This window comes from Solanum lycopersicum, chromosome 8 (genome assembly GCF_036512215.1).
Source record: "Solanum lycopersicum chromosome 8, SLM_r2.1".
Lineage (NCBI taxonomy): Eukaryota > Viridiplantae > Streptophyta > Magnoliopsida > Solanales > Solanaceae > Solanum > Solanum lycopersicum.
In genome coordinates, this window is record NC_090807.1 from 47,745,162 (window position 1) to 47,817,250 (window position 72,089).

Sequence of the window (72,089 nt, forward strand, 5' to 3'; positions counted from 1 at the left end):
TGCTTGCTTTACCACACATTGGACAATATGACAATATAAACAATAAACATTCATATATACATAATCTGGGAGCATACAACCATCACTTACCTCTAATCAAGCCCCTTGCGAAGGGCCTTGGCTAATTCTCGGTCTAGAATAAATAATGCATCAGACATGGCCTATTAATTTATCCAGATTACTAACGAGTCCCAACTTCAACAAATATGTGATCATCTTCCCCAACTTAAAGTCCTTTCCGGCATGAAATCATGCTCAAAACATTTACCCAATATCAACCACCTAGTTTTTAAGGATTAAGAAATAATTATCAAGATTGAGAAGTTAAATTGTGAGCTTTACCAGTGATTTTCATAGAAAAAGTGATCCAAGCTGCCCAAAATCACACTAATTTGTGTCTCAAGAACACAAATACAATAAATAGAAATTTTGGGTAGTTTTTGTGTTAAATATTTGTTCCCTTACTATGGAGAAGTCAAAGTCATTGTAACAACGATGCTATAGTGACAACTTACCTTATATAGAGGACTGAGAACTGCTATAGCGAGATGTCATCCGCTATAACGAGATATATGAAAATTCATCAGCTCAACATTCAAAAATAGGTCATTTTTACAACACAAATCATTTTCTTAATGTCTTGGATATAAGTATACATCCTTTATATCTCCAAAAAATACCTTACCTTTTACCATATAGACCTAGACCTCACATATCCCAGATTCTATAGGGTGTTTTTATTGTTTCAGGGGACAAACTGATTCCTTTTTTATGAAATCATGTGATATTAGTAAAATTGTCTTCCCAATACTTAAATCATTCCCACCTTCTCAATTTCACAATTTAGACTACTATTTATGAAGTTGTCTAATGAAGCTCTTGAAATTGTAGAGAAACTACCATTAAAATTGTGTTTTGTCGTTCTTAATTTGTCTCTCTTCTTAATTTTCTTGGTGTTTTCTTTATTTTGTTTCTTTAATTATAGAAAATTTATAAAAATTTACTCTTTTCCATTGTTGCAATTTCCCACCATAATTTATAAGTTTAAAACACAGAGAAATTGTAAATACAATTCACGTAACAAGCTCCTTTCGAAGTTCAAATTTTAGTTTTATCATGTATGTGTGATTATATCTCTGTTTTAACTTTTCCTTGGGTTGTATCATACACGTGTGATTGTGTGTTGTTTTCTTCTCCTTTTTCTTGAATCCTTTCTAATTTGATTTACTCATCTTGTTTATCATCTTATTTTTAGCATTTTTGGTTCTCAAAAGATTTATAATTTGCTAAATCTGATGAATTTTATTAGAAGTTCATTGTATGATTAGGAAATTAAGTAGCTTTTGAAATTAATATTTTTGGTCCAAATCATATCATACCATATGAAAGTTACGAAAAAAAACCTTCACACATTTGTATTCTCTAATTAAATAACATGTCTCCTCAACTTCCTTCTACTTAATTCATATGATTTAAACCATCTATAAATAACATCTATCTATGTTGTTGTGTGTTCGTTTATATTTTCTCCGACTTCATGTTGTTCGTATTATTTTTTTTTATTTTTTGGCTATATGAAAATTATAGATATACTTTATTAAAATTTATTCTTGTGTTACAATAGCCAAACAAGAGTTTATCAAGATGAAGAAGAAAGTTTGAATGCTGAATAAGATTCTTCTAACGAGATTATGAAAATTTAATTTGCTACAAGTCATCCAAATGAAGAAGAAAGTTTAATGGCCGTGGAAGATTCATCAATGGTTTGTCAGATTATAATTTGAAAAAGTAGAACTTACAATAATATACAAATATAGATGCACTTACTGTTGATTATCTAATTTTTCATTAATAATTTGTCCATCAAGATATGTACCCTTCAATAACAAGATTATATTATGAAGCACACTTTTTATATCAAGGGCAACATGATTTTCAACAGACCATTTTATTGTTTAAATATTTTCATATTTTTTTAATATTTTCATCATATTTACAAACTTTTGTCGTTTGAAAATATTATTCATAATCCCTCAATATATATTCTGTATATAACATGTTAATATGACATAATTTTTCAATCAAGATTTCATCATCTTTTGTTTAGTTTCATCCGCTTCTTTTCATCCGAATTTAGATGATATAACACACTTTTTCTTTTGTAAAATTTTAATTACCAAAAAAGGAGATGAGGTCCTCCCCGTTCAGTTTTTGTTTTGTATTTGTTAGCAATTATGTAAATTAGTCTATATATATATATGATTGTTTGATTCAATTTTCACAAAACATTTAATTCTTTTAATTCAACAAAAAATTTCTGAATGAACCAAGTTTCTTTTGCCGGTATCCAATTGCATTGAACATATTTTCTTAAGTTAAGAAATCCTAAAAATTTGAAAAATAATTATACATAGAGAAAATTGATATTTGTTTAATTAAATTGATTATGAAACTAAAAAGATATTTTTCGTCTCTTCACTAATTAATTTGTTTGATAATTAAATTTGTTTTATAATTTTTATTGCATCTCATAACTAACAAAGACCTTCCTCTATTCACATTTTCTACTTAAATGACATATCTCCTCAACTCCTTTCTATGATTCTCTTCATTACCTCAACATTCAGTTTTCTCAAAATATAATGGCTTTAAATTTTTGTCTATCATTTGCACATTAGTTATTCAAGTTTTACATGCGAACATTTTCACGAATGCATATGTTTTTTCTCTATTTGTGGTTGTAAGCTTTTGGTAACAAGATATAATTTTATTTTATTTTTTTTAAAATGTAAATAGGAAAAATGTGTGGCTTGATAAGGAATCCTAGAAAAGATCGATTGAGACTTCCTTCACGGTCCCACGAAGATCTCTACGTATTTGTCCAAATAGTACTATGTTGCGTTGCTCTTTTTATTAGTTGGTTGTTCCATCTCATAACTTACAAAAGTCCTTATCTATTTATAATTTTACTTAAGTAACATTATTTGTATAATAATTCTTTGATAATTAATAAGAAAATTGTATCTTATAAATTGAAACAATTATGATAAACATTTTAAAGTTTTTACGTAAGTATTAATCATATTTCTTCTTTTTTTAGTATGTGCTATTTTATAAGAAAAATTTATCTCTAAAATAGTTGTTATGATTGCGTAAAACACGAACATGTTAACTAGTATAATATAAACTGAAAGTTCATGAAACTGGCCATCTATATTAACTACTTATGTGATTGTGTCAGACATGAATATTGAAATTAGTTATCTCTATTATGATTATGATACACATGAATAGAAAAATGTTCAAAAATTATTCATATTTAACTAGTCCATTTCCACAACTGAATGATGTGGCATTTCCATCATAGTTTGGTATGTGCATAGACTTCAACGTTTTCTGCAGATGAGGTCTTCCAAAACCTTCCCCAAGTAGGTTCCACCTTGAAGGACGCCCAGACGGTCTTTGGTGATGTTGACGGGTCATCAAAGGGGTTGTTATGTGGGTCAAATCAGAAGAGGTTGTCCCCTAGTCACTGGTAGAGGACCACTGATGTCTAAACGGACCGTGAAGCTTCACATGGATTGTGCAGTCACCCATGAAGGGGTTTTATCAGACTTAGAGTTTAGGATCAATTTTAAACGATCATATCTTTCAATACAAAATGAATTATGTGAACCATGACCTATCAAATTAAAGATAATTAAGTCATCTTTCCAATAGCACCTAGTTTTCCTAATTCCAAGCTAATTATTTAAAATTTATGCCCAAAATAGTGAAGCCCTATGAGGCAGAGTTTCTTCACGACCCATTAGACGGGTCGTAATGGTCTTAGACGGTCCGTTTAGGCATCCTTGAAGTTGTTTTGTAAGCTTTTAAGTTAGGGCTTTTGGGTCTTTTCATAACTCAATACTACATCGTTTTGCCTTCTATATATGCCCAATATAATGATTTTTACACCTCAAAATCACCCAAATCACTTCATTCTTTCAAATTCCAAAAAAAAACCAAGTCATCATCTCAAATATTTCTCTATCTAGAGTTTTAAGAAGTCATTTAGGGTTTCAAGTTAAGCCTCCAATTTCACTATTGATAAATAGCTTTAGGCATCAAGATATGATTGTATTCACCTATGGAGTCCTTTCCTTCATAGAGTTCCTAGATTCTCCAATTTTTAAAAGTTTAATTCCCCAACTGAGTTAGGGTTTTATTCAATTAGCATGTTTTCCTTTCAATGATTATCCAATTGATTGGTTTATCTCTTTTTGTGCATGAAATGAAGAAATTTAATGTTTATAAGTTGAATTCCCATGAACCCATGTGAAATCCATATCTTCAAGAATTTATCAATGATAAAGCATTTGAATCATGAAATATGCCTGAGGAACATTCGTCCTCGAATGACACTTTAAAACACATTAAGGGGTTACTATCTCAAGACTAGCAACCCAACAACATGCCACATTAACAATGTACAAACATAAGAGAAACATCACTCCACCACAATACATAATCAGTGCAATCACAATAAGGTAGGAACTACATCTACAACCCACTATGCACATTATCATTTGATATCAATTTACGAGGAACTACCTTCGCCATGCAACAAGCTCAACACAATAAAACAATAAAGAGTCATCTTGCCATATCATAAAAAGTATAGCACACATGTTCATTCGTTCACCTCACGAAGTTAAACATGCAACCATTGTATTAAAGTGTTGCTCCACATGAGGAATACGTAAATCATTAAAACTCAATACATGCTAAACATGAATTCTCACAAGAACATGCATACATAAGAAAATTCAAATTCATAGTACAATTATTCTAAAACACCAACTCAAGAACTAATTACCTCAAGTAGGGATAAGAGTAGAAGGAAAAAGATGAGGATAGTGAGACTTCATATCGGCCTCGGCCTCCCAAGTGGCACCCTCAACTAAGTGATTCCTCCATAAGAACTTAATAGAAACTACCTATTTGTTTCTTACTTCATAACTTGTCGGTCTGAAATATCAACCAGAACATCTTCATAGGAAAGATTTTCATCAACTCCTAAACCCTCTAAGGGAAGGATGGATACCAGATCAGCCACTATAACAAATATGATATATAGCTACAAAAATATTAGCTACGACATCAAATTCGTCACTAATTATTCACTTTTAGTGAAAAAATTACTTTCGTGATTAAATATATGAGATACATACTTTAGTGACGAAACATAAGAATTCGTAGCGAAGTTGTGTCCATTAAAGTTTTCCACCAAAAATTTATTTGGTGACATTTTGTTAAGTAGCGTTCGTCGCGAATTTAAAGTTATCGGTGATGCATTATTTTGTCATTAATAGTGTACATAATTCATGAAAAACTACGACATCAAATTTTTCACTAATTATTCACTTTTAGAAACGAAATTTATTTTTCGTGCTTAATTATATAATACACATACTTTAAGTGACGAAACATAAAAATCCTTAGCAAAGTTTTATTCACTAAAGTTTTCCACCATAAAATTAATTGGTGTCATTTGTTAAGTAGTGTTCTTCATAAATTTAAAGTTATCTGTGAAACATTGTTTCGTCAGTAATAATGTATTTAGTTAATGAGAAAATATTTTTTGTCTTATAATTTATTATATTTTAGACAAAAAAAAATTCATCTTCAAATATATGTTGTTACAATATCAACAAATTAGATTTCGTAGTTAAATATTAAAATTTTAGTTATGAAAATTTATATTTAACTATGATATTTATTTCGTCACTCATAATATAAATAGTTGGTGACAAATATTTTACTGTCTCTAATCAATCTATGATTTAGTGACAACAAAAAAATTGTCATAAATTATGTAAGGTGTTAAATAGCGACGACTTAAAATTTGTAGCGAGTAATTCAACTATTTGCTACGAAAAAAATTCATAGGTGAACACATTTTTTTCTTACAGTTGTTCATAATTACAAGTGACGACTTACAAAAAGAATAACACAAGTGCTTCATAAGAAGTAGACAAAGTTCATTCGTTAATTGGTAAGTGAAAATATGAAAATCAATGAATTCAGTCGATTTTGTAAAAACGAAAAAGTTCAATACATAAATTTTCTTAAATTACGCAATTATGAAATGCATCAATTTAAAAATACAATCCGGGTTATAGGTATTGTGTGTGGGCATGGTTCTAACACTAGATTACTAATATTTATTTGTTTAGCACTTTTTTCTTTTATTTGATACACTTTCATTGATAAGCACGTTAAAAAATAATTTGTCAAGTCTTTAAGCTACGTTTTGTGCACATGTATTGATTTGTGATTGGTAAACTACATAGATTAAATCGCTCTATTTTCTTTTGTCTATAAATATGTATATATTTAATAGTAATTCCACATACATACGTAGGGTAACTACACAGAGATAATATCGACTTACAAACTTAGACTTTGCAAAGGTGCAATATATTTCATGAATTTCTTTTAACTTTTCTCATCAGTGTGAAAATTGAAATAAATTAAAAAATAAAAGCACAAATAAAAGAAATGAACTAACTAGGATTTCAAATATATTATGATGAAGTACTATAGTTATTGGTATTGATGTTCAACTAAAACCAATTATTCATTTTTTTAATAAAATCAAAATAATAATTTTAATAAATTTATTATTGTACTGAATAATTTTGAAAAATTACAAATATAAATAAATAAATAAAATTACAAAATCATACTGAATCTATTTAAAGATATTAAAAAAATACACATTTTAATTAAAATATAATCTACATTTGAATGAATTGTGGGTGGTAAATTTCATGCACTTGTGTATGAGTACAAATAATCATATAATATATTGTTTCTACAAAATTAAAATTTGAAAGAAGTGAATTAAATATAAAATAAAATAAAAATGAACAACAAGAGAGAGTTGGTATGATGGTAAGCACTCTTTACTTCCAACGTTAAGGTTGTGATTCCCCAACGTAGCATAATGTGCGAGCTACTAACCAGGATTGTTTAAAGATAAATTTTATGATATATCATTTAAGAACAAAATAATTCTTTGTATATAAAATATAGTCATTAGTGACGAATTATTTTTTGTCACACAAAATTTTTAGTGACGAAATATGATTTACTAATGACGAAATTATTTGTCCGTGATAATCAAATTTGTTGTAGTGAGCAATGCACTTCTTAAGTAGGAGAACTCACTAGGTAAGTCTAATTCATATGAAATATTTCCACACGTATCAAGATTTGGTATGGCCCCACATATCGAGGACTAAGACTAAGTGTGCCCTTCTTGCCAAACCTCCGCATACCCTTCATAGGTGAGATTTTTAGTAGACCCAATCACTAGTCTCAAATTTAAGATCCCTCCTTCTCTTTTTGGCATAGGACTTTTTCAAACTTAGAGTCGTCTTCAACCTCTCTCTAATGAGTCGAACTTTTTCAATAGCATCATAAACTTGATCCAGACCAATTAGAGCAAACTCACCTACTTCAAACCAACCCATCAGCTATCTACACATACTACCACAAAGTGTTTCAAACATAGCCATGGCAATGCTTGAGTGGTAACTATTGTTGTAGGCAAATTTAATCAATGGAAGATAATCGTCAAAATTTTCCTTTAAATCAATCACACACTCCCTCAACATATCTTCTAAGGTTTGAATGGTATGTTCCGCTTAACCATCTGTCTGAGGGTGGAAAGAGGTGCTAGGTTTAACACTAGTAGCAAGCCCTCTTTGGAATGCTTTCTGATTGTGAAGTAAATTGAGTACCCCGATCCGATATGATGGACAAAGGAACGCCATGTAACTACAATACTTCCTCTATGTACAACTTAGTGTAGTCTTATGCCGTGAAGAAAATCTTGACATGAAGAAAATCGACTGACTTCGTCATCCTATCAACAATGACCCAAATAGATTCATGTCACCTTCGAGTACAAGGCAACCCCACAACGAAGTCCATATTGACTTACTCCCACTTCCAAGTGGGAAGATCTATATCTTGTAACAAACCTACTAGTTTTTGGTGTTCGGCTTTGACTTGCTGACAATCTGTACATTTAACTACAAATCTGTGATATCCTTTTTCATGTCATTCCACCAATAGACCTCTCCCATATCACGATACATCTTGGTGGCTCCCAGATGAATAGAATATCTCAAACAATGTGCAACTTCTAGAATATGATCTCTCAAGCCATCAACATGTGGAATAGATAATGTACCTTGGTACTTAAGCACCCCATATCCCCCTTGGGAGAAAGCCTCAACGGAGTTGTTGACAATCTATTCTTTCAACTCCATCAAAATAGGATCAATATGTTTCTTAGAGTTCACTTCAACCACAACGGATGATTTGAAACTATAGTGAACTATGAATCCACCCTTCGAGGAATCTACCAGTTAGACACCTAAACGAGCCATCCTATGCACCTCATGAACTAGCTCCTTCTTCTCATCTTCTACATGAGACACACTAGCCATAGTCATTTTACTTAGGTCATTGGTAACTACATTATATTTTCCGGGGTGGTAAAGGACACTCATATCATAATCTTATAAGAGTTCCAGCCACCTCCTCTATCGAAGATTTAAATATCTATAACTAATCACATATTGGAGACTATTGTGGTCTGTGAACACATCAATATGAACCCTATATAAATAATGTCTCAAAATTCTTAAGGCAAAAACTACCGCCGCCAAATCTAGATATGGGTCGAGTGATTCTTTACATGTACTTTGTGTTGCCTCGAAGCATAGCAATCATCTTGATATGTTGCATAAGAACAATACCCAAACCCACTGGCGAAGCATTACAATATACGACAAAGCCATCAGTACCCTCCAATAAGGTAAACATCGTAGTGATGGTGATTCTATCATTCAACTCTTAGAAACTCTTCTCACAAGCCTCATACCACTCAAATTCGGATTTCTTTTGAGTCAGGGTTGTTAGCGGAGAAGCAATAGATTAGAAACCTTCAACGAATCTTCTATAATACCTAGCCAAGCCCAAAAAAACTTTGTATATTAGTGGGACTTAAAGGTCTAGGTCAATTCTTAAACGCATCGGTCTTCTGAGGACCAGCCTCTATACCCAAGCTTGACACAATATAACTGAGGAAAGTAACCTACCTTATTCCAAATTCGCACGTGCTGAACTTAGCATACAATTGTTAGTCTTTATGCACTTGTAAAACTATCCTCAAATTTTCCATGTGATCACTATCACTCTTAGAATAGATCAAAATATTGTCAATAAAAAACGATCACAAATGAATCAAGATATACATAAGATCCATAAAAGTTGTTGGGGCATTCGTTAGACCAAAAGACACACTAAGAATTCGAAGTGACAATACCTAGTTTGGAAGGCTGTTTTAGGAACATCAACATCTCTCACCCTTAGTTGGTGATAGCCCGAACAAGTCAATTTTTGAAAAGTAACTCGCTCGTTGGAGTTGGCCGAATAAGTCATCAATTCTAGGGAGCATGAATTTATTCTTTATAGGGCCTTGTTCAGCTGGCGATAATCAACGCACATCCTAAGGGACTTTTCATTCTTTTTCACAAATAATACTGGTACACCCCATGGGGATATCCTTGTTTGAATAGAAACCTTTATCTCGCAAATCCTTGAGTTGAACTTTTACCTCTTTCAACTCAGTCGGGGCCATCCGGTAAGGAGGAATAGAGATATGAGTTTTGTATCAAGTATAAGATCAATGTCGGAGTCCATTTCCCGTTCTGAAGGAATACCAGGAAGGAAAAAACTGTAAAAACTCCCTCACTATGGGCACCAACTCTAAAGAAGGAGTCTTAGACTCAACGTCCATAAACCTTACAATATGGTAGATGCAACCCTTAGAAATCATTTACAAGCCTTAAGAAAAGAAATGTTTCGACCTCTATGAATTGAATTTCCCCCTTTCCATCCAATACGGGCTCATCAGGAAACTGAAACTTCACCCCCCGAAATCTACAATCAATGGAGGTAAAACAAGAATGCAACCAATCTATCCCCAAGATGACATCAAACTCTAACATATCTAAGTCTACCAAATCAACCCGTGTGACTCTATGAGGTAAAGAAATGGACAATTCTATAGACTCTTTTTTCAACAACTGAGTCACCAATTGCGGTGGACACTAAAAAGGTTCTATATCACGCCCTGAGCTACCCTCGAGATGCGTACACGGGATCTAAGACCACAAGTGATCCCAAGATAACCTTGTAAAATGGCGTGGAAGCTAAATCATAAATAAAATAAAAAGATGGAGAATACCTATACACTATTATTGAGATAAATGAAATACTGATGAGTTTAATACAAGAGGATATTAACTCAATACTAAGTTGAAACTAACAATGTCTGACAATATAGTCTATAACTAACTAGAAATGATGGGACATGCCCCGTCTAAGTCGATCCAAAACTCAAACTTAAGCATAACTTGTGGAATTTCATAATTTTCTATTTCCAATTTAGTTCCTTTTGGATATCAAGGTGCAACATCTAGTGACCTGACATTAACACTTAAAAAAATTTGCATTCCTTCGTAAAATCCTACTCACAATGAAGGATGGTTTGAGTCTCAATTTAAAAAAAATTATGGTGTCTTACAAAACAGAGCCACAGTATCAATTCTATCGGCATAACCAGTGGTATAAGGCACAGACAAAGACAAAGGTAGAGGCAGAGGGAGGGAGACAACCATCAAGAATGGACCTCTAGTCATCTTGCACCTTTTTTGAGTTTATATTTTGATCTAAAAAATCTAGGAGACCGTGTATTTAGCCTCACTACTTTCAAATCTGAGAGTGACCTACTTTTATTAGGTGTCCACAAATTGTTTTCATTCTTATGTATTTCTTTCTAGAACAGTAATATTATTACTTATTCTATAGTTATTTTTACTCTAAAACTTTTAAGTTAGATGGCTTATTATGATGACTTTTGGATTCTGAAGATGCAATAGTTTAGACTTCTACGATTTTATGATTTATTTTGTGACTTATAATTAGTTTCTATTTTCCTATATATTTTGGCTAGAATTGTTAGATGTCGCATGATTTAGGATGTTAAGCATTGGTTCGCTCATAGATGTATTAATGTGGGTGGTATTCATGGTGATTTGGATTGTGACATCATCAGTTTAGCCCAATATTATTATTAGTTTTCATATGTTAGACCAAGGGTTTCTTGGATCGTAAGTGTTTTCGATTGTCGGCCACACCTATGGTGTAGATCAAAGATATGAGACTTTTCGTATATTAAGATAGTAACAAAAATTTAGAGGCTAACCTAGAAATATAAAGCTTATTATTCCCATTGATATGCTAATATGATTCTATATGATAATAACTATATTCAGAGCCAAGTAAAATATTCACAAATAATTAGTGGATTTCTTAAATTCACATATGATCATAACTATCACGATAGATTAATCCTAGTATGAATTGGAGGAATAAAGTGAAAAATATCAAATTGGCAAACTATGCTTTTATTCAAATAAGATAAAATATTCTCTATGTTTTCATTATAATAAGATAAGTATTCCCTTAACCTCAAACATGTCTTAATTTTTTTCTTTCAACAGTAAAGACATGTGTAAAATTCTAGGACAATGTCGTTTACATCCTCAAGAACTTTACTCAAATAAATAGTGTGTTTATTAAAATAAACACTCCCTGTTCCCTCAATACATTCACAAACTTCGTAAGTACAAGTCGAAGTTTCAGTTAACAAGAAGGAGCATAATCTTGTGTTGTTTGACACTTTTGACCTTAATCGAATACTATACATGATTGTGAACCTATATCAAAAACCAAAAAAAAGTTAATTTCATTAGTTCAAGTAAATTTTTTGACAATACATAGAATTCAAACATATACAATTTCTTCAAGTTAATACCATTATTTTAATAATGAAGGACAATCAATTAATATTGATATGATCTCTCGATCATAGTTTATTTTACAAACTTCAAATGAATAGAAAATGAAGAAATATATATTTCATATATTATGCTTTGTACATTAGAATTTAGTTAGTCACTAAGTATAATGAAAAAAAAGTTTAAAGTATTTCATAATATTTGTATAATTATATTAGGTTGGTCATGATAATTGCCTCAGTGAAGTCATATAGTTAATATAAATAATTTAAGTTTACCTTATATTATAAAATTATTTTTTAAGTGTTCTCTGTAATAATTTGATGTGTACCTATTGAAGAATTCAATAAATCTAAATATAACCTTAGATAATTAATAAATGTCCACAAATACTCTTACTTGGGTTGCACCAAATCAAACAAATCAGACTCATTCTTCTGTGAAAAAAAATTATTGGGAGAAAATATATTTGAAAAAAATGACAATAATATGGGTATAGGTAAACATATAAAAAATCTAATACAAATCTCAAATGTTAACCTCTATGTGTGTGTGTGAAGAAGAAGAACATTTATTAACATACCATATAAGAAGACATAAAGAGAGGGATAGAGGAAGAGGGGGGAGGAGAGAGAAGAGGAGGGAAAATGAGAATAAACTTTACCGAGCAAAATGAACGCCCAAAGAAGAGTGAATACAATGCTTGATTCCTTCTTCATCTTTTATACAACGTAACTTTATCTGGAATCTCAATGATGATCTTTTTTATTTTTGTATATTAACTCAAAGTAAAAGTCTTCATATTTATAAGATATAAGTGATATACCAACTTGCCAAGTGAATTCAATCAATAATTTAAAATTTAAAAGAAGTGGGTAAGTTAAAAATTCAATGCAACTAGTCAACTATTCTTTGAAAGATGGAAAAGAATATTAATTAGTTTTTGCACTTATATTTAGAGTTTAAATAGAAATTAGATTTATGTAATTCATATTGTCAACACTCAATTATGACCGACTAACATATCATTTAGATAACTATTTGGTTAAATAAATTTTTAAAATTAGTTTTTTTTTAATTTATATATGTAATCTATATAATTTTTGTCTAAATTATTAGTATTTTTCACAATTCCGACTGTTATGAGTCGCACTTACACTAAAATATTGGTGGGAGAACCAGCTAAACCTGAAACCAACCCAACCATTTATGAAAACCAAGTATATTATATAAAATAAGAGAATATTTTAGACATAAATGAATTGAGTCCCCATAAACGTAACTCAATCGTCTAAAAACAACTAATGCGAAAATATCCTTAAGAATTAAAGTCACCATGCAAAAACTCTGAAACAATCAGACTGAAATTCAACCTTAAAGATAAAGATAACTAAAGTCAATACTCCATGTCCAAACAAATGGATAAAAAATGTGGATAAATCCATGAAAATCTGAAAGACAAAGCTCATCCTTAGACTCAAAATCAAATATCTCTCAACTGACGTCTCGGATCGACCGCTAGAAGATTTGTTGCACTCAACAATACAAGAAACAGGTGCAATATCACTATACAACCACCATGTATAGGTAATATCACGCGATAGGTCCAACATATGTGTATAGGCAGTTAACTACCAAATAGTAATAACAAGAAATACACTATATAGAAACAATTACAAACCACACTTAGACTATCAATCACATGACATGAAACAACTATACAAGAACAAACCATTGCATAAACATGCCCAACATGATCATAATACAAATATTGATTCTCTCATGGAACATCAATCTCATACCTGATCTTCTCACAAAACTTAAAACCAACTTTAATATCATACTAGTCGTAATATTTAAGCCAACCAAATATAATCATATCAGGCATAGTATCCGAGACAATAACAATATCTTCTTCCAGTGTGGTACCTGAGCCAACTAACATGCACATCAAGAATGTATAATCATATAACACAACAAGCATGTATAATCAAATAGTACAATGAACAAGTCCACTTAAAATCACAAAATACAATACCAAGTTTATTTCATATGCTTGCTAGCATGCATTAGACAATATGACACTACAAGCAATAAATATTCATATATACATAATTCGGGAGCATACAACCATCACTTACCTCAAATAAAACCCCTTGAAATTGTAAATAGCTCGATTTTTCCCCTTGCAAAGTGTCTTGGCTTGTCATGGATCTAGAATAAAAATGAAACAAAAATGGCCTATAAATTTGCCCAGATTACTAACGAATCCCAACTTTGACCAACATGCGATCACCTTTCCATGCTTAACGTCCTTCCCACCATGAAATCATGCTAAAAACATTTTTCAATATTAACCACTTAGTTTTTAAGGCTTAAGAAATAATTATTGAGATCGAGCAGTTAATTGTGACCTTTACCCGTGTTTTTCGTGGGAAAACAAATGCAAGCTGCCCAAAATCACACTAATTTGTGTCTTAAAAACACAAATACAGTAAATAGAAATTTTGGATAGTTTTTGTGTAAAATATTCATTCCCTTACTATTGAGACGTCAAACTAACTAATAACGATGATGCTATAGTGACTACTAACCTTGCTATAGAGGTTTGGGAACTGCTATAGCGAGAGGTCATTCGCTATAGCAAAATCTGTGAAAGTTCAGCAACTCAACATTCAAAAATAGGCCATTTTTACAAGACAAAGGGAAATCTCTTGGATATGAGTATACATCAATTGTATCTCCACAAAATACCTCACCCTTTACCATGTGGACTAGACCTCACATATCCCGAATTCTGTAACGGTGTATATATAATTTTAAGGGACAAATTGATTCTCTTTTAAGAAAATCATGTGATGTTACTTAGTACAGTTGTCTTTCCAATAATTAAGTCATTCTCACCTTCTCCATATCACAATCTAGACTATTTTTTATGAAGCTGTCTAATTAAGTTATTAAAATTGTACAGAAACTATCATCAAAATTTTGTTTTGTCGTTCTTCCTTGGTGTTTACTTTATTTAGTTCCTTTATTTATAGGAAATTGATAAATTTAATCTTTACCATTAATGCAATTTACCACCTTAATTTAAAATTTTACAACACGTAGAAAAAGTAAATAAAATTCACGTAACAATCTCTTTTTGAAGTTTAATTTTTAGTTGTATCGTGTACGTTTGGCTATTTATCTGTTTTAAATTTTCCATAAATTGTATCATACATGTGTGATTGTGTGTTTTCTTCTTCTATTTCTCAAATATTTTCTAATTTGTTTTACTAATTCTTGTTTATCATCTTATTTTTAGTATTTTAGTTCAAAAAAGATCTATAATTTGCTAAATCGGATGGATTTTATTAGAAGCTCATTGTATGATTAAGAAATTAAGTATCTTTTGTAATTAATATTTTTTGGTCCAAGTATGATAAAAACTGAAAGTTCATGAAATTGGTTATCTTTATTACCTACTTATGTGATTGTAACAGACATGAGTGGTGAAATTTGTTATCTCCATTATGATTGTAATACACATGAATAGAAAAATAGTTTAAAATTATTCACATAGCACTTATTATTTTCCACAAATTGTATGATGTGGCATTTCCATCATAATTTGGTATGTGCATAGATATCAACATTTTTTGCAGAATGGTTTCCAATTAATGGGCTCATGAGGTCTTCCGGAACCTTCCCGAAGCAGGCTTCACCTTTGGAGGATGCCCAGACTGCATGTGATGATGTTGATGGTCGTCAAAGGGGCGTTAAGTGGGTCAAATTAGAAGGCATTCTCCCCTAGTCACTGGTCAAGGACCACTAATGTCTAAACGGCCCGTGAAGCTTCACATGGATCATAAATTCATCCATGAATTGATTTTATCATACTTAAAGTTTAGGGTCAACTTTAAACGATCATATCTTTTCACACAAAATGAATTATGTGGATTGTGGCCAATCAAATTAAACATAATTGAGTTTTCTTTTCATTGCCACCTAGTTTACCTAATTCCAAAGTTATTTCTAAAATTTATACCCGAAATAATGAAGCCCTATTAGGCAGAGTTTCTTCACGACCCGTCTAACGGGTCACGGTGGTTTTAGACGGTCCATGTAGGCATTCTTGAAGTCGTTTCATTAGCTTTTAAGTTAGCGGGTTTTAGGTCTTTCCATAATTATTTTAACTCAATATTATGTCGTTTTGTCTTCTATCCTATGGCATATATAATGATTTTTACCGCCCAAAATCACCCAAATCAATTCATTCTCTCAAATTCCAAAAAAAAAACAAATCAATTCATGCTCTCAAATATTTATCTTTCTAAAGTTTTAAGAAGGCTAGAGTTTCGAGCCAAGCCTCCAATTTCACCATTGATTTCAAGCTTTTAGCATCAAGGTATCGTTGTATTCACTTATGGAGTCCTTTCCTCCATAGGGTTCCTAAATTCTCTAATTTTGTAAAGTTAGATTCCCCAACTGAGTTAGGGTTTTATTCAATTGGCAGTGTTCCTTTCAATGTTTATCCAATTGATTGTTTTATGTCTTTTTATGCATGAATCGGAGAAATTTAATGTTTCGAAGTTGAGTTCCCATAAACTCATGTGATATTCATGTTTTCTGAAATTGATCATATGATAAAGCTTTTGAATCATGACAGATGGGTTTATGAAGATATGAATGTTTTTTTATGACAATTTATTTAAGTTGCTTTGAGAGTAAAGCATTTATGTTTTTTTGTTGTTGTGAAAGGATTTTTCACAAGCCTAATCCATCGGTGGATCCCTAAAATTAACATCAAATTTCACTTGGACACTTCAACTGGATGATATTCGTTTTAAACACTTTTAAGTAGGGTTAATTTTTTTAATTATTTTTATTTCTTCTTCCTTTTATCTCCTTCCCACACTTCCTCCACTGTATATCACCACCTTGCCACTATATTATATTCAACTTTCTCCTCTCTTTGTCATTTTTTGATGTGAAATATTAAATTAATAATATATATCAAAAAAATATTTTAAAAAAGGATCAAATATGTCTAGAGCATGTATCTTTTTCATGATATCGAATTCTCCACCTAATTTTTATATAGTTCCATTGTTGGAAAATTCGTCAAATCCTTTAAAAGTTCGTTGGTCTATTTTCACCTCTCTATTTTAAGTTTTTTTTTTCAGATTCAATTTTTGCAATACTAATTTTCTACTTCTCAAATCTTCTAACTTTTTGTATTTTGAGGAACCGTTTCAAGTAAATTCATAAATAGATCTGATTTTATTATGAATAATTTTTTTGTGTACTTTGAAACTTTCAAAACAGTTTCAATGGTGAAGGTGATTGAAGAAAAAAATAATGAATTTGAGGATTGAAGAGATGGTGATAGAATGATAGTTGAACTATGGATATTTGGTTATAGCTCAAATTGGTTATAGTAGGTAGATTTGAAGAAAGAGATGGTAGTAATGATAATCTTCGAATTTAAAGAAGAAGGCATCAAGGTAATAGTGGTTAGAGGAGGTGGAGATGTGGAAATGCTCAAATTGGTGGAGGAGACAAAGAAAGGTGTTGTAAAGTATTATTTTTCTCCGTTTTCTTCTTTGTTGAGAAGGTAATTTTTAAAGCAATTAATTAACTAAATAGTTTTTAAAAAAAAAGTTTTTATTTTTAATATATTTTTTAAATTATTATTTTCCTTATATATGCCACATGTCATTATTTAGACTTTGACATATTATCGGTGAGTGTAATACACACATCTTATATATTTGGCTGGTTATCAAAAAATATAAACATGACCCAACAGCCCCCTACTTAAGGTGTTTAAAACGAATAAGACTTACTTGAGGTGTCCAAGTGAAAATTGATGTGGACTTTAGGAGGCTACCAGTGGGTTATGCCTTTCTCACATACACATGAAAGCATGATTGTAAAAGGGGTCTCTCACATAAAGTATTCTTAGATTTGAGAGGATTTCTCAACTAAACTTTGAATCAAGATTTAGGAGCTATTCTAATTATGTATCTAGCATGGATCGGTTGATTAAACTGTTCGGGAAAAAATCTGTAGCTACATAGTAGTAATTAAGAAACTTAATTTGTATACTTAAGTTTTTTTTCCTAAAATATATATTTTTTTCTGCTTATTTACTTTATAATAAAACATCACTAACACATATAACCAATTATTATTATTATTACTTTGTCTTAGCTATTATTAAAGATATATCATGATACTACAAAAGATTTTCAAAAGAAAAAAAAAAGAAATTGACAATGTAACGATAAAATAGAAATGTAAAACTATCATTTGACATATGAGGGAAGAATATCTATTATGCAAAGTTGAGGGTTTAAAGGATGTTGATCCTTTATTTAACTGAACAGAAAGTGACTCATTCTCCTTATCGTTAGATTAGTGCAACTGTGCAAGTCATGTTCACTTGAAACGACTTGTTAATATTTATTCAAGTAATTAAACAAGATTAAAGTAATAGCTAAACAAATTGATCTATGTAACTAGTAATCAGACATTTAATGTACTGTTAAATTGTTTGCTTCTAAACCGTTAATATAATATCTGCGTATTGGAATAAGAAATTTATACACATGAAGAACTCAGAACGAATATGTGTCATACAATATCAGAAAAAAGTATCTATGATGATTCCATTAATAGAGTGCTCGAATCCAAGACTAATTAATTAACTTGACCTCGACTGAGATAACTATACCATCCTTATTAAAGAAAAGGCAAAAACTCGCAGCCTGAAATTAGTAAAAAGCTCATGTTTCAAAGATAGAATAAGAGGTAAGATTATGCAAAATTACATAAGAAAATTAGTTGCCACACATAATTATATTACTTCATGGAATAAGGAGGCTGCATATAAAATACAACTAGTAGAGGTGTGTATTGGTACGTGAAAAAGTCGATTATCAATTAAATGCCTAGATGGCCCAATTACTCAGAAAAGAACACCATGGGGATCTTATCAGAAGGGTTAAAGACAAACTTCAAGCTTACAAATTTACTCCATCCGTTTTATATTAATTGAATTGAATTTTTCAATAAAAAAAGTAGATTAAGTCATTAACTAAACAAAATTTTCTGTTTTTTTTATCCTTATTAATTGTTGTCAAATTTATTGAAGTCATCACATTGAAAATTCAAATGAAGGGTAAAATGGAAAGAGCACTCTAAAAGTGGTGAATAATTAAGTTAATTTGAAAAATAGAAGATGACTCAAAAATTCAATTAATATGGAATAGAGAGAGTAATATGCTATCTTTTGTAGGCAAATCATGTGATTTTCCCTCCTAAATGTGTAATGAAGGAGCTGGACAGAATTTTCGTTTAAGCTGTTGTACGGTAAAATTATGACATTGGGCATCCCCGGAGAAGGTTTTGTCTTCCTAAACATGAAGGAGGGTCTGGTTTTCAAAGTTTTTAAAGCTATGAATGCTAAATAGTGGTGGATTTTGTGGTCTAAATAAACATTACAAAAAGCAAATTTCAACCATGGTGCAATGACAAGTATATTATGACGGAGAGTAGAATAATTGTACAACAGAATTTATAGTATTTGGTATGATAACCGAACAATGTAGATAGATCATATCTTCTCAATCAGATATCCAAACTTGTCATCCTTTATCTGACATTGAGGTGTTTATAAATGGAATTTATGGTTGTGTTAGAACTTGGATGATGTATTCTTTTTTACTCAACTAGTAAAGGACACGAGTAATTATTAGGAAAGAGGTTGGTGATTTACAAGTAAGTAGTCATCTTGGCTTTGGATGGAGTGGCAAGGTCCCAATGGCAGCCATCGTGGCCAACTGGAATTTCAATATTTCCCAGTAATTGGTCTTCTTGTCCATTACTCTTCACCTCACCACCTTTTCTTCAGAGGAGATTTGGCTATGCATGTGCAGAAATACTATACCAAGACTGCACAAATTACTTCAACTAAGACAATCTTTGAAAGAATGGTGCGACTTTGACGGTAATCATATGACTAAAGGTAGTAAGTATATCAAGACATCCAAATACAATCCATTGAACAAGAAAGGGTTAACTAGCTAAAAGCTTATATACCTAAGATGTTAGTGATAGTCACAATTGAAAACCGCTAACTTTTACTTAAGAGGGAAAAAGGGTAATCCACCTAACATTTGTCCAATCATGAAGAAGATGAACAGAACATACCAAGCACTTCCATAAATTTGCCTAATATGATGTTGATATATTTTACACATTTATCACTTCAACCATGCACAGTGATTATGTGCTCACTCAATTTTTTCCGTGTTAAAATTGATCACTGTATTACACTCAGAGAAGGTTATTGAGGTTTGGTTGGAAAGGGCAAAGGTAACCAGTAAGCAAGCACCAGCCAAGACAAAAGTCTATAACCTTTGATATTCTACAAGTGCAGCAGAGATGTTACCAGACCTCCAACAAGCTGACAAAAGACTTTTGCACAGGCACAACCTATGAGGAAAATAGCACTAATCTGGCTTATATAACATTAGCTAGCACAAGTACAAGAAACTAATGCAGAATAATTCTAGTGGATATTAGCAACATCTCTTCATACTAAATATCATAACATTGAGAAATTTGCATGCTAATGCAGGAACAGCATAGAAATCATTAAGGGTACAGCAAATCCAGAAAGTGCCAACGCAGACAAGTCTCCACAATCCTTCAAATTTTATCAGCTCAAATTCAGAACCACGTAGATACACAAAGCAGAAACCTTATTGCCACTTCATGTCTTCAAGCTAGACAACTGGCACATTTGCAAGACCTCATTCTCATTAAGATGGCACTGCATTACAAAGGTGCATCAGATTAAGCTCCCAAACACAAATGGACAAATATGCAGGCAGCAACTACACAGCCCACAGAATGCACCTACACTTAGAAAATACCCCAAAAGCAACAAAAAGGAATGAAGATGAATTATATGTTCACCTTTTGTGCCCACATCACAAAGAACTATTTTTATCAGCAAGTAAACACTATTTGTACCATATCACAAACCAAACTTACTACTCATGGAATAATAAGAGGCAATTATTCTAGAATTTGGAGCACTAATATACAAATTCATTTCATTTTCTATGGCAATCGCTATTCCCACTTCTGAATTTCAGTAAATGCCACGACCATCCACTCCCCTCTGCAGAAACACCAATGAGGATTCTAACTAGTGACATGTATCAATCACAAAAAACATTGTAATAACCTCTCTGCAAAGCCATGGGAATTATCCCGTCAACTTTATTTTCTTCTCATAGCCATTGTGGTTATGTTCACAATCAGATTAGTCAGAGAAAAAACAAACATTTAACTATCCAACAAAGCTTCAGAACTAAGCATCAAGAAAGACGTACTGTATGTAGAAGTATCAATCTGCTCAGGAAGTTCTTTAATATCCACTTCAAACCTCTCCTGAACCTACAATAGGTGTAAAGCACAAGAAATGCTATAAATGAGGATGGCATTATTAAGCATAACAGAGTGAAAAATAGGAGGGTCTGGACTCTCAACCTGATTAAGAACTTCAGAATCTGATGCAGATGACACAAAAGTTATGGCAAGCCCTTTAGTTCCAAATCTACCAGCTCTTCCCACCTACCAATATTATTCAAGATTAAATAATATGACTCCTTGGATGAAATCAGAACCTAAAACAATGAGTACAAGACAGGCAGGACATACTCTGTGAAGATAAGTATCTGCAGAATCTGGCATATCATAGTTAATAACAATGTTCACCCTTTCAATGTCTATGCCTCTACCAACCAAATCAGTTGCCACAAGAATTCTCTTGTGCCCTTCCTTGAAACCCTTGTAGCGTGTCAGTCTGCCAAGCAGACAAGGCAAGAATTAAATTTACATAACATGCAAACAGAAAGATGTCAACAGCAGCATAGCATGATTTCTACAAGTCACGCAAATGTCAGATCAGAGGAAATGACATGTGCACAAGTTAATAACTCCGCAGGAAGAAAGAGAGATTGGAGTGAGATGCAAAAAATTTAAGGGTGCTTCTGATCCTTGTTCTTGTCACACAACTAATACCACAATCCTTGAGGGAAAAAGTGATCTTGTTGGGGACTGAGAGTCTCATTGACACTAAACTTCTCACAGATAGCATATAAATATTACTGACACTGATTAAACCAGACTGCATATGCAGACAACATAAAGGAGTTGAAATGCAAAAGTTAGAGAGACCTTTCTTCTTGACTCATGCCGGAGTGGATGCAGATAGATGGGAAATTACACTCCATAAGTAACTTGTTCAACTCTGCTGCTCTGCTCACACTCTTGACAAAAATTACGACTTGGTTGAAGTCCAACGCATCCAATAGGTCATTCAGCTTCCGGTTTTTCTCCGTCTCACTCAATTTGATGTAGTGCTGCCATCAAACAGAAGTTAAGGAAGATTGTGATAACTAAAAACTAAGGCAAAAGATCTTGCTTCAAGATGTACCTGAACAAGTCCATGCAGGGTCAACTTGGCCTCATCATCAACATAAATTTCCATTGGCTGAAAGGAATAAAGGTTATAGTAAAGGATATTAGGAGCTTCGTGAGCTAACGGAATCTGATAACGAAATGAACGATGGATGAAGATCCTCCATCTGTGAATTTTCTCCTTGCAGCTTAGAGTAAAAGCACCCAACTATTCCCCATTCTTGCTCAATGTGTTTATACAGCGCTTATCAAAAAGCTTCCGTTAGAACTCCAAGCATCAAACCCCAAGTTATCCCATTTCAACTAAAGACCTTTCCCACCCCTCTCGATATCTTTAACTATAGGACAAGAACATGGAATACAAAGATTGACACACAAACTCAAGATAACAAAGAACTACAAGCTTAGTGGAAAACTAGCACTTCAGCACAGCAACCAGCTCCTGAGACACCTCATCTCTGTTTCTCTTCCCCCGTAAAATTAAATTGAGACAAAGATTATACCAAATAAATTCACAACTATCGCCTGCAGAAAGCTGAAATTATGGAAATATGGTAGACTTCTAAATTCAAGAACTGGCCACAGGACATTACATCTTGCATGAATTTCTTGCAAACCGGGCGAATCTCCTTGCTGAGAGTTGCAGAAAACATCATGACTTGCTTGTCATGAGGAGTCATCTTGAAGATTTCCTGCACGTCTCTCCTCATGTCTGCATATGTAAAAGAAGTACTTGAGAATCAAAACAAAGAAGACAATAGGAATTTTAGGAATGGGAATAGGAGAAAAGGCTTAGTTAAGACATACCAAGTGATTCAAGCATCTTGTCACATTCATCTAGTATAAAATGCCTCACATTCCTCAAAGACAGGTCCTTGTCTCTTGCCAATGCAAGTATTCTTCCAGGAGTTCCAACAACAATATGAGGGCATTCATTCTTCAGCAGCTCTTTGTGGAGCTTGATGTTGACACCACCATAGAAAACAGCAACCTTTATATCAGGCAGATAAGTGCTGAACCTCTCAAACTCATGACAGATCTGCAGATATGTAGTCAGTTAGCAGATTAAACATTTTTTCACAAGTTGAGCAAACTAGATAATCCACTAACACTCTGCAACTGTAAAAAGCAGAAAACTTTCAGATCAGTACACGTACCTGATAAGCTAATTCCCTAGTGTGACATAGAACAAGGGCAGCAACTTGGCCAGCAACTGGTTCAATCTGTTGCAGAGTTGAAAGGACAAAAACAGCGGTTTTTCCCATTCCAGATTTAGCTTGGCAAATGACATCCATACCCAGAATAGCTTGCGGAATGCACTCATGTTGCACTGATGATGAACCAAACACATTGGGGGCAACGAGGCCTCAGTTTCAGTTTAAAAATTTTACCATGGTACATCTCCAAATTAGTAGTGATATGAGTAATTACCTGAAAACAGAAATTAGAAAGAAATTGTCAAAAAAAAACCTAACTAGATTGTGGTTTAGTATATCAAAAAAAAAGAGAGAGAGAGACCTTCTAGTAAGCCACACTCCAAAAACCCTTTCAAAAAAATACCAAACCTAAAATGAAAAATTGAGAGCAAACCCTGCTATTGTATGTATTTCTTAGTAATGACCAAATTCAAACCATATAATAGTTTCTCTTCCTACATATGTTACATAGAAATCTAACACAAGCTCAACATAATATAAGGATTGAGCCGACAAGTAACTAAAGGTTAATGCATGCCAAAATAAAAGGTTCCGGTGGAAAAGTTAGAACAGACAATCACAATTGCATTAATGCTAATGCCCTCTATTGGGCTCCCGTTACATAGAAAGCTAACAAGCTCAACACAAAATAAAGGATTGAGCCTACACAGGTGCATAATGGTTGATGCAAAAGAATCAACTGGAAAAGTTAGACCTGACAATCACAATTGCATTAAAACCATCTCCTCTTATGGGCTCCCTCACTCCTACAAAGACTAGATTCCTCAAACTTCCTATAAAGTTACAACAAAAATAACCATTGGAGTGGATATCCAATTGGCAAAGAAGGAAATTGATGGAACACAGTTCCACAGGTTTTTCCTTAATATGGGAAAGTACGCAGTGGAAGAAAAATACACTGTATCTCAACATTGGCAAGACACGTAACAGCCAAAAGATCTGGGGGGAAATGACCAGGGGAACTACACCATTATAGCTCACCAGACTATCACGAGATCACAGAACATGACAATTTTATAATGAGATGGATGTGTGAGCATTCTAGGATAGATACAATTAGGAATGTAGATACTGTGGAGTAGATAGGAGCGGCCTCAATAGAGGGGAAGATAAAGGACAAAGAAGCCCTTTAGAACTAGAGGTATTCTAAATCTAACACTTGTCCATAAATATGTACTACAAGACAAAAGAATACATTTTTGCAACTACTGATTTTTCATTAAAAGAAATTGACACTATATCAGACTTGTATGATCCAACATGCGGTAGTTCTTTCTTCTATTTAGCACAGAAAATATCCCTCCCTTTAGCTTGACTCAGAAACAAGAGGAAGCTAGGCATGGAATATGCCTTGCGCTCAACCTTTGTCTTTGTCTGTGCCTTATACCACTGGTGTATTAGAGAAAATAATGCTTGCATTAGCTTGATGTATTAGTAGTACCCTGTTTGGTATACTTTTCTAACCTATGCATAATCAGGCAAACATGTATTTACAACATCTTGCTTGTCAGCTTCAAAGATTACAAGAATAAGCATGTGTACGAAAATGCTCACAACAATCACATCACAAATAAGTTTAAGTAATAGTATTAGAAAGCTTATTATTAGTTGGCTATCACTTTTTTAAGAGGATGGTAGTGATATCAACAATTTTAGTTTGGAAGGACCAAAAATGCCCAGATACAAGGTAACTTGCCTTCGGACGGATGCTCAAACCCAGAATCAACAATAGCACGCAGCAACTCTGGCTTTAGAAGAAAGTCTCTGAAACCTGAACTGTGAATCCCAACGTAACCCCTGCATCCACCAAAAATGACCAGAGTATTTAACACCAAGGAATTGACTTACACGAATACTCCATAATACACCATATTAGGACCCATTTCTTTTCATTACTAAACAAAATTGACTTCCTAATATATAAATAGTAGTCCACCCCTGCTGCAGCTCAATCACAAACAACCAAGACTAGGCTATATTAATCCTTTATATCTATTTCATTCTATCTAGGCCAGTTAGATTCCACACACCCATAAAGAGAGAACAAATAAAAAGCTCATTTGTCAAAGCAGATAAACCACTCCAACATAAAAATACAGACATAACAAAAAAAATCAAATAGGTGTAATTTACTCATTAAAAACTATCATTTTCAACTCTAAGGAAACAAGACAAAGACAAGAAATAGAGATATAGGTTTTTTTCCAGGTTGCGAACAGATTTAACAAAACCAAGAGAAGAACAAATTTCAGCAGCAAATAGACTCTCAAGCAGATACATAAAAACGAAAACAAAAAAAAACATAAAAGCATAAACTTTAATCAATCAACTAACTATCGAGGGTTAGAATAATGTATACTAATTAGGACAAACAGAAAATTTAATAGTGGAGCGAAGATCTCACTTTTTGGACGACTCGCCGTTGACTTTTGTGGTAGAATCAGGAATTTTTTCGTCATCTTCTTCATAGTCGAGAAGCTCCTCCTCATAAGCATCGTTCTCCTTGTTTTCTCCCATATTTAGCTCTACTGTTACTAAGAAAACGCCAGATCCAGTAACAGAAAGATCAGTTTCTAAAATCTAAGAAAACAATTGCGAAAAAAATACTGAATACGTGTGTAAAATAGAATTTGGTGAGAAAATTGCTTTTACCTTGAAGAATCTCAGAGGGGGGAATTAGGGTTTCCGAAGCTGCAGAAAAAATGTTAGGAAAATACAAAAATCGTATGAGAGCAAAGGGTGATAGGGTTTTGTGATGAGAGGGATAGATTATAGAAGAGAGGATGCTGAATTTTTGTTGACGATTTTATCCTTGGATTCTTTCCAGAAATACGAATTAGTACCAACTCGGTTTTGATATTTTCCCTTCTATAAAGGTCACTTTTCTTTTTCCCATAAAGATATTCTTTCAACCTTTAGCATTAAGCATTAGTTATGGAGAAAATTTTAGAAATATCAAATATATAAATAGATATAATTAGGAGTGATTATAATTTTGTTTATATAGATTATTGATTGAAATTAAAAGTAAATTAATTTAATTGTTTTTAAATTTCTAAAATCAAATGAAGAAAATAACCATGATTTTGATTGTTGTCGGTTTGGTTCAGATTGTTTAGTTTTTTCGATTTGAAAACAATAAATTAAATTTGTTGAGAATATAGGCATCTCGATAAACAAAATTGGAGTTATCATGGATTCAGTTAAGCAATGCTCGAGGTATTATTATACGAAGCGGTTTTTTAATCGATTTGGTTCGGATTACGGTTCGATTTGATTTTTAACTTAACCAAATCGACTAAATACACTGATTTTATTTGAATTTGTTTCAGTTTGATTTTAGATTTTCAAAAGTCGATAATACTTGGGATGGTTATGATTTTGTAAAAAGCAAACAGAAGAAATAACTAAACCGATAAATTATTATACATTATTTTTATTAAAAATCTTAAGGGGTCATGTGGTAGAGTGTATAAAAGTAATATCCATTAAGTGTATTAGTAATGCATGTATTGGTTATATTTTTATTAGTCATTCATAAATTATTCCTTAAGCATTGTTTGATTTGGTGTACTAAAATTTGTACGCATTGTATAAAAATATTTATTTACAAAAGTATTATTCACAATTATTGTGAAAAATATGTAAAAGTACTTTTGAAGAGTAAGTGTGTCTTTAACCATATCAATGCATGTATTAAATCAATATTTTGCATTACTAATGTGTAACAACCTGTTTAGTCGTTTTGAGCAGTAGAGTTTATTTCTGGTAATAGCTGTCTGGGTCGACGGATCCCACGACGGACCGTCATGGGCACGACGGACCGTCGAGGGGGTCTCGTTCCAAAACACTTAGACTCTGGAAATTTGGGTACTGAGATCGACTCTCTGAACTTCACGACGGAATGGCAGGACGGACCGTCGTTTGCACGACGGACCGTCACAAATCTTTCCACAAAATTAACTCTCTGAACTTTGTGACGGACCTGCAGTACGGACCGTCACAGTCATGATGGACAGTCACAGGCTGCGTAACCCTGACTAGGTCGGATTTCTTCTAAAGTTTTTAAAGGGGTGTTTTGGACTATTCCTGCTTATGATTATAAAGTTAGTGGTTTAATGTTAATAATTCAATTAATTGGAGGTTAAAGGAGATAACCTTGAAATAAATAGTGGGTTACTTTTACCATCTTTTATACTTAATTAGATGATAATTAGGGTAAAAGAAAAGAGTTTGAATAAGGAAAAATAGAAAGAGCAAAGAAAAGAAGAAAGAAACGAGCGAGAGAAAGAGAAAAACGCAGAGGAAAGCAAAGGTTTTGGGGGATAGCTTGCTTGATCACGATTCTTCGGTGGAGGTAGGTTATGGTTTATGCTATCTCATAGTAAACTCTAAATAGCGATTAGTATGTATTGGGTAGTATTGTAAAGTCTTCTATATGCTTAATTGTGTGGTTACATGATGTGATTATATAATTGTGATGAATTAGCATGATGAGGCTGTTGAATCTTAAAGACTTAAATCCACTCTATTAATGATGATGCCTTGATATAAAAGAAGGCTTGATGAATTAAAAAGAATGAGGTTAATGGATCGGGTGTCACGAACCGACACGTAGAATTAGGGGATCGGAGTGTCATGTTCCGACACCAGGATAGTAGAGGATCGGAGTGTCACGTTCCGACACCAGGATAGTAGGGGATCGGAGTGTCACGTGTCGACACCAGGATAGTAGAGGATCAGAGTGTCACGTTCCGACACCAGGATAGTAGGGGATCGGAGTTTCACGTTCCGACACCAGGATAGTAGAGGATCGGAGTGTCACGTTTCGACACATAGTAGTAGAGGATCGGAGTGTCACGTTCCGACACATAGTAGTAGAGGATCGGAGTGTCACATTCCGATACAAGAAGAACAAAGAGAATGAATCTTGAATTATGCTAATATACTCATGTTTGAAGAATTTAATTCCTAAGTGAGTATGGTGTGGAGGCTTGAGTCCTCATAGATGTGCTTGGGTTGTTATAAATGATCCTTGTACTTGTTGTTGTCATCTATTAAGTATTATGGTTGATTTTATACTATTGTTTAATATATATTGATTTCTATTTTGAGTTGGCCGATGATATCTACTCAGTACTTGTGCTTGTACTGACCCCTACTTGTATGTTTCTTTCTTTGTTATTTGTGGAGTGCAGCAAACGTACCATCGACTTCAACTCAACCGCAACTCTAGCCAGTCTTCATCACGTCAGATTTCAGGGTGAGCTATTGTTCCTAGCTCGGACTGGATTCTCTCTCATTTATGTCTTGATGTCCTTGAAGTTCAGACATGGACCATCTGTTTACTTATTTTAGCTTCCTAGATACTCTTAGATTTAGTGATTTGAGGATAGATGTTCTTGTGGTGATGACTTCCAGTTTCTTGGAATAGTACGATTGAATTTTAGAAGTTATTTATTGGTTATATTAATGAGTTTTAAGTCTTCCGCATTGTATTTTGTTCATTATGGTTCAATTATTGGTAAATGATTTGGGGTTTAGATTGGTTGGTTCGCTCACATAGGATGATAAATGTGGGTGCCACTCGCGGCTCGTTTTGGGTCGTGATAAACTTGGTATCAGAGCATTAGGTTCGTTGGTCTCATCACACAAGAACGAGTCTAGTAGAGTCTTGAGGAACGGTAGGGGGACGCCTTTACTTTTCTTTGAGAGGCTATAGGACTTTAGGAAAATTCCATTCTTTCTTTCTTTTGTGCTATTACTTGGATCCAATTGGTATCTAGGTGATACAAATTGGTATCTGACCATCTTCACTCTATTTCGCAGATGGTTAGATTTAGAGCAACAACTGCACCAACACCAACACCGGCAAGACAAGATGCTTCTGAGCCAGCCACTGGGGCTGTAGCTCGAAGAGGAGCAGTGGCAAAAGGCCGTGGTAGAGGTCGCGGGAGGACGTCCTCTATAGGCAGAGGACAAGCACCTGGCCCATCTAAACTAGGGCGGTGACTCCTCCACCGACTGAGGAAGTATTAAGAGAGGGTGAGGAAGGGGAGAATGAACAAGTGCAGAATGAGGAATTACCACCCCAACCTACCCCAGAGATGATTAACCAGGTTCTTGCTTATCTTAGCGGGTTATCTCATCATGGCCAGACACCTCCAGTGTTTTCTGCACCATCACCTCAGGTTCCGGGAGTACAACATGCAGCTGCTGTGGCTCCCCGCATGGATGCCTCATTGGAAATAGGCACATTTCCTCGATTGACTACAGGGCCTATAATGACGAGTGATCAGCACGAACTTTTCAGTAAGTTCTTGAAATTGAAACCTCCAGTCTTCAAGGGTGCTGAATCTAAGGATGCCTATGATTTTCTGGTTGATTGTCATGAGTTACTACATAAGATGGGCATAGTGGAACGATTCAGTGTTGAGTTTGTAACCTATCAGTTTCAGGGAAATGCCAAAATGTGGTGGCGATCGTATGTTGAGTGTCAACCAGCACAGACACCACCTATGACTTGGGCATCATTCTCTAGCTTATTTGTGGAGAAGTATATACCCCGGACTTTGAGGGATAGGAGGAGAGACGAGTTCCTGAGCCTAGAGCAAGGCAGGATGTCGGTTACTGCGTATGAGGCTAAGTTTCGTGCATTATCCAGATATGTCACCCAGCTTTGCTTCAGTCCACAAGAGCGGATTCGCAGTTTTGTGAAGGAATTGAGGTCAGATTTGCATATTCAAGCCTTACAGGTAGCTACTGCAGCAAAATCCTTTCAGGAAGTGGTAGACTTTGTGATAGAGGTGGAGGGAGTGAAGCCAGATGACTTCACTATGGCATCAACAACTAAGAAGTTTCGTAAGGGAGGTGAGTTTAGTGGTTCTTACTCCAGAGGGCAGAGTTCAAGAAGTTATCCAGCCCGCCCTATTCAGTCTTCACTACAGACTGTAGCTGGGGGACCACCGCAGACCGGTCAACATTTCTCTGAGTTTGGAGGTTACCCCCAGACTTCGTCATTCTCAGAGAGACCTATGCTTGAATCCATAGAGTGTTATGGATGTGGGGAGACTGGACATACTAGGAGGTATTGTCCAAAACAGAGTTACAGACCCTCAATAGTCAGAGGTAGAGGTGGTCATGGAAGAGACCGTCATTCTGGAGGACGTGGTGGCCGAGGTAATGGTGGTCACCAAAACGGCCGGGGTGACGGGCCAACTGGAACTACTGCAGTGCAACATGGTAGGGGCGACGGGCAGACAGGTGATAGGGCCCATTGTTATGCTTTCCCTGGAGGTCTGAGGCGGAGACATCTGATGTTGTTATCACAGGTAATCTTTTGGTTTGTGATTGCATGGCTTCTGTATTATTTGATCCTGGCTCCACATTTTCATATGTATCTTCCTCATTTGCTACTGGTCTTAATTTACATTGTGAATTGCTTGACATGCCTATTTGTGTTTCTACTCCGGTGGGTGAGTCTGTGATAGTTGAAAAGGTGTATAGGTCGTGTCTTGTGACTTTTATGGGGAGCAATACTCATGTAGACTTGGTTATCTTAGAAATGGTTGATTTCGATGTAATTCTGGATATGCCTTGGCTTTCTCCAAACTTTGCAATCTTAGATTGTAATGCCAAAACTGTGACATTGGCCAAGTCTGGGACAGATCCGCTAGTGTGGGAGGTGACTATACTTCCACCCCAGTTCGTATCATCTCCTTTCTTCATTCTAAGAGAATGGTTAGTAAAGGTTGTTTAGTTTTCTTGGCACACCTCAGGGATGATACTACCCAAGTACCTTCAATTGAGTCTGTTTCGATAGTCCGTGAGTTTCTGGATGTGTTTCCTGCAGACCTTCCTGGTATGCCACCGGATAGAGATATTGATTTATGTATTGATCTGGAGCCGGGTACTCGCCCCATTTCCATACCCCCTTATAGAATGGCTCCCGCGGAGTTAAGGGAGTTAAAGGCCCAACTTCAAGAATTGTTAGGAAAAGGCTTTATTAGACCAAGTGCATCCCCTTGGGGTGCTCCTGTTTTGTTTGTGAAGAAGAAGGATGGAAGTTTTCGGATGTGCATAGACTACAGGCAACTGAATAAGGTAACGGTTAAGAACGAGTATCCTCTTCCTCATATCGATGATTTGTTCGATCAGTTACAAGGTGCTTGTACCTTCTCAAAAATCGATTTGAGATTTGGTTATCATCAATTGAAAATACGGGCAACGGATGTGCCCAAGACTGCTTTTCGGACCAGGTATGGGCATTATGAATTCTTAGTAATGTCTTTTGGACTTACGAATGCCCCTGCTACTTTCATGAGTCTGATGAACGGGATTTTTAAGCCATATCTGGATCTCTTTGTCATTGTATTCATTGATGATATACTGGTATACTCAAAGAGCAGGGAAGAACATGAGGAGCATTTGAGAATTGTATTGGAAATGTTGAGGAAGAAAAAGCTTTATGCCAAATTCTCCAAGTGTGAGTTTTGGCTAGATTCAGTGTCCTTCTTGGGGCATGTGGTTTCTAAGGATGGAGTAATGGTGGATCCTTCTAAGATTGAATCGGTGAAGAGTTGGGTAAGACCTACTAATGTTACAGAGGTGAGGAGCTTTATTGGTTTAGCTAGCTACTACCGTCGATTTGTCAAGGGATTTTCTTCGGTTGCTTCCCAATTGACAAACTTGACTAAGCAGAGTGTTCCCTTTGTATGGTCGGACGAGTGTGAGGAAAGCTTTCAGAAACTCAAGACCTTGTTGACTACTGCACCAATTCTTACCTTGCCAGTGGAAGGTAAGAATTTCATTGTTTATTATGATGCATCCTATTCTGGTTTGGGTGCAGTGCTAATGCAAGAGAAAAATGCAATTGTTTATGCTTCGAGGCAATTAAAGGTGCATGAGCGTAATTATCCGACCCACGATTTGGAGTTGGCTGCGGTAGTGTTTGCATTAAAGCAATGGAGGCACTATCTATATGGGGTTAAGTGTGAAGTCTATACGGATCATCGTAGCCTACAGTATGTCTTTACTCAGAAGGATTTGAATTTGAGATAGAGGAGGTGGATGGAACTACTGAAGGACTATGATATCACTATCTTGTATCATCCGGGAAAAGCTAATGTTGTGGCAGATGCTTTAAGTAGAAAGGCAGGGAGCATGGGAAGTCTAGCTCACTTGCAGTTTTCTAGACGCCCATTGGCTAGAGAGGTTCAGACTCTGGCTAATGACTTTATGAGGCTAGAAGTACTAGAGAAGGGAGGATTGTTGACTTGTGTGGAGGCAAGATCTTCCTTTCTTGACAAGATTAAAGGAAAGCAGTTTACTGATGAGAAATTGATCCGGATTCGAGATAAGGTGTTGCGAGGAGAGGCTAAAGAAGCAAAAATCGACGAGAAAGGTGTTTTGAGAATTAAGGGAAGGGTATGTGTACCCCGCGTCGATGATTTGATTCACACTATTCTTACAGAGGCTCATAGTTCAAGGTATTGTATACATCCTGGTGCAACCAAGATGTATCGTGACCTAAAGCAACATTTTTGGTGGAGTAGGATGAAGCGTGACATTGTTGAGTTTGTTGCTCAATGCCCGAATTGTCAGCAGGTAAAGTATGAACACCAGAGACCTAGAGGAACACTTCAGAGAATGCTCATTCCTGAATGGAAGTGGGAGAGAATTGCAATGGACTTCGTGGTTGGTCTTCCAAAGACAATGGGTAAGTATGACTCTATTTGGGTGATTGTTGACAGATTAACTAAGTCTGCTCACTTCATTCCGGTTAAGGTGACTTACAATGCAGAGAAGTTAGCCAGGCTCTATATCTCAGAAGTTGTTCGGTTGCATGGAGTTCCACTTTCCATCATATCAGATAGAGGTACACAATTTACTTCTAAGTTTTGGAGAACATTGCATGCCGAGTTAGGTACTAGGTTGGATCTTAGTACTGCATTTCACCCTCAGACCGATAGTCAGTCTGAGCGAACGATTCAGGTTTTGGAGGATATGCTTCGTGCATGTGTGATAGAGTTTGGTGGTCATTGGGATAACTTCTTACCCTTAGCAGAGTTCTCATACAACAATAGCTATCACTCAAGTATTGATATGGCCCCATTTGAGGCACTGTATGGGAGAAGATGTAGGTCTCCCATTGGGTGGGTTGATGCATTTGAGGTTAGACCTTGGGGTACTAACCTTCTGAGGGAATCGTTAGATAAAGTGAAATGCATTCAGGAAAAGCTTCTAGCGGCTCAAAGTAGGCAGAAAGAATATGCAGATCGAAAGGTTAGAGACTTGGAGTTTATGGAGGATGAGCAAGTCTTGCTGAAGGTTTCGCCCATGAAAGGGGTGATGCGGTTTGGTAAGCGAGGTAAGCTTAGTCTGAGGTATATTGGTCCATTTGAAGTTCGGAAGCGCGTGGGGGAGGTAGCTTATGAATTAGACTTGCCCCCAGGACTGTCAGGAGTGCACCCGGTATTTCATGTGTCTATGTTGAAAAGATACCATGGGGATGGAAACTACATCATTCATTGGGATTCAGTTCTTCTTGATGAGAATTTGTCTTATGAGGAGGAGCCTGTTGCTATTTTAGATAGATAAGTCTACAAGTTGAGGTCAAGGGAGATTGCATCTATCAAGGTTCAGTGGAAGAATCGGCCAATTGAAGAGTCCACTTGGGAGAAGGAGGCTGATATGCAAGAAAAATGTCCACACCTGTTTAAAAATTCAGGTACTCCTTTTCATCCTTGTTTTTCTTCTTGTGATCGTTCGAGGACGAACGATAGGTAAATTGGTATCTATTGTAACGACCTGTTTAGTCGTTTTGAGCAGTAGAGTTTATTTCTGGTAATAGTGGTCTGGGTCGACGGATCCCACGACAGACCGTCATGGGCACGATGGACCGTCGAGGGGGTCTCATTCCAAAACAATTAGACTCTGGAAATTTGGGTACTGAGATCGACTCTCTGAACTTCACGACAGAATGGCAGGACGGACCGTCGTTTGCACGACGGACCGTCACAAATCATTCCACAGAATTAACTCTCTGAACTTTGTGACGGACCTGCAGTATGGACCGTCAGAGTCATGATGGACCGTCACAGGCTGTGTAACCCTGACTGGGTCGGATTTCTTCTAAAGTTTTTAAAGGGGTGTTTTGGACTATTCCTGCTTATGATTATAAAGTTAGTGGTTTAATGTTAATAATTCAATTACTTGGGGGTTAAAGGACATAACCTTGAAATAAATAGTGGGTTACTTTTAACATCTTTTATACTTAATTAGATGATAATTAGGGTAAAAGAAAAGAATTTGAATAAGGAAAAATAGAAAGAGCAAAGAAAAGAAGAGAGAAACGAGCGAGAGAAAGAGAAGAACGCAGAGGAAAGCAAAGGTTTTGGGGGATAGCTTGCTTGATCACGATTCTTCGATGGAGGTAGGTTATGGTTTATGCTATCTCATAGTAAACTCTAAATAGCGATTGGTATGTATTGGGTAGTATTGTAAAGTCTTCTATATGCTTAATTGTGTGGTTGCATGATATGATTATATAATTGTGATGAATTAGCATGATGAGGCTGTTGAATCTTAAAGACTTAAATCCACTCTATTAATGATGATTCCTTGATATAAAAGAAGGCTTGATGAATTAAAAAGAATGAGGTTAATGAATCGGGTGTCACGAACCGACACGTAGAATTAGGGGATTGGAGTGTCACGTTCCGACACCAGGATAGTAGGGGATCGGAGTGTCACGTGTCGACGCCAGGATAGTAGAGGATCAGAGTGTCACGTTCCGACACCAGGATAGTAGGGGATCGGAGTGTCACGTTCCGACACCAGGATAGTAGAGGATCGGAGTGTCACGTTCCGACACATAGTAGTAGAGGATCGGAGTGTCACGTTCTGACACAAGAAGAACAAAGAGAATGAATCTTGAATTATTCTAATATACTCAGGTTTGAAGAATCTAATTCCTAAGTGAGTATGGTGTGGAGGCTTGAGTCCTCATAGATGTGCTTGGGTTGTTATAAATGATCCTTGTACTTGTTGTTGTCATCTGTTAAGTATTATGGTTGATTTTATACTATTATTTAATATATATTGATTTCTATTTTGAGTTGGCCGATGATATCTACTCAGTACTTGTGCTTGTACTGACCCCTACTTGTATGTTTCTTTCTTTGTTATTTGTGGAGTGCAGCAAACGTACCATCGACTTCAACTCAATCGCAACTCTAGCCAGTCTTCATCACGTCAGATTTCAGGGTGAGCTATTGTTCCTAGCTCGGACTGGATTCTCTCTCATTTATGTCTTGATGTCCTTGAAGTTCAGACATGGACCATTTGTTTACTTATTTTAGCTTCCTAGATACTCTTAGATTTATTGATTTGAGGATAGATGTTCTTGTGGTGATGACTTCCAGTTTCTTGGAATAGTACGATTGAATTTTAGAAGTTATTTATTGGTTATATTAATGAGTTTTAGGTCTTCCGCATTGTATTTTGTTCATTATGGTTCAATTATTAGTAAATGATTTGGGGTTTAGATTGGTTGGTTCGCTCACATAAGAGGATAAATGTGGGTGCCACTCGCGGCTCGTTTTGGATCGTGACATAATGTCTAAAAATCTATGGTATTAATAATACATTCCTCATTACGCAATAAAGTATATTAATGCAACCATTAGAAAGGTGAGTGTTTCTACTACCTTTTCCTCTGTTGATTCTTCGTAATGTACTATTATTCGTATTACAAGTGATTCTTCTCCAACATCTTAATTTATTGCTCGGCTGAAAGAGTCATTATCCATAAAGCAGTTTCAACGTCCGCTAAGTATGTTTTCTAGAACAATCTATTTTCTATTCTGTTAATGGTTAATTCTAGTTTCACATAGTATAATTGGATGAGTTTATCTAGTTATTTTTGTTCGTGTCTTGTACAATATGTTGTTACTCGATTTTGATTTTGTAAAATTTATGTAAATTTACTACATATATTTTGATCGGATTGATTTTGTATGTTTTGTTTCTTTTTGCTGATCTTCTTATAGTACTAGTAATAATTTGTTTTTCTCTTAATAATTTGTTTTTCTCTTATTAATATTTTCTTTTGTTGATTTTCTTACAGTAAGTTGATGGATTCTCAAGATGAGCACTATTCAACTTTTTCATCCTCTGATATTGTCCTTATTGAAAATGAGAGTCAAATGCCTTCACAAATAAATGAAGCTACTAATGAACTTATTGAAATTGAGCAAAGAAGATTTACTTCTAAGCTTGTCAACATTTTATACCAATTTTGATTGATGGTGTCAATTTAAGTGTTTGTAGGTATTGTAATGCTCGTATCAAATCGACTAGAAACTGTGGGACAAATCTATGTTAGAACATTCCATAGATGTCCCAGAAAGGCAAACTAAATTGACAATTGAAGGTCGTTCGGAAGTCAATGATGACAGCAACAATACTTTGATCAAGACTTTTCAAGAGAACTTGCTCATGTCATTATTTTGCATGAGTATCCACTATATATAGTTGATCACGTGAGATTTAGAAAGTTTGTTGTTAGTCTCCAGTCTTTGATCAAAATGGTGTCAAGAAACACAACCAAATATGATATCTTGAAGATTTTTGACAATCTGAAATCTAAAAAGTCTAAGTTACTAGAAACACTCACATATAGAATTACAATAACAACTGACATGTGGACCTAAAACAACAACAAAAAAGGGTTCATGGCTATTACAACACATTTTATTGACGACTCATGGAGGCTTCAAAGTCATATTTAAGATTTATTTATGTTCCTTCTCTTCATGATAAGAATACTTTGTGTGGTGCATTGCTCAATTGTTTGTTAGAGTGGAATCTTGAAAGATGAATATCAACAACTACAGTTGATAATTGTAGCACTAACAATGTTATGATGACCTTGTTAGATAAGGAACTTGGCAAAAAAGATTTGTTATTGATGGGGCGAGTTCTTCATGTGTGTTGTGTTGCACATATCTTAAATTTAAGTGTGCAAGAGGGCTGAAGGTGATAGGAGATAGTATTAAAAGTGTGTGTAACATTGTCCTATATTGACAGGGTTATCGAGAAGAGTTGAAAGATTTGAAGAATTTGCATGCTTGCTACATGTTTTCTGTACCAAAAAGTTAGAGTATGATTGTCCAATGAGTTGGAACTCAACATTTTTAATGTTGAGAACTGCAATTGAATACAAAGAGGTATTTCAGAAGTTGAGTCAACAGATGTCAATTATCGTTGTTTTCTAACCGAAGAGCAATGGAGTGAAACAGAGGATGTTTGTGGCAAGTTGAAGCTCATTTATCATATTACTGAACAACTTTCAGGAATTCAGTATCCTACTTCAAGTCAATATTTTTTTAAATTTGTGAAGTTAAGCTTGAATTAGGAGAATTGATAAGAAGTTCCAATCTTTTAATGAAAAATATGGCAGAAGCAATGTTATTAAAGTTTCTAAAATATTGAAATGATATGAATATATTTATGGAAGTAGCTGCGATTTTTTATCTGAGATATAAAATGAAGTTAGTTGAATCTATCTTCCACTAATTTATGGTGAAGAAGCTTTAAGTAAAATTTAAGAAGTTCGTACTCACTGTGATGTGTGATGCTTATTTAAAGAGTACAAGAGTAGAATATTTTATCCACATGAGTTAGTTGAAACATCTAGTTCAAATGAAGCCATTTGCCTTTCGGAAAGTGATCAACTATCAAGCTTTGACAAATTTGTTGTTTCCAGTAGTGCTAATGCAAAGACAAAATCAGAGTTGGATATGTACTTAGAAGAATGTTTGTTGCCTCAAAATCCATCATTTGACAATTTAAGTTGGTGGAAGACAAACGGATTGCAATTTTCTATTTTACAAAAATTGACTCGTGACCTCTTAGTCATTCACGTGTATTGTTGCTTCTAAATTGACACTTAGTGCTAGTGGAAGGTTGATTAATTCACACTGCAGTAGACTCCATCCTACGACTTTGAAAGCTTTGATGTGTGATCGTACTTTGTTATGGAACAAAATAAATGGTATCAAACTTCTTGATGACTTGTAATTTTAACATTTTTTTCAGTTCTTAATACTTTAAAAATATTTTTTCTTCTTAGGTTTGACTTCGAGCATTGATAGAGTTTTATGTCCGACCTTGCTTGATAAAGAAGAAGAGTTGGATTCAAGTTGTAGACCATTTGGAATGACATGGTATAGTTTATTGAAGATACTGTTGATTTTAATTTTTTGTTTTTAAGAATTGTTGTTGGTAGAATTTATAGATTGTAACTCTAAGTTATAAAGAGTGTTGTTTTAAGTTCACTATTTGGAATCCTTGTTGTTGTAAAAGGCATGAAAAGTTTTTTTACTTTGTAAAATGTGATTAGTAGTGTCCTGGAAAGTCTTTTGATTTTGTTGAATGTGGTTAGTAGTGTAGACACGTAATTTTTGACCGAATTTAATTTTAACACTAATATTTAAAGCATAAATAATTTTATCAATCTAAATTAAATATATTTTGACTTTTTATTATTTTCATTAATTTTATTTAAAAGATATAAAAATAAACAACATAAATATAATTTTATTTAGAAAAGTTTATTTTTGATTGTAAAAAAAAAGAAGATATATATATATATATACAAAAAATATAATTAAGAAATATTAGTTTATTTAAATAATATACGTTATATATATATATATATATATATATATATATATATATATTTATATATAACGTATATTATTTAAATAAACTAATATTTCTTAATTATATTTTTTGTTTTAATTACCCATTTAGCTTTTATTTATTTATTTACTCAAAAAAATTATTAATTATATAATTATCATTTAATATATATATATATATATATATATATATATATATATATATATATATGTATATATGTAATAATAAAAAAAAAAGGGGGAAACCACTCCCATTTTCCCCACTTCCCCACGACCCCACTCCCCATGACCCCACTTTATCCCACTCCCCATTCACTCCCAGCACACATTACACTAAACACAAAATATAAAACAAAGGAAGGGATCAGTAAAAGAGGATCAGCAAACAGAACGAAAAAAAAAAAGACGAGAAGGAAAAAAAAAAGACAGAAAGAAAGAAAAAGGGTGAAAAGAAAAAATACAAACAAAAAAAAAAGACTCTTCCACAAACAAAAATCAATAAATATATTCACATATTTGGCTTTTGACTCACAAAAAAGGTTGAAGTTGAGGTCTATTTTCGCGGTTCCTGATTCGAATTGTTTTCTTTTGGTGGAATTTTCGCAAGAGGTATCACTTTTTATTATTTTTTATACAATTTAATATCGTGTTTATACAAGCACTGATTACCATATATTAAAGTTGTCAAATTTACATGTGGTTAAACAGTTATGTTTTATATGAAGTTTGTTCAAATATTTAATATCAACTTTATGTTTAGATCCTTTATATAGTTTTATTTTGTGTGAAATTGCTATAACAAACCGTAGTTTATTTCATATTAAATAATTCATAGTTTATTTCATGCCTAAGTAAAATTATTGTCTAAGTCTATTCTTATTTTTCATGTTTAGTTTTTAATGATAATATGTGTAGTTATTATAATTCTAATGATAATATGTATAGTTATCCAAATTTTTATTTTCATGTCTTACTAATTTGAATGAATTTTTTGTTTGGTTGTGTTTAGAAATGTATTAAATTATATTTTATATTATATTATATGTGTTGTCTTACATTATTATTTTTAGATTCTATAAAAAACAAATAATAATAGACTTGTTAGGAGAGGATAATAAACTGAAAGAAAAAAGATAAAATAAATAAAAAATAATAACAATAAAAATGGAATAACGAAAAGAGGTAGAATACGTGAATAAGAAAAGAAAAGAAAGGTAGTGAAGAAGGAATGTTCGAATTAGAAAAAGAATAATAAAAAATAAAAAGTAAATATATAATAAAAAGAATGTAAAAAATGTACACACAAAAAAAATACTTTAAAAATGAAAAGATACAAAAAGTATAGTGTAAAAAATATGTGAAATATTTTATTATTATCATTAAAAAAAATATTAAAAGAGTAAGAAAAGAAAAGAAGAAAATCAATGTAAAAAATAAAAAAAAAAGAAAAGTTAAACAAACAAAAAAACGTGAAAATTAGTATTAAAAAAAACAAATAAAAATAAATAAAATAAAATAAAAGAGAGAAATTAAGAAGCATGCAAATGTTGAAAGCAAAAAAAAAAAATTTAATAAAAATGTGTAAAAACTTCACATGTCTATAAAATAGTGCAATTTTAAATATGTTAATATAAATCAAAAAATGTGGGTAAATATATTTGCCTTAATAATACAATATTCATAAATTAGTTTAAGTCATGAATGTCCATAAAGCGTCCGTGCTAGAACCACGGGACTCGAGGGATGCCTAATACCTTCCCCTCGATCAATAGAATTCCTTACCCGAACTCGTTCGCAGACCAAACAAAGAGTCATTTCCTTTTGATTAGGGATTAAATAAAAGGTGACTTGGAACACCATAACTCAATTCCAAGTGGCGACTCTGAAAAAGCTAAAATAATCCCCTAATTAATTACGTCACTTAAATTGGAAAAACCCTTACGCCGCCGCGCGAAAAAGGGGTGTGACATCTCTGGCGACTCCGCTGGGGACTTAGAATTCGAGCTTGTAAACATGGACTTCTATATGACTTTATTATGTATTTACGTACTTATCGATTTGTGAATGTTGTGTTTAATTGCACAATATGTTATTTGTTTGCTTATTTACCCTTCTTGATTGTATGTTAATTATCATATAATTGTCTTTCCTCGCGCATCTATCTGAGTCTTCTGAGATACTTTATTCGGAGATGCGATTACGCTCCCGAGCCATGAGATACCAGAGATGCGGCAACGCTAACAGTGAGGCCAGAAAGCTGTGCTACTGGTAAGTTGTCCCTTCTCGACTCGAGTAGTCCACTCGTTTTATGGCCAGTCTAGACACCTTCCCTATTAGGTTGTTTCCTAGTAAAACAAGCCTCAACAATGACTATCCCTAATAGGATTCAATTTATCTGTATCATGCATAATGTTGAATTAATGGGGAGCTCGACACAAGGGTCGAGCCTGTCTAGGAGAAATATCCCTACTTGAGACTATCATGTACATTATTTTGTGTTATTTGTTGCATTATGGGGAAGACTATACAAATGTTGATCGGCTTTAGATGAATGAATTATAATGAAAAATTAATTATAACGAAAAATATCAAATTAAAGTTTTGATGTAATCCTCTTATTAAACATGATTTTTTTTTCTATCAAAATTTATATTTCTTTTACAAATAGAAAAATCTATCATTACCATCAAAGTTTTTTTTATATAAAAAAAAAGATTGAAAATTTAATCAACAAAAATAAAATACAATCGAATACACTAATATTTTAATTTTGGAAAAAGTTTAAGGGCTATTATATATATATATATAATTTTATTTTTCTCCTTCTTCCTTTAATAACCATTTTAATAAAAAAAAAAAAAAAAAAAAACAACAATAAAAAATTTGCTTTTTTTTTTTGTGTATGTGTGTGTATGATTTTTACTTATTCTTATTTTAAATATATATATATATATATATATATATATTATATATATATATATAAAAAAATTACTTTTTTTTGTGTGTATGATTTTTCCTTTATTGTTGTTAAAAAATATATATTTTATTAAGCCTAGTTTGTCACTATCCTAATATAGGGAAATATGAATCCATATGAAAAGGGAGATAAGAGACAAAGAGAGGACCAATCACCTCGATTCATGATAGTGGATAAGGCCCCAACACTCTTGAAGACATGGTATGAAAACATGACAAACCATGGACGAGGAATGGTGTTCAAACGCTTGGGATTTCTACGAAGCCTTTTGTATGTTGAGCCACGACGGGATTTGATAGAAGCACTAGTGCATTTTTGGGACCCGTTAAGGAATGTATTCCATTTTTCTGATTGTGAACTCATCCCCACCCTTGAGGAGATAGGGGCATTCATTTTTAACATCTTCACATAGAAGAGCCTATGATACCAAAACATATTAATGAGAGGAGGTTTCTAGAATTACTGCATATAAATGAGAATGATATAGGTGGTTGTCTCGATAATGGATGGGTTCCTTTAGAATTTTTGTACAAAAGATATGGCAAAAGTGTTGGATTCGAAGTGTATGGAAAGAAACTCCGTAATAATGGGTGTCGTCTGACCCGGGAAGCGCACAGTTATGATGCCTTCGTGGTGGCTTTTTTGGGGATCATGGTATTTCCAAAAAAGGGAGGAAAGATTAGCATGAACTTAGCTGCAGTCATTACAACTTTTGAGAAAAAGCCTAATATCACCCTCGTACCAATGATTCTGGCAGACATCTATCGTGCTTTAACTATGTGCAAGGATGGAAAAGACTACTTTGAGGGATGCAATATGTTATTACAACTATGGATGATTGAACACATTCGTCATCACCCTTATGCAGTGGACTTTAAAGTAGAATGGAATGATTATATTGGAGGCCACAAAGAAAGAATCAAAGGTCATAGTTTTCCGAAGGGTATTGAAGCTTGGAAGCAACACCTCAATAATCTGACTGCTGACAAGATTGTGTGGAATTATCATTAGTTTCCGTCGACCGAGGTGATATACATGTCTATTTTTCGATCATTCATTGTCCTAATGGGTCTTCGAGGTGTCCAGCCTTACATGCCACTTAGAGTCATGCGACAACTTGGGCGACGCCAGTTTATACCACCCAATGAAGATATGTGTGAATTAATGTATGAGTTTCATCCCAAGATACCTTTAAGGCAATCAGAGATATTTAAGATTTGGGGGGGATGCATACTATCGAGTCCCCACGATATGGTGAAGGATCGCACAAGAGGCGAGGTTGACCAAGCATACTTAGACTGGGTTAATGATCAGCCCCTTCCTAAGGTTATGCCAGAAGGGTCAATAAAAGGACCTATAGATCGAGAAGCAGAAGTTGAGGTTAAGATTAAGCAAGGTCGACTCAAAGTCGAAAGAAGCTACAAGTCTACTCTGGATATCCTAAGTAATGACCTAAAAAATGCTAAAGAGGAGTTGGCCCAACGTGATGCGATATTTGAAGTTAGAGTTAGAAAATACCGCTCGACCATTCTAACCTTACAAGAAGACTTGGGCATTGCCACAGGCGCTATGGAGCAACAGGAAGAGGAGTATAAGAAAGAAAAGGCCCAACTTATCTGCGCACAGTCTAGGCTCCAAACTCAAGTTAAAGCCTCTATGGAACGAGAAAGAGAAATAGCAAGGCGTTTCAGTGCTTATCAGGCAGACTGTGAGATTGAGAGAGGTCAAAGGATAGCCGAGCGAGATGCACTTCACCTTCAAATTGAAGAGCTCCAAGAACAAAGGGAAAATTTGACGCATGAAGTCAATACTGCTCACCACTGGTTACATAATTGTTATGACAATATGGATGAAGCTAGAGACCGAATACTGCAACTCAGGGATGAACTCAACAATGTTTACGCTAGATATTTACACCAGAACGATGAGAGGTTGGGTCAACAGGCCCGTGCTTTGGCTCCATATCTATCGAAAGCGTTGGCGAAGATTTATAAGGGCCTTGGAGATGATTGAGATTCGAGGATTCAGTTTCTTTTAGAGTCTATTCTATTAGTAGTGATTATTTCATTATTATTATTATTTTTAGTTTTTTCTCTTTATTTTCGTTTTGTTATTTTATTTCATTTAGAGTCTATCTAAGTCCTAGGTACTTCTGTTTTTTTTGTTTGTTTTATCCAAATCATTGTTTCAAATATTTGAAAATGAATGAAAAAGATTTACTTTCGATCACCTTGTGTGCATATGTCATGCAAAAAAAAATTATTATTAATATCTTTCTCGAACTACGCAAGATCTGATTCATGGGCCAAACATGATACGTAGGCAACCCAGGGGGGTTCGATCCAAATTATTATCGTTATTATTATTTTTTTTCTTTTCTTTTCTTTCTTTCTTCTTTCTCTTAAAAAATGATAATCATAATAAAAAATGATAATCATAATGAGAATAAATAAATAAACAAATAAGTAAATAAATAAGTAATAATAATAAAATATTAAAAAACTAATGAAGAGAAGAATGCCTAGGTAAGCCGGGATGAAACATGAGGTCCTCCATATTAGAAGTATGTATGTGGATGTAATGTGCATAATTTCTTAACACTAATCGGTTTATTACTCTATTCAGAGAGAGAGAGAGAGAGAGAGAGAGAGAAAGAGAGAGAGACATACTAGCTTAAAGGTGGTTGGTTTGTGGTTAAACTGGCATCACATCCTTACAACACAAGATCGAAAGGGAAACAGAAAATGGCCCCCGGAGACGGAAATGAATCAGACAATGACGAGGAGATCCAAAACCAGATGACTTCACAAGAAACAGGGACAACAGAAGAGATAAGAGTGTTAAGACAACAAATGGCAGAGATGTACGAGGCTTGGATGAGTGGACAACCTCCACCATCTTCAATCTGAGACTATTTTAATACAAATATGTCTCACCCTATCCAGGTGTCGACAAGCGATCCGATATATCCCCCTGGATTCGACCCCTATGCTGACACATCCAATGTCGCTGGAACTTCTATGGCGCGCCCTTCGAATACGCCTGTAATAAGTAATCCACTCTTTGTGTCAACTGCCCCGACTAACAACATCCCACAGCCAACGATGGTGCCCAAATCCAACAGCGATCCTCCACCCAAAGTTCGGCGTGAGCAGAGTTACACTCTTGAAGGGACCATTAAAATTCCAAGTTCTCATCCCCACATTCATCAATATAGTTCCCCTGTTGAAATTGAGAGGATGGTCAAGAATGAGGAACATGAAGAAATGACTAAGAAAATGAAGAGTTTGGAACAGAGTATAAGAGATATGCAAGGACTAGGAGGCCACAAAGGCATCTCATTCAGTGACTTGTGTATGTTTCCTCACGTCCATTTACCTGCTGGTTTTAAAACTCCAAAGTTTGAAAAATATGATGGTCACGGAGACCCCATAGCTCATCTAAAAAGATATTGCAACCAATTGAGGAGTGCAGAGGGCAAAGAAAAGTTACTTATGACCTATTTTGGGGAAAGCTTAGTAGGGATTGCATCTGAATGGTTCATAGATCAGGATATCACCAACTGGCACACATGGGATGATTTGGCTCGATGTTTTGTACAGCAATTCCAATATAATATTGACATTGTCCCAGATCGCTCCTCGTTAGCTAACATGAAGAAGAAGACCACGGAAAATTTTCGTGAATATGCTATCAGATGGAGGGAACAAGCTGCTAGGGTTAAACCACCGATGAAGGAGTCAGAGATGATTGACGTTTTTCTCCAGGCGCAAGAACCTGATTACTTTCACTATCTGCTTTCTGCCGTAGGGAAAACATTCGCTGAAGTTATTAAGGTGGGGGAAATGGTGGAAAATGGCATCAAGTCTGGAAAGATTGTAAGTCAGGCTGCCCTAAAAGCCACAACACAAGTGCTTCAAAATGGTTCTGGAAATATTGGAGGGAAGAAGAGAAGGGAGGATGTGGCCACTATTGTATCAGCGCCTAGGACTCATGTTCTAGGTAATTCCCCACAACACTATTTTCCTTCCCAAGCTCCACAATATTCTATGCCATACACTCCATATCATGTTTTTAATGCACAACCAATTGCACCCCCTTCTTATCCACAATGGCGTGCACCAACTCCACAAAATCATCCACCACCCCCTCAAGTTCATCAAAACACTGCTAGAATTCCTTTCCGTCCTAGACCACAATACAAAAAGGGAAATGGCGTTAAAGGTGAGTTCACTCCTATTGGGGAGTCGTATGCTAGCTTGTTTCAAAAATTAAGGACGTTGAATGTTTTGAGTCCTATTGAAAGAAAGATGTCGAATCCTCCCCCGAGAAATTTGGATTATTCTCAACATTGCGCATATTGTTCTAATGCCCCAGGGCACAACATAGAGAGATGTTGGTATTTGAAAAAGGCCATTCAGGATTTGATCGATTCTAATCGAATTATAGTTGAAAGTCCGAGTGGACCCAACATCAATCAAAATCCATTGCCAAGGCATCCTGTAACAAACATGCTGGAAATGATGAAGGGCCATGAAGAGTTTGCATCTCCTTATAAGCCAATCCTTAGGGTTGGAAATGGCATTGAGAAGTCAGCAAATGTTGTTGATTTAACAAAAACGATGCCTTTAGGGACGGAAAGTGTGTTAGAAAAGTTGAGTCCATCAAACACACCCATCTTAACTGTGAAAAGAGCCCTTGAAGATGTTTGGGCAAGTCCGAGTAAGGCAAAATCGTTTGTTCCAAAAGGGCCAAACAAGCCTATCTTGATCGTGCGAGAGGCCCATATTCCTCCGGTGATTATCAAGCCAGTATCCCAGCTCCCAATGACTAACCTCAAAGCTGTTCCTTGGAATTATGAGCCTACTGTCGCGACATACAAGGGAAAAAATTGATGAAGAAATTGATGAAATAGGAGGAATAACCCGTTCAGGAAGATGTTATGTCCCGGTGGAATTAAGGAAAACTAAAAATGACCAAATACAAATGAAGAGTCCGGTCACTGAAGGAGAGGCAGAGGAATTCCTAAGGAAGATGAAATTATCAGACTACTCCGTGGTGGAACAATTAAGAAAGACTCCATCCCAAATCTCTTTGTTGTCTTTGCTAATACATTCTGATGAACATCGTAAGGCTGTAATGAAAATTTTGAATGAAGCACATGTTCCTAGTAAAGTTACAGTGAGTCAGTTAGAGAAGATTGCTAGGAGAATATTTGAGGTAAACCGCATCACCTTTTCGGATGATGAACTACCCAAAGAAGGCACAGGACATAACCAAGGCCTACATATCACTGTAAAGTGTGAGCTTTCATATGTCACTCGAGTTCTAATTGATGGAGGATCTGGAGCAAATATTTGTCCTTTATCAACTCTACAGAAATTGAATGTTTGTGCTGAAAGGGTTCGACCCAACAATGTATGTGTTAGAGCTTTTGATGGGTCAAAAACAGATGTTATTGGTGAGATAGAGCTCGTACTAACCATAGGGCTTGTGGATTTCGCTGTGAATTTTCAAGTGTTGGATATCAATGCGTCCTACAATCTATTGTTGGGGAGGCCATGGGTGCATAAGGCTGGAGCCGTCCCCTCAACGTTGCATCAAATGATTAAGTTTGAACACGACCGACAAGAGGTAATTGTTCATGGTGAGGGGGATTTGTCAATCTACAAAGACTCTTCCTTCCCTTTTATCAATGCGGATAATGAGAATGAGGCACTAGTTTATCAGGCTTCTGAGGTAGTGGTTATTGAGCATGTCCCCGAGGGGAGTGTCATTCCAAAACCAAATATGTCCATCGCATCTGTAATGGTGGTGAATGAATTGCTGAAACATGGGTTTGAGCCGGGTAGAGGCTTAGGAATCTGCTTGCAAGGAAGAGCTTATCCTGTGAGTCTACCAAAGAGCATTGGTACTTTTGGCTAAGGCTACCAACCTACAGTCGAGGACAAAATGAAGGCAAAGAAGCAGAAGAGAGATGTATGGTCACTTACCAAGCCTATACAACCAATCTACAAATCTTTCATCAAAGCCCGCGCAACAGAATCTTATCAATCATCTTTTCCAGAGCCAGTGATGAAAGTTAGCGAAGAAATGATCAACTATTTTCAAGATTTATTTGTCGAGGTTTATATGGTGGAACTCGGAGAAGGCACTAGCGACAAAGATGTGCAATTCATTGGTCCTGATGTCAATCTAAACAATTGGGAGGCCACCCCTCTCCCCGTTAAAGACGAGTCTTGATAGTCTGTCTTATTTTTTCTTTTATCATCCGATTCATTCAAGGATTGTAATTCGGATTTTATCTTGTCGTTTATTTCAAACATTCTATCTCCCTTTTCAATAGGATGTAATTGCATCTTTATTTCAGTCTAATATATTTGTTCGTTTTCTTTTATACAGTTCTTTCTATGCCGATTCTAGTGATATGACATGCATGCAGAATTTTTCGCCAGATCTTAATATCCAATCTAATCTTCGACCTAATATTGAAATAATAAGTCAAGAAATCGAACATGATGAAGACAGAGTATTTGAAGAAGTAAGGAAGGATTTCAATCATTTTGAAAATAAGTCAAATCCAAGCATGAATGAAACTGAGACGATAAATCTGGGGGATCAGGAAATTATTAAAGAGACTAAGATAAGTGTACATGTTCAACATCAAAAGGACGATATAATCCAGGCCTTGTTTGATTACAAAGATATTTTTGCGTCATCTTATGATGACATGCCTGGATTAAGCACGGACATGGTTGTTCACAAGTTGCCAATTGATCCCAATTTTCCTCCGATAAAGCAGAAGTTGAGAAAACTGAAAACCGACATGAGTGTGATAATTAAAGAGGAGATCACAAAACAACTTGAGGCTAAAGTCATTCAAGTCGCTCAATATCCTTCTTGGTTAGCCAATATCGTACCTGTCCCTAAGAAAGACGGCAAAGTTCGAATGTGTGTTGATTATCGTGATTTGAATAAGGCAAGTCCAAAAGATGATTTTCCTTTGCCTAACATCCATATTTTATTGGATAATTGTGCTAAACATGAGGTTGCATCTTTTGTGGATTGTTATGCGGGCTACCACCAGATTATTATGGATGATGAAGATGCAGAAAAAACATCTTTTATCACTCCATGGGGTACATATTGTTATCGTGTTATGCCTTTTGGATTAAAAAATGCAGGGGCTACTTATATGAGAGCAATGACAACCATGTTTCACGATATGATGCATAGAGAAATCGAAGTTTATGTGGATGATGTTATCATTAAATCTAAAAAACAGTTAGATCATGTGAAAGACTTAAGGAGATTCTTCGAAAGGCTCCGCAGGTACAATCTCAAGCTTAATCCTGCAAAATGTGTATTTGGAGTACCATCGGGGAAGCTTTTGGGGTTTATAGTCAGTCGAAGAGGTATCGAGTTGGATCCTTCAAAGATTAAAGCAATCCAAGAATTGCCACCTCCAAAGAACAAAACTGAGGTTATGAGCCTTCTAGGAAGGTTAAACTACATCAGCAGATTCATTGCTCAACTCACAACAACTTGTGAGCCTATCTTTAAGTTGTTGAAAAAGAATGCCACAGTCGAGTGGACCGAAGAATGTCGACAAGCTTTTGAAAAAATTAAGAGTTACCTATCAAATCCCCCTGTGTTGGTTCCTCCCGAGCCGGGAAGACCTTTGATATTGTATATGTCAGTACTTGATAATTCTTTTGGTTGCGTACTGGGTCAGCATGATGACAATGGGAAGAAAGAGCGGGCCATTTATTACCTCAGCAAGAAATTTACCGTTTACGAAGCAAAGTATACCCTTCTTGAAAGAACGTGTTGTGCCCTAACTTGGGTAGCACAGAAGTTGAAACATTATCTTTCGTCTTACACTACTTATCTCATCTCTCGTATGGATCCGTTGGAATATATTTTTCAAAAGCCCATGCCCACAGGCAGGCTTGCGAAATGGCAAATATTGCTCACAGAGTTTGACATTATCTATATAACGTGGACCGCAATGAAAGCTCAAGCATTGGCAGATCATTTGGCAGAGAACCCTATTGATGAAGAATATGAACCGCTTAAAACCTATTTTCCAGATGAAGAGATATCTTGTATCGATGAAGTTATTCACGATAACGATCAAGGTTGGAAGTTATTCTTTGATGGTGCCTCTAACAGGAAAGGAGTTGGAATAGGAGCTGTTCTTATGTCTGAATCAGGGGAATATTACCCCATATCTGCCCAACTTAGATTCTATTGTACTAATAATATGTCTGAGTACGAAGCGTGCATTTTGGGTCTGAGGTTAGCTGTTGACATGGGCATCCAAGAATTGTTAGTGTTAGGAGACTCAGACTTACTAGTTCATCAAATTCAAGGAGAATGGGAAACTCGAGACCCAAAGCTCATACCATATCAACATTGTTTACAAGGTCTTTGTCAACGATTCGTGTCGATAAAGTTTAGACACATTCCCAGAATGCACAATGAGATTGCAGATGCATTGGCCACTTTATCTTCGATGCTCCAACACCCTGATGACGCCCATATCGACCCTTTATACATTCAAATTCGTGATCAACATACCTATTGCAACATGATTGAGGAGGAATTTGATGGTAAGCCTTGGTTTCATGATATCAAAACTTATCTTCAGTCTGGAGAATGTCCGTCAGATGTAACTAGTAATCAAAAAAGGACTATTCGACGACTAGCAAGGGGTTTTTTCTTAAGTGGAGGCATACTGTATAAGAAGACACCCGATTTAGGTCTTCTAAGGTGTGTAAATGCTCAAGAGGCTTCCACAATCATGATTGAAGTACACTCAGGAGTTTGTGGACATCATATGAATGGATATGTTCTAGCCAAGAAGATACTTCGAGCAGGGTATTATTGGCTCACCATGGAGCGGGATTCCATACGATTTGTTCGTAAATGTCATGAATGTCAAATACATGGTGATTTAATACATTCTCCCCCTTCTGAGTTGCATGCAATGTCTGCTCCATGGCCTTTCGTGGCATGGGGAATAGATGTGATTGGACCGATAGAACCAAAAGCATCGAATGGTCACAGGTTCATCTTAGTGGCTATTGATTATTTTACAAAGTGGGTGGAAGCAGTAACTTTCAAGTCAGTGACCAAGAAGGTCGTGGTGGATTTCATCCATTTCAACATCATCTGTCTGTTTGGTATTCCAAAGGTGATTATAACTGACAACGCCGCAAATCTCAACAGCCACTTGATGCAAGAGGTATGCCACCGATTTAAGATTGAGCATCGAAATTCGACTACGTATCGCCCAAAGGCAAACGGGGCTGTGGAAGCTGCTAACAAAAATATAAAAAAGATACTTCGTAAGATGGTGCAAAGTTCTCGACAATGGCATGAAAAGTTGTCTTTTGCTTTGTTGGGTTATCGCACTACAGTCTGTACGTTAGTGGGCGCTACCCCATATTCACTAGTATACGGGACTGAGGCAGTTATACCTGCGGAGATTGAGATTCCGTCTTTACGAATCGTTGTGGAGGCTGAAATTGACGATGATGAATGGATCAAAACTCGGTTAGAGCAATTAAGTTTGATTGATGAGAAGCGTCTGACATCAGTATGTCATGGACAATTATATCAGAGAAGAATGGCACGGGCATACAACAAAAAGGTGCGTCCCAGACATTTTGAAGAGGGTCAATTAGTGTTGAGACGCATTTTGCCACATCATGCTGAAACCAAAGGCAAATTTTCTCCAAATTGGAGAGGACCATTCGTTGTTAAAAGGGTATTATCCAATGGTGCTCTTTACTTAGCAGATATAGAAGGCAAAGTGACAGAAACGGTCGTCAATGCTGATGCTGTGAAAAGATATTACATATGATTGAGTTTCGACATTAGAAACCCTTACGTTTGGGCTTGATATTTCAAGGGTTGATTCAATGGGATCTCTTGGTTATGCTGTGTCCTTGACAAAAAAAAAACAAAAACAAAAACAAAACAAATTGCCTGAACTACGTTTGACCTGATTCTTGTTTCGGCAAGATACGTAGGCAGCCCTAATATTGGGTTCGGTTCAACCAAATACAAATCCAAAAATTCATATTGTAGTATACTGGGGCAAAAGTCGTTTGTTTATTTATTCGGTCTCTCATTTCACAGCTCAAAATCAACCCCATCATCTTAAGTCAAAAAAAAAAGTCTTTGCATCAGCCCTTGATATGTCGAGAATAAGTTGGTTAAAGGTAGGTAAAAATCATGAATGGGCACCATAAGACAAATGTGAGTAAAAAGAAATAAAAATGAGAGAGTCTTATTGGTGAAAACCCTAAGTGGGCACCGTAAGGCGAAAAGGAGTTGAATATAAGAGAGTCTTATTGGTGAAAATCCTGACATGCACCCTAAGGCAGACGTGAGTTGGAGCAATTAACATGATTGAGTTTTAGCAGCAAAGACCTTCGTTAATACCACAAATTCTATAAGGGTTCAGATTATTTATGGCTTCATTAAGTGTTGGGATTCCACATCAAGATCGAATAATCAATAATGGTTGATGAATAGATTGGATAGCCAAGTCTGGAAATCAATTCAAAGTGCATGGCATGATCAATAGACTCGGCTCCCACACTCAGATAAGTTTTTCTTTCTTCTTCTTACAAAAAAAAGAGTCTTCATCGAATCTTTTCTTTTATTCTCATATAGTTCGTAACTTTCTTATACTTTTTTTGTCACTTTTTTGGTATGTATTTGAGTCGAGTCTTTGTCAAAAAACAAAACAAAAAAAAAACTATGAAGAAATTTCAAGACTCGCTACCAAGTCTCTAATCGGTACTAGACAAAGCATCAAGCTACTAAGTTAATCTGTCTTCAAGTGTTGAATTCGAAAATTCTCTGATCCTATGAAGGCTAAACAATGAGTGTTATGAGATGAAGACATTGGATTTAGGTCGCAAAATAAGCAAATGTAGATGAAAGTACAATCAATCAGTAAGAAGTATTGAACGTTGGAAACAACCAATGCGTCATAAGTGTTTGAGCCGCCTTTGTCGAAAGATGGAACCACAAATCAATCACCACCTTTTCAAACTCACAAATTTTCTTTGTTGAAGCAGGGACACAAGTTGTTTCAAGATTAAGGATTCGAGGAACCTAGATGTTCAACCTAGTCTGCAGCGAGCGAAATGGAAACCCTACAATAAAGATTTGTGGAATATTATATGAAAGTTGGCTAATATATATATAAATAGCAATTACTTGAATGTTGGAATATTTATTTTATTTATTATTATTATTATTATTATTATTATTCTCCTTGAAGGAACTTCCAAATAATGAAGATAGCATTTACAATGTTTCGTTGGTATTATTAGTTTGTTGAAAACTTTACTAGCAGGACCCTCCTGGATAACGGGACTAGCAGGACCCTCCTGGATAAGGGGACTAGCAGGACCCTCCTGGATAATGGGACTAGCAGGACCCTCCTGGATAATGGGATTAGCAGGACCCTCCTGGATAATGGGACTAGCAGGACCCTCCTGGATATTGGGATTAGCAGGACCCTCCTGGATAATGGGACTAGCAGGACCCCCCTGGATAATGGGATTAGCAGGACCCCCCTGGATAATGGGACTAGCAGGACCCTCCTGAATAATGGGATTAGATTACTTTCTCATAGGATTAACACTTCCTAGTCTAGATTTTTAGTTTTATTTTCTCCTGAAATAAACACTTCCTAGCCGAAGTTTATGTTTTATATTTGCTAATAACTCATAAAATTTTCCCAGTGAAAACTGGGGCAAAAATTTTATTTATTTTTTGTTTGTGGTGGTTCTCAGGTTTTCTCAAGCGAGACCTGGATTTGAAATTCAAGAATAAAGTTTCAAATTTTTTAGAATAATCAATTCCATGATGGTTAGAATTAGCTTCTTCAATGGATGTAGCAGCCTGACTTCCACACGTCTTTTACTAGTCAACTTTTGATCAAGAAAACACGCATTCATTCAAGAGCATTTTTCAAGTTGTCATTTTGAAGAATGTCAAAAGTTCCGTCTAAGTGGCAAGTTCAGCCTCCATTCCAATTCTAAGTTCAGATATTCACTCAAAAATCAAGGTGATATCTTAAAGTCAAAATTCAAGTGAAGATTCAAGAAAAGCTGCGTGGATGGAAGTTTGTACATTTGTTTTTCTTTGACTAATAGTTTTCAATTTTTATGTAAGAATACGAGCCGCGATCTGGAGCCTCGATGGAACCTCACTTAACTTCCAACTCATCACTTTATCTCCTCGAACTACAAGTGGCCTGATTCCCTTATCACCCGGGATATGTAGGATGTCCAAAACAAGGACTCGGTCACACAAATTTTAGTTTTTCAAATAAGAGTTCGGTCAAAACTTGTCACTTTGTCTACTTCTTTGTCTAAAAAACTCTTCGTGTTTCCAATCAAAGAGGGGCAAACTGTAGACACATAATTTTTAACCGAATTTAATTTTAACACTAATATTTTAAGCATAAATAATTTTATCAATCTAAATTAAATATATTTTGACTTTTTATTATTTTCATTAATTTTATTTAAAAGATATAAAAATAAACAACATAAATATAATTTTATTTAGAAAAGTTTATTTTTGATTGTAAAAAAAAAAGAAGATATATATATATATATATATATATATATATATATATAACGTATATTATTTAAATAAACTAATATTTCTTAATTATATTTTTTGTTTTAATTACCCATTTAGCTTTTATTTATTTATTTACTCAAAAAAATTAATAATTATATAATTATCATTTAATATATATATATATATATATATATATATATATATATATATATATATGTAATAATAAAAAAAAAGGGGAAACCACTCCCATTTTCCCCACTTCCCCACGACCCCACTCCCCATGACCCCACTTTATCCCACTCCCCATTCACTCCCAGCACACATTACACTAAACACAAAATATAAAACAAAGGAAGGGATCAGTAAAAGAGGATCAGCAAACAGAACGAAAAAAAAAAGACGAGAAGGAAAAAAAAAGACAGAAAGAAAGAAAAAGGGTGAAAAGAAAAAATACAAACAAAAAAAAAAGACTCTTCCACAAACAAAAATCAATAAATATATTCACATATTTGGCTTTTGACTCACAAAAAAGGTTGAAGTTGAGGTCTATTTTCGCGGTTCCTGATTCGAATTGTTTTCTTTTGGTGGAATTTTCGCAAGAGGTATCACTTTTTATTATTTTTTATACAATTTAATATCGTGTTTATACAAGCACTGATTACCATATATTAAAGTTGTCAAATTTCACATGTGGTTAAACAGTTATGTTTTATATGAAGTTTGTTCAAATATTTAATATCAACTTTATGTTTAGATCCTTTATATAGTTTTATTTTGTGTGAAATTGCTATAACAAACCGTAGTTTATTTCATATTAAATAATTCATAGTTTATTTCATGCCTAAGTAAAATTATTGTCTAAGTCTATTCTTATTTTTCATGTTTAGTTTTTAATGATAATATGTGTAGTTATTATAATTCTAATGATAATATATATAGTTATCCAAATTTTTATTTTCATGTCTTACTAATTTGAATGAATTTTTTGTTTGGTTGTGTTTAGAAATGTATTAAATTATATTTTATATTATATTATATGTGTTGTCTTACATTATTATTTTTAGATTCTATAAAAAACAAATAATAATAGACTTGTTAGGAGAGGATAATAAACTGAAAGAAAAAAGATAAAATAAATAAAAAATAATAACAATAAAAATGGAATAACGAAAAGAGGTAGAATACGTGAATAAGAAAAGAAAAGAAAGGTAGTGAAGAAGGAATGTTCGAATTAGAAAAAGAATAATAAAAAATAAAAAGTAAATATATAATAAAAAGAATGTAAAAAATGTACACAAAAAAAATACTTTAAAAATGAAAAGATACAAAAAGTATAGTGTAAAAAATATGTGAAATATTTTATTATTATCATTAAAAAAAATATTAAAAGAGTAAGAAAAGAAAAGAAGAAAATCAATGTAAAAAATAAAAAAAAAAGAAAAGTTAAACAAACAAAAAAACGTGAAAATTAGTATTAAAAAAAACAAATAAAAACAAATAAAATAAAATAAAAGAGAGAAATTAAGAAGCATGCAAATGTTGAAAGCAAAAAAAAAATTAATAAAAATGTGTAAAAACTTCACATGTCTATAAAATATTGCAATTTTAAATATGTTAATATAAATCAAAAAATGTGGGTAAATATATTTGTCTTAATAATACAATATTCATAAATTAGTTTAAGTCATGAATGTCCATAAAGCGACCGTGCTAGAACCACGGGACTCGAGGGATGCCTAATACCTTCCCCTCGGTCAATAGAATTCCTTACCCGAACTCGTTTGCAGACCAAACAAAGAGTCATTTCCTTTTGATTAGGGATTAAATAAAAGGTGACTTGGAACACCATAACTCAATTCCAAGTGGCGACTCTGAAAAAGCTAAAATAATCCCCTAATTAATTACGTCACTTAAATTGGAAAAACCCTTACGCCGCCGCGCGAAAAAGGGGTGTGACAAGTAGTATTCTGTTGCTGTAACATCCAAGAATGTGATTAGAAATCTCTTGTAATTGAAATCTAAATTCTTGAAGTTAAAAAATTCTTGAATTTCATATGTGGAGTTGGATGGAAATATATGTTTGAAATCAGTTTTGCTGTTTCAAATATGCATATAGTCGAGTGGATGATACCGGCGTTTGAAATTGTGTATATTGTATTTAATTTTTTTATTAATAGTAGTTTTGTAAAGATTGTATATAGGAGAGTTGATTGGGTGGTTGTGACTATGTATGTTAGTTGTATGATGATTATTTCTCCATTTACTTTTATCTCAACTTTTATTACTTGAATTGAAATGAAATTTGAACTTTCCCCCCAACTTGAAGACAACAAAGCATGTATTTATTTTAGGTAAAAATTCTGATATTTAATCTCTTGTAATTGGAATCTCAATTCTTGAGTTTAGTGTTCTTCAAATATCAGATATCCTAACATTCACTAATAGATAAATATTCATAATGAACACATTTGGTCTTTGTTACCACATTTTGAATAATTCAGATAATTTAAATAGACTTTAAATAGGCACAATAGAACATCAAAGCTATGCGGGGCGGGGTGGGGCAAGGCAAGAAAAAATATTTGTACTATGCGGGGCGGGCGAGCGGGGTAAAGATTTTGCAAATTTAACCCGCACCCGCCCCTCCCATTTGTCATCTCTACCCGTAAATGCTCCAATAATGCATTACATAGTTCAAAATGAGCTTCTTTATCATTTATTTTTTATATCGAGCTATTGATAATTTTCATCTATTGTCATTTCTACGGTCGGAGTTGGACCTTCCGACGCTTGTTGAATTGGTGCACTAAGATCACGCACATTCTCAATTATCATGTTGTGCATTATAATACATGAAGTTAATATATCATGTAGCACTCCTTAATTTTTTTTTAAAAGTCATATATAGAAAAATTAATTTATAAAAAAGTTAAATTTTATATGTAAAATTAAAATTATAAAAATATTAGATAAAAATAATTAAATATGCAAGATATTTAATTAAAACATATAATTTATATAATATTGTATAGTGAAATAATATTAAAGTATTCAAAAAATATATTGGTGTGATAAATAGTGTTACACCAAGTTTGATGTAACACTATTCACACACCAAATAAGGTGTAATAACTGGTGTGGACGGAGCTCAAAATACTAAATTTTTGGATTGGAGATGTTTTATGATCTTATATTCATTTTCACCAAACTTTATTTATAATTTACTTATGAAAGCAAAAATAACCAAGATAAGAACATTTATCTAATTAGTTTCATGTATATGAGTGTCTATGACAATTCTTTGTGATATTAAAAATATCACTGTCTTTTCCTTCTAGGTCAAAATAATGAATATTGACATTTTATTCATAGTAAACTCAATGATTGAAAATTATATAATGCAGTCATTCTAACTGTTTTTTTATTTTGAATGGATTCTTGTCACTTTTTACGTTTTTGACTGAATTGTTTCTTTTGTTTCTGTCTTATGGTTAATAACTGAATCAAACCAAATTTGATAAGAACTAAACTGATAAATAAATATTATATTTGGTTTGATTTGGATAATTTTAAAATCAATTAAGTTGGTTTGATTTTAATTAACCGATCTAAACCAACCAGTGAACAACCCGACCAATCGAATGCAACATTGGTGTAGAGGGCGACTAAAATAATATTTTCCCATTTTTTTTTATTGTTTTTGAGATTTCAAGTTAGATTTCCTTGGTGTAATAACCCGGTAGGTCACTTTTGAGAATTTTTGAACTAATTATTAATTTATTGATGGGTAATTATAGATAAATGACTTAATTGATAGTTAATGAGGTAAAGTGATAATCTATTTAAGACCATATACCATTTAGCCTATATTTAATGAAATAAGTGAGTTAAATTTATCACCTTTAGTAAATAATTAATTGAGAAAAGAAGAAAAGACGAGAAGAAGGAAAGAACAAGGGTTTCGGCATCGCAACTGCATCCGCATGAGATTTTCAAATTGAAACTCTTTAAATACGTAATGAATTGTAAATTAATGAATTAATTAATATGTTTTCAATGGGAGGATAAAGAGTAGCATATTGATTTTTGAAGTTATTGTTGCTTTCAATTAATGTTGCTACACATAGGCTCTTTGAATTTGGGGGAAAAGTTTTAGTGGGTAATTGTTTTAGGTAATTATTGAAATGATTATAAGGTAGTCATAAGGTGATAGTGGGGTCATTGACTCATATTGAAAGTATTGCAAATCTTTCATATAAGTTCGAATGATGTTAATGTTCTTTAATCTCTATACAAGTTAGTTCTTAGGTTGATTTTAGTGTTTCACATTCTTTATTATTATTATTATTATTATTATTATTATTATTATTATGTAAAGAAACAAAAGGTGAGGAAAGAGAAAGTGGATTTGGATTAGTGTTTGCAATGGATTTTAGAGTAACAAATCTGAAAAGTGAGAATTGTTTCGAATTAATAGTCAATGTTGCTTTCTTTTTAATAGAAAGACGTTTAGAGGAGAACTATGATACTTGGTCATTAATAGCCTTATGATAGGATAGGTATGAGGTTTATGTGATAATGATGAGGGGAATGACAAAGTTTGACTCTATAAATTGTTTTCAATCACTATTTTGATTTGGTTCTTTTTTTAAAAAGTGTTTGTGTTACCACATTATAATTTCATGTTTTTATATATTGAGATAGATAATTAAATATCGGGTAGATTATATTATATAAAAGCAATTAAGGTTGTAGTCTTGTCCTTAGACTTGAATTTGAGAAACATGAGAGCTGAAATATTAATTGAAATCAAGATTAGGAACATAAATATAGATTTTGAGTGAATTTTTGGGTATAGACTATATGCATAGTAATACGAGTGTTGTTAGTTTTGAAATCTTATTGTGGTCATTTGTTTGAATATATTGCTTTGAGTTGGAAGTCCAACGAAAAGAGGAAGACTCAATCCCTGGAGTGATTGTTCGACTATTTGAGGCAAGTGGATTTCTAAACCCTTGTTAAGTGTATGAAATTCGCGTATTTTCTTGTGGCATGTGTTTGGAAGTAAAGAGACTTGTTGAAGGGTTGACTTGTCCACCTTGATTGATTCTAGTGATAAAAATGGGTAATAAAAGACAATATGATTAACTGTTTGTGTGTCATGGATTGAGAATGGTACGCGTACGTTGCTATAAGGGCAAAATTTATTACTATAGAATGTGGATTGTAATCAAAGAATGTCAAAACATATGTTCATTAGTTGATATATTGTTTACTTGATTTATTAAGTGTGATTATGTTATTTACTAAACTAGTATAACTGTGATAATTGATGTGATTATATGTCATAGCATTATTTGATTTATTGAGATGTTGCATCATCCATTTGATTTTGATATCATATTGTGCACATTCATTGACATGAGACTTGGCATGAGTAAAGGTCTAACACGTGGAGATCGTTCGTATTGAGATCGAGTATGATTATAATTTAGGCACATGGAGATCGTCCATGCGAGAAATTAATTATGATTATAAGTTGGACACGTAGAGATCTGTTACGACCCTACAACACCCCCAAGTCGTAACCAACATATTCAACCTGGAAGAGGTCTAATACAAGCCCTTAGCATTCGTCATAGCATGTATCATAGAACAAAAATGTGGAAAAATTAAAACTTTTACTTTGAAAGTTCAACTTCACTTTATATAAGGAAAATAGAATCTAACTTTGTCACATAACACCATCTAAACATAGGAGAATAGAATATTGGGACCTAACCCTTACATCAATATGAAGTCTAGAAATATAAAAGTACAACAATGTCTTTCAACATAACAAAAGAACTAAAAGCTAGAACATCATGGCCTTGTCCTCAGACTTGAGGACTCACCAACTTGGAGAAGCAAATCCAAGGGTCATGAGGTCTCAAAGTCCCGAACATACAATGTTTGGGAAAAAGGAAAGAAAATATGGGTTACTCCATCACATGTACTAAATATGACTTCTATGTAGAAAAATCATCAATGTATGTATAAAAGGAAATTTTAGTCAAAACATGTTTTTCACCAAGTAAATCCAGTATGCACATAAAGTAAGTATCATAAGCCAACCAAACATGATATCATCCCAACAAGTAGACAACCCCAAGCAATACTTGTGCAATACAAAGAATAGTATCTCATAACCCTATCCCAAGCTAAGTATCACATTAAACAACCTGCCTCATACACACATTCATAATATCATTACGTCATATCTGGTCATAGTCTTATAGATCATACATAAATTGTCATACACAAATCATAAGCAACATAGTCATAAGAGAACACCACTACAACCATCTGTTAGAATCCCACAAGTGCAATGCGTAAAAGAAGTCTCATACCCTCCCTTACACTATGTAACACCCCTTAAGAAAGCACTAGTGAGAGTCATACATTTCATTCATTCATTTACTTTAACATTAGGGAAAGAGGTTGAAATAACCGACATGAGACCATTAGTGCTACATGGAATACAGTGTTCTACTCCCACACCAAAAAGAGAAGGTCAATACTTGCCTAAGGTGTAACCTTCCGTACGTAACTATCTAGGTGGATCCACTAAGATAGAGTCCTATGTGGGCACATAGTTAAGTGTCAAAAAGATTCTTACAAGGAACCCTAACTTTCTAAACGTAAAGGTTTCCATCTCATTAGACTACAATTATATAGGAATCCATACTTGCTATACGCGAGGAAACCCACGTGGGGAGTCGGACTTATTGAACGTGAGACCCCTATCTCATTTACATGCTCTTTGAGTGCTAAGCATCTATTCCCTTTAGAAATCATCTTTTGCCATCACATAAGTTCACACTAGCCTTTACTAGACTCTTAAGTAAACATCTTATCATAATAGTTCATGGAGATTCATAATTGAGAACAATCCTTTCACTTAAGGAACACTAGTAAGTGAGTAAACCTTTCACTTTAACATTACATTATAATCATGAGAACTACCTTTTAATCATATAACAATCATACCATATCATACTTACATACTTCATAGCTAATTCAAGTGTATAGGGTTAAGGATGAGGGGACCTTATCATCAACACCACAATAAGACATTAGATATAGCATCATTACTATTCAAGAAATTCATCTTTCATACTTGAGTACAAGGAAGAACCAACATTCATACCTTCTTAACCTTCATCAGACTTCATGCTTCAATCACCCAACAATGCATAGCCAACACATAATATAAGGTAATTTATGAAGCAATAACATAAATAATTCAAATATAACCAATTGATATATTCATCATTTTCAATCAACTCATCATATCAAATCCAAGATTTATGAAATTGGGGAACAACATGGGTCTAAGGGAATTCCAAGCAAACAACAACAATTATCCATTGTTATACTCCTAAAAACCTTAAGTAATTATTATTCATTATAATTGGTTCATAATTTTGTTTTTTCAAAGAAGACCCATGTGTGAAGAAAAATCCTAGATTCGGGGGATTTTGAAACCATCTTTAGAGGGACCTCTTAAGGAAAGGAATCCCAAGAGTGAAAGAAATCATACCTTTATAAAGATTTAGCCACAAAATTGGGTTGAATCCCTTGAGAATTGATCCTCTTGTTGGAGCTCCAAAGTTCTTCAATGGCGGTTTGAGGACTAAGAACCTAGTGAGAAGGTAGGGCTTCTAGCTATTTTCTTTTGATTCTAATTATGAGTTTAGTTTTTAATTGGGGAATGAGCATAAAATGACAAAAAAATATATATCTTAAGCCTCCTAAAATACCCAAAACACCCCTACACTAGTTGGATCTTAAAACAAAATTCCAACTTGATTTTTCATGAAATTTCCAATTTTGTCAAATCCGGGATGTGGGCGCGCGACGCGCCGTGGAATTCAAATCTTTTTTTAAAAATATATTTTGAGACAGAAGACCGATACTGAGCTGTAATTTCCAGAAATTGGAACCAGGCGCACGACGTGTCCTCACTTCGTTTTGCATCTTTAGACCCTCTAAACTTCCACGACTCTTTCCCCAAACACTTATGATTGTAATTAACCCTTTATCAATCATTGGATTAGACTCTAGTTTAGGTCATAGAATTTTGAGGGTGTGTCAATACTTTCCCTTAGAAACATTCATCCCTGAATGAAACCTTAAACCTTTTCACGGGAAAAAGAAAGAGACTCACGACTAGCAGTCCAACAAAAAACAATATCAAAATGAATCACTGCTCATATGAGGAATTCTCAACTCTTTTCAATACATAATCATATATCAAAATATAGGAACTTAATCTACAACTCATCACATACAAATGCTCATCATTTCATATCATATAAAGAGGAACTACCTTTTCCATTGCAACATGAGCTCAATGTGAACATTAAAGAGTTGACATGATAGTTTCTTCTTACAAAAACATCAGGCATGCTCCATACAATTCTCATGACGACAATACAACATAATACATATAAGTTCAAGTCAATCATGACGAACATAGTTCATGAAAATTCAATTTAAACATGAATTTCTATAAGAATATGCACATATTAGAAAATCATGATGAGTTCAAGATTATAGAAAATTATCACTTAAGAGAAACTATTAACCTCAACTTTGTCAAAGAGTGAGAAGAAAAAGATGAGGATAGCAAGACTTCATGTCGGCCTCGGCCTCCCATGTTGCACCCTCAACTAGATCGTTCCTCCATAGGGCTTTTACAGAGGCAACCTCTTTATTCCTCAATTTCTTAACTTGACAATATAAGTAAGAAAGATTCCCACTCACCCCTAAACCTTCAAAAGGGAGAATAGACACCGGGTCACCTATACATTTCTTACGCATAGAAACATGGAATATCGGGTGAATCTAGGCCAATTCATTGAGCAATTTTAACTCATATGCGACATTCCCAACTTGCTTTAAAATTTCATACAGGCCCCCATACCGGGGACTAATTTTCTTTTTCTTCCAAATCTCATTACTATCTTCATGGGTGAGATCTTCAAGTAGACCCAATCACCTACTTCAAACTTAAGGTCCCTCTTCCTATTGTCGACATAAGACTTTTGTCGACTTTGAGTCGTTTTTAGCCTATCCCTTATAACTCGAATTTTTTTAAGGGCTTTATAAACTAAATCGGGACCAAAGAGAGAAAACTCACCTACCTCATACCACCCAACCAGAGATCTACACTTCCTCCCATAAAGCGCCTGAAATGGTGCTATCGCAATACTCGAATGGAAAGCTATTGTTGTTGGAAAACTCTATCAAATATAGGTGGTCATACCAATTATCTTTGAAGTCAATGACACATGCTCTAAACATATCTTCTAGGGATTTAATGGTACGTTCCGATTGACCATCCGTCTTGGGATGAAATGCGGTGCTAATTTTTACCTCATACCAATCCCACTTTGAAAATCCTTCTAAAAATTGGAGGTAAATTGGGTACCTTTATCCTAGATGATGGACAAAGGGAGCCATGCAACCTCACTATTTCCTTGAGGTACAACTCGGCATAATCTTTCACCGAATAAGTGACTTTGATGGGAAGAAAATATGCTGACTTGGTCAATCTATCAACAATGACCCAAATCGAGTCATGTTGCCTTCGAGTGCGAGACAACCCAACTATAAAGTCCATGTTGATATCCTCCCACTTCCATGTGAGAATGTCTAAATTTTGGTTTAGGCCACCCGGCCTTTGATGCTTGACCTTGACTTGTTGGCAATTTAGACACTTAGCCACAAAGTCTGCAATGTCCCTTTTCATGTTGTTCCACCAATAGGTTTCTTATAAGTCACGATACATCTTTCTGGCACCCGGATGAATGGAATATCAGAAACCATGGGCTTCTTCCACAGTCAATTACCTTAAGCCATCCACAATCGATACACAAAACCTTTCTTGGTGCCTAAGCACCCCATCTCCTCCTTGAGAGAATGATTAATTAGATTTACTAATAAATAATTCCTTTAACTCCATCAATAGAAGATCAAGGTGTTGCTTAGATTTCACCTAAACCACTAAAGACAACTTGGAGGTATAAAGAACCATGAACCACTCTTTGGAGAGTCTTCGAGTCAAACACCCAATCGGGCCAACCTATGTACCTCTTTTACTAACTCCTTCTTATATAAACAACATGAGTCACCCATAAACATTGATTTAAAGCATCTGCAACCACATTAGCTTTCCCAGGGTGGTAAAGGACACTTATATCATAATCTTTTAAAAGCTCTAACCACATTCTTTGGTAAAAATTCAAATCTTTCTGAGTGAACACATATTGGAGACTCATATGATCGTTGAACACATCAACATGTATGTTATAGAGATAGTGTCTCCAAATTTTCAAAGCAAACACTATAACTGCTAGTTCAAGGTCATGAGTTTGGGTAGTTTTTCTATTGAACCTTGAGTTTCCTAGAGGCATATGCTATCACCTTACCATGTTGCATGAGGAAACAACCCAAACCTACTCGAGAAGCATCATAATAAACCACAAAGCCTTCGGTACCCTCTGGTAAGGTCAATACCAAAGCAGTGGTGAGTTTATCTTTCAATAGTGGGAAGATCTTTTCACATGATTCCAACCATTCGAATTTGGACTTCTTTTGGGTCAAGGTCATTAGTGGAGATGCGATAGATGAAAATCCCTCAACAAACCTCCTATAGTACCCGACCAAACCCAAAAAGCTTCGGATGTTGGTAGGATTCAAAGTTCTAGGCCAACTTCTGACCGCATTTGTATTTCTTGGATCAACCTCTAACCTTAACTAGAGACAATGTGACTAAGAAAAGCAACCGATCTCAACCAGAATTCACATTTATCAAATTTTGCAAAAAGTTGGTTATCCTTGAGGACTTGCAACACTATCCTTAAATGGTTCATATGATGATTCTCACTCTTAGAGTTTATCAAGATGTCTCCAAGGAAGGATCATGTTTGGACAGTTGAGTGAACTTGAGGCTATACTCCTTCATACTCATACCCACTTGACGAAGATTGATGCATTCTTGCATTTCCCTCTCCCGTAATTCCAACGTGAAGAACCTATCAAGGAAATCCGTCTTGAATGAAGCCAAACTAACCTGACCTTTTCTAACGGGTCTCTTTTCATTGTTCATACCAAACTTGAGCCACATCTTTGAGTTTGTGAGCGGCTAATTCCGCCTTCTCTTGAGAAGACACACCCATAACATCTAGCACCTTGGAAACTTCATCAATGAACCCTTGCTGGTCCTCCTCCACTTAGGAACCAAAGAAAGTAGGGCGAATTTATCCCTGTGAAATCCCAAATCCTAGAATACATAGTGTTAGTATTGGGGTTCACTTGAGTCAAGCTATTCATAGCAACTTGAGTGACTAACACTTGAGTCAAGCTATGAATAGCATCCCTCATCTCAAAATAAGACATAACCCTTTCTTCAATAGGAACTTGAGGGTTTTGAGGAGGTTGAGGGGGAACCACCTCATTCACTTACTCCTCCTCGGCCCTCCTAGTATTAGTCCTTCTTTTATTCATTAACTATAAGCACAAGAATAGGATTAGAAGAAAGAAATAGATAGAGTTAAGACTCTTAGGCACGACTAATGAATGTCAAATGAGTCAAAGTTCCCAAGTATCTCATAGCCTCTCATTCACAATTGTGGCGTGTTTCACACCCATGAACAATACTATACTTGACGTGGTATTTTGTGACATCAATCCTACATTATTCTCAACCTTATGCTCTAATACCAAGCTTGTTATGATCCGAGAGCACCCTCAAGTCGTAATCGGTGTATTCGACCTCGAGGTCTTATACAAGCCCTTAGCATTCGTCATAGTATGTATCATATAATAACAATGCGGAAAAAGTAAAACTTTTACTTTGGAAGTTAAACTTCACTTTATATAAGGAAAATAGAATCTAATCATCACACCATCTAGAAATAAGAGAACATAAATTTGGGACTTAGTCCTTACATCAATAAGAAGTCTAGAAATAGGAAAGTACAAAAATATCTTCAACATAACAAAATAACTAATAGCTAGAGCATAATGGCCTTGTCCTCGGACTTGAGGACTCACTAACTTAGAGAAGCAAATCCAAGGGTCTTGAGGAATAGCCTTGAAATCTTCTCAAAGTCCCGAACATACAATGTTTGGGAAAAAGGGAAGAAAATATGGGTTAGTCCATCACATGTACTAAATATGACTTCTATGTATAAAAATCATCAATGTATGTATAAAAGAACATTTTAGTCAAAACATGTTTTTCACCAAGTAAATCCAGTGCGCACATAAAGTAAGCATCATAAGCCAACCCAACATGATATCATCCCAACAAGTAGATAACCCCAAGCAATACTTGTGCAATGCAAAGAATAGAATCTCATAACCCTATCCCAAGCTAGGTATCACATAAGCAACCTACCTCATATATACATTCATAATATCATTATGTCATATCTGGTCATACTCTTGGAGATCATACATAAATTGTCATACACAAATCATAAGCAACATAGTCATAAGAGAACACACTACAACCATATCTTAGAATCCCACAAGTGCAATGCGTAAGAGAAGTATCATACCCTCCCTTACACTACGTAACACCCCTTAAGAAATCCCTAATGAGAGTTCATACATTTCATTCATTCATTTACTTTTACATTAGGGAAAGGGGTTGCAATAACCGACATGAGACCATGAGTGCTACATGGAATACATTGTTGTAATCCCACACCAAAAAGAGAGGTTCAACACTTGCCTAAGGTGTAGCCCTCCGTACATAACTATCTAGGTTGATCCACTAAGATAGAGTCCTATGTGGGCACATAGTTAATGGTCAAGGAGATTCTTATAGAAATCCTAACTTTCTAAGCGTAAAGGTTTCCATCTCATTAGACTACACATATATTAGGAATCCATACTTGCTATACGTGAGGAAACTCATGTGGGGAGTCGTACTTATTGAACATGAGACCTCATCTCATTTACATGCCCTTTAAGTGCTAAGCATTTATTCCCTTTAAAATCATCTTTTAGCCATCATATAAGTTCACACTAGCCTTTACTAGACTCTTATGTAAACATCTTATCATAATAGCTCATGGAGATTCATAAGTGAGAACAATCCTTTCACTTAAGGAATACTAGTAAGTGAGTAAGCCTTTCACATTAACATTACATTATAATCATGAGAACTTTAATCATATAACAATCATACCATATCATACTCTCAAACTTCATAGTTAATTCAAGTGTATAGGGTTAAGGATGAGGGAACCTTATCATCAACACCACAATAACACATTAGATATAGCATCATTACTATCCAAGATATTCATCTTTCTACTTGAGTACGAGGAAGAACCAACATTCATACCTTCTTGCCCTTCATCGGACTTCATGCTTCAATCACCCAACAATGCATAACCAACAAATAATATAAGGTAATTCATGAAGCAATAACATAATAAGTTCAAATATAACCAATGGATATATTCATCATTTTCAATCAATTCATCATATCAAATTCAAGATTTATGAAATTGGGGAAAAGCATGGGTCTAAGGGAATTCCAAACGAACAACAACATCCATCGCCATACACCTAAACAACCATAAGTAATCATAATTGATTATATAATTGGTTCATAATTTTGTTTTTCAAAGAAGACCCATGTGTAGAGAAAAACCTAGATTCGGGGGATTTTGAAACCATCTTTGGAGGGACCTCTTAGGGAAAGGAATTCCAAGAGCGCAAGAAATCATACCTTAAGAAAGATTTTCCCTTCTCCTTGTCTGAGGTTTCTTATGGAGATTTGATGAGGTAGCTGTTTGTTATTTCAGCGGACATTCTTACTCCTATATATGATCTTATTCTACTCTAGAAACAATGTCATATGAGACTTGTATTTTTCTTTTGATTCAGTTGTAATACTTTAGAGGCTTGTATACGTGACAACCAGGTTTTGGGGTTTAATTAAGTTGACCTTGTTTTCTGCAGTATTTTGTAGTGTTAGACTTTTATTCACGTTTTACTTCCGCATGCACTATATTAATTGGATTTTAGGCTGACTTGTCTTGATGGGATAAGACGAGTGTCATCACGTCCATTTTTTGGATCTTGACACTTGGTCATTTACTCGTGTATTAAATTTGTGTTTAAAATATATAATATCTCATTTATTTAATATTGTACACTTGTGAAGAAGTTTAAATTATTGAATTCACCCATTTTAATTGATTAAAATTATGTTCAACCTAAATTATCCAAATGTTTTCTGGTGGAGCGAAATGAAGATATATAGAGGATTCCCTAATATAATATACTTATTAACATACATGTGATTAATATCTTAAGGAAGAAGTAAAGAGGCTTCCTCATTCATATTTAAGTTTAAAAGTGATTACACCATGACATTTCCAATCTCATAGATAAATAATGACACCAACACTCCTTATCTTTCCACACTAGCATATGATATTTGATGTGTACCATGAAGCACAAAGAACATAAAACCCAAAGTCTATAAAGATAAGTATGGCTAGAAGGCCATAGAAGCAATCAAGTCTACCCTTGTTAATACTCTCACCTACCCATCCATTATTAATATTTGCGGTGGTCACCTTCTTAACAATAGATATCAAGAGGCTACTAAAGAAGAAACCAAGTGCCATAGTAGTAAGGAAGAGACCAGTGCTCATTGTTTTCATTCCTTTAGGTGATTGTGTAATGAATAAATCCAATTGTCCTGTATACATGAAGCCAACTCCTGCACCTACCAAAAAGAACTGTGGGATCAACAAAAAGACACTTATTGGTAAGGTGTTTGGTGTCTCTTCATTTTCTTTTGCAATTGATAGTCGTTTAACTTCTATTATTGATGCAACACCCATACCCAAACAAGATAGAAATAGACCTATTCCTATCTTTTGTAAACTTGTCAAACCTGCAAAAAATAAACATAAAATCATGAAGAAATTCTTGCATTTTAATTGATGAAATTAGTTTTTACTATAGTTTGATAATATTGTCTATGTAAAACAATGATATTCCCTCTATTTCATAAAAGAATGACATACTTTTCTTTTTAGTATGTTTAAAAAAATTGACCCTTTTTTTCTACAACACTTTAATCACATGACATGTTCACAAGATGAAATGACATTTTAATACATATGACATAATTTTAATTTAAGATCAGATTGAAAAGTCTTTTTTATTTAATTAAATTTCGCTTCAAATCAAACCAGACTGTACTTTTTAAAACAGAGAGAATATAGTAAGAATAGTCACAAACAACAAATTAAAAGATGAACATTTTTGTGATATAAAACACATATTATGTTACCTGATTTCTTTGCTGTCCATATTTTCAAGAAAGGTAGAATTAAACGATCATATGTTGCAAGAGAGATTAATATAGCTGATACAAAGAAGGCAGTGAGAGATGCAGCTGGTATTCTGAAGTCGCCAATTGATCTATCCATTGTAGATGCTTGTTCTACTGAAAAGGTAACAAGTTGTGCATATGCTGTCCAAAATAAAATACTTGTTGTCCAAATTGGTAATAATCTAATTATCATTTTTACTTCCTCCACTTTTGTCACTGACGAAATTCTCCAAGGATTTTCAGCCAAAGAATTAATACATTCATAATCTTCCTTTGTCATAATTGCAGCCTTGTCCAATATTCTATAAATTAAGATACAATACTTAAATAAGACATAATTTCAAAAATATATTAATATAGACTATTATTTAGATAGACTACTATAGATTATAAAATCCCTTAAATTTGTAATTAGATACTACTCCAAATGTGATAGAATCGTTAATTCGTTTTGATGATAGACAAAAAGCGCAAAGAACAGTAGAAAATGTACGCAGCGAAAGAAGTCCAAGATCAAGTAGAAAATAGAGTTATTTGTCAAAGTCAAAATAATATATTAAAGGTACAAGTCAATATAAATAAGGAAAACCTTAAATATATTATTAAGGAAGGAAGTTGTGTATAATAAGGATTCTAATTTAAAAAAGAATCCTTGTTTAAACATAACTTTCTTACCTTATTAGTAGGGATTGTACAAGGACAAAACTCTATAAGAAGCACACGAGGCAGAGAAAACATCTACGACTTCACGCAGAGAACAAGAGGGAATTAATCATCAAACTGAGGTCTTCAAGATTGATAGGACTGCCACGGACAAAACGTTCTTGAGTTAGAAGGTTTTATCGCGAAGAACTATTTGTCTTGTTTTTGTTCTTAATTGTAGTTTACATTTTATTGTACAAAAGGGTGGGTTTGGCTCTTTGTAGGGTTGAGTGTTAGTAAGAGTTGTAACAAAAGGTGGGTTTGGCCTTTTGGTGAGATTGATTGGAGTCAATCGAGGGAGTAGTAGAGATAAGACTTTTGATTATTGAGTTGTAATCACAAAATCTTATAGTTAAATTAATAAAACGAGGTTTTTCCTTCCTTGAGTGAGGAAGGTTTTTAATGCAATAAGTGTTTGTGTTTCTATTCTGTCTTTACTTAAAAGCAACTTACACGAACCTGGTTCATGTTCTGGGGTAAGGTTTCTTCAATTGGTATCAAAGCAGGTCTTTTCGTTAAAAGATTCACACCTTGAAAAGATTCAATGGCAGCACCACCTACCCCACAAGAAGGAGCTTCACAAACATGACCACCACTGTTTAATGGCAAATATTATGGATGGTGGAAAAATCGTATGATGGACCATCTTATTGGCGAAAACCCTGATCTGTGGGGAGTACTTCTAGATGGCCCAACCATACCTATGAAAACAGCAACTGATGGAATCACCAAAATCCCAAAGGAAAGAAAGGAATGGAATGTTAAAGACAAGCTTGCAATTCAAAACAATGCCAAAGCTAAGAAAATTCTGATATGTGGCATAGGACCAGACGAATACAATCGAATCTCGTCATGTCAAGATGCCAAAGCCATATGGGAAACACTGCAGACAGCTCATGAGGGAACAACACAAGTCAAGAAGTCTAAGATTGATAACTTGAACAGGCAATATGAGCTGTTCAGGATGGCAGAAGGAGAGACTATTCAAGATATGCACACCAGGTTCACCTCCATCATCAATGAAATGTACTCTTTAGGAGA

The 72,089-nt window shown here is 34.5% G+C and overlaps 3 protein-coding genes across 6 annotated transcripts in view; 1 reads left to right on the forward strand and 2 right to left on the reverse strand.

Annotated features, from left to right (window-relative positions):
* Positions 1-20,411: 20,411 nt before the first annotated feature.
* LOC101259772 (DEAD-box ATP-dependent RNA helicase 15) lies at positions 20,412-26,481 on the reverse strand. Of its 4 annotated transcripts, none has more exons than XM_004244981.5 (12): positions 26,276-26,481; positions 26,028-26,157; positions 25,320-25,420; positions 23,564-23,736; positions 23,214-23,445; positions 23,000-23,118; positions 22,423-22,479; positions 22,164-22,348; positions 21,645-21,789; positions 21,474-21,557; positions 21,317-21,380; positions 20,412-20,748 (listed from the first exon to the last, which is right to left on the reverse strand). In XM_004244981.5, the coding sequence occupies exons 2-12, from the start codon at positions 26,138-26,140 to the stop codon at positions 20,738-20,740; spliced, it is 1,284 nt and encodes a 427-aa protein (XP_004245029.1). In that variant the 5' UTR covers positions 26,141-26,157; positions 26,276-26,481; the 3' UTR covers positions 20,412-20,737. The 4 variants fall into 4 exon arrangements, with proteins under 4 accessions (XP_004245029.1, XP_069144046.1, XP_010324987.1 ...); XM_069287945.1 differs by having other exon boundaries at positions 23,564-23,837; positions 26,276-26,450; XM_010326685.4 differs by having other exon boundaries at positions 26,028-26,151; positions 26,276-26,448.
* An 18,753-nt stretch (positions 26,482-45,234) lies between these two features.
* On the forward strand, positions 45,235-47,202 carry LOC101256697 (uncharacterized). The gene has a single exon (XM_004245274.1). It carries the CDS (start codon positions 45,235-45,237, stop codon positions 47,200-47,202), a length of 1,968 nt encoding a protein of 655 aa, XP_004245322.1.
* Positions 47,203-69,300: 22,098 nt separating this feature from the next.
* The window catches only part of LOC101257289 (protein NRT1/ PTR FAMILY 6.2-like), a 15,485-nt gene continuing 12,696 nt past the window's right edge, over positions 69,301-72,089 (reverse strand). The window contains exons 4-5 of the mRNA XM_004245275.5: positions 70,305-70,648; positions 69,301-69,902 (exon numbers count right to left, since the gene is read on the reverse strand). Coding sequence (XP_004245323.1) covers positions 69,424-69,902; positions 70,305-70,648 — 823 coding nt within the window. The 3' untranslated portion in view covers positions 69,301-69,423. The remainder of the gene's footprint in view (positions 69,903-70,304; positions 70,649-72,089) is intronic.

Excerpts from the sequence above, each read along its gene's own strand:
- LOC101259772 (XM_004244981.5), bottom strand. The coding sequence starts at position 26,140 with ATGGGAGAAAACAAGGAGAACGATGCTTATGAGGAGGAGCTTCTCGAC. Across the intron at positions 25,421-26,027 it reads AACGGCGAGTCGTCCAAAAA|GGGTTACGTTGGGATTCACA; the intron begins GTGAGATCTTCG and ends TGGTGGATGCAG. Across the intron at positions 23,119-23,213 it reads CAAGATGCTTGAATCACTTG|ACATGAGGAGAGACGTGCAG; the intron begins GTATGTCTTAAC and ends TTACATATGCAG.
- LOC101256697 (XM_004245274.1), top strand. The coding sequence starts at position 45,235 with ATGTCTCACCCTATCCAGGTGTCGACAAGCGATCCGATATATCCCCCT.